This window comes from Salvia miltiorrhiza, chromosome 5 (assembly GCF_028751815.1).
Source record: "Salvia miltiorrhiza cultivar Shanhuang (shh) chromosome 5, IMPLAD_Smil_shh, whole genome shotgun sequence".
Lineage (NCBI taxonomy): Eukaryota > Viridiplantae > Streptophyta > Magnoliopsida > Lamiales > Lamiaceae > Salvia > Salvia miltiorrhiza.
In genome coordinates, this window is record NC_080391.1 from 31,671,032 (window position 1) to 31,743,120 (window position 72,089).

General features: G+C 37.5%; 2 protein-coding genes and 2 long non-coding RNA genes across 4 annotated transcripts; 2 read left to right on the forward strand and 2 right to left on the reverse strand.

The window, feature by feature from the left end:
- The first annotated feature begins 13,172 nt into the window (after positions 1-13,172).
- On the forward strand, positions 13,173-15,262 carry LOC131024149 (uncharacterized). The gene is made up of 3 exons (XR_009101660.1): positions 13,173-13,541; positions 14,708-14,850; positions 15,142-15,262. It is a non-coding gene; the product is annotated as an uncharacterized LOC131024149 (long non-coding RNA).
- A 7,316-nt stretch (positions 15,263-22,578) lies between these two features.
- On the forward strand, positions 22,579-24,564 carry LOC131024827 (cytochrome P450 72A225-like). The gene is made up of 3 exons (XM_057954366.1): positions 22,579-23,489; positions 23,608-23,956; positions 24,020-24,564. The coding sequence occupies exons 1-3, from the start codon at positions 22,744-22,746 to the stop codon at positions 24,425-24,427; spliced, it is 1,503 nt and encodes a 500-aa protein (XP_057810349.1). The 5' UTR covers positions 22,579-22,743; the 3' UTR covers positions 24,428-24,564.
- A 13,618-nt stretch (positions 24,565-38,182) lies between these two features.
- Positions 38,183-41,587, reverse strand: LOC131026479 (uncharacterized). Its single transcript, XR_009102316.1, has 5 exons — positions 39,956-41,587; positions 39,750-39,825; positions 38,877-39,318; positions 38,434-38,538; positions 38,183-38,336 (listed from the first exon to the last, which is right to left on the reverse strand). It is a non-coding gene; the product is annotated as an uncharacterized LOC131026479 (long non-coding RNA).
- Positions 41,588-51,924: 10,337 nt separating this feature from the next.
- Positions 51,925-53,128, reverse strand: LOC131025807 (proline-rich receptor-like protein kinase PERK1). Its single transcript, XM_057955596.1, has 3 exons — positions 52,769-53,128; positions 52,365-52,434; positions 51,925-52,295 (listed from the first exon to the last, which is right to left on the reverse strand). The coding sequence occupies exons 1-3, from the start codon at positions 53,126-53,128 to the stop codon at positions 51,925-51,927; spliced, it is 801 nt and encodes a 266-aa protein (XP_057811579.1).
- Positions 53,129-72,089: the final 18,961 nt, after the last annotated feature.

Consider the following 72,089-nt stretch of genomic DNA (forward strand, 5'->3'; position numbering starts at 1 on the left):
GCTTCAAACGAAGGCTTGAATCTGACTGGTCTGTTCAGCTGCGATTTGACGAATTCTTCTGAATTCTTCAGGTATTTCTGAACTCCAACGTGCAACACTTAAATTCATAGGAGCATGTTAGGGATTAATCGTTGTATGATAAATTAATAATAATCCAAGAAACGATCTTCGGGTAAATCGAATATTAATTCAGTTTAATATTCCTTCACTATCCACCATGGAAGCCGAGTATGTAGCTGCTTGTGAAGCTGCTAAAGAGGCTGTATAGCTCAGGAACTTCCTAACTGAGATTGATGTGATTCCTAGTTTGCCGAAGTGCATCACAATTTATTGTGATAACGAGGCGGCTATTGCGAATAGCAAGGATTCAAGATGTCATCAATCCATGAAATACATTGATGGCAAGTATCATTACATTCGGTCTGTGGTCAAGCATGGTCATGTAGCATTGATGCATATTGCGGGAGTTGATAATCTGGCTGATCCTTTCACGAAGAGTCTTCCTGGTACGGTGTTCAACAAGCATGTTGAAGGCCTTGGACTTCGTGGCATCCCTATACTAAATTAAACTTTAGTATAAGTGGGAGATTTTGTAATAGCTAGAGGATATTATCAGTTTTCAGTCACATTGTATACTAAAAGTTTGCTTTAGTATAAGTGGGAGAATTGAAGGGTTGTACACTGAAAGCAAGACTTTATGCTTGTATACATTGGTTCCTTTGTTCACTGTGATTCTTCTATCTGAAATATTGTTATTGCATAATCCTATTATAGTCCAATTTATCTCATACTATAGATTATATGGTATGTTGTAGATCACAGAAGATCATATAATTGGAAAAAGTTGAGATATAAATTGAGTTCACAAACGAAGCAACTATGGACGAGTTGCTGGTTTAGATTGTAGCATAAATGGATAAATAGTTTGTCTTGGCTATTTATTTATGCTAGTACCTTCGTGTATTGAACAAGATCACAGTGAGATGAATTCTTATATTCTGACTAATTAAGAATTAAGATCTCGGCGACTAAAATAGTCTTAGCCTTAGTTGGATTAATCGGTGTAAATAATATATTGACTATTGCTTTGATTTATCATGGGTGAGAGTTCTCTTGTAACTCAATATACTCGATACTTTGGGTGATAGCAATTATTATTTGACATGCGATTATATCGCAATAAGGATCTGTGTCCTGCTAATAACAGGATGATAATATCCTCTTGAGGAACTTAATAAGTTTATCGTATTAAACCCTGCAGGTGGAATTAGTTCCAATACGATAATAAGTTTAAGTGGTAGCACTCAAGATGTCGGCAAAGGAATTAATTAATTAATGGATATTGAATATCTTAAACACGTGGATTAATTAAGTCTAATGCTAGCCCCGACTCACCTAAAGAGTAAAGAGGTAAATCAATATTAATTTTCTAGTGAAATAAATTAATACTTGTGTCTCGATTTTACTCTAGGCAGAATAAGAAAATCGAGCACTAGGAGGCCAAACTTTATTCAAGCTAGTAGATCCCCGCTTGGCCCAATAAAGGTTTAACTCCTAAGTAGGCGTCCCATCTCCTTTCTTAAGCTTTTGGGCTTGGTCTGATTTAATTATGTTTTGGGCTTATTATTTAGGTATGTCTAATACCTAGTATAAGTAATAAGACAACCCTAAACCTCATTAATTAATCATTCACACACATGAGAGCAGATTTGAGAGAGAGAGAACAGACGCCAACTTTGCTGGAGGAGACTTCAAGGTCGTTGCCACCCAACGTGAAGTCTCACTGTGGGAACAAGTTGGAAGGTCAACACTGGAGTCTCTCATCGTCGGATTTGCAAGTAAGTTTTGATCTCTTGCAATAGGCACTTGTGGTTTTTGTATGTACTCGTTTGGTATCCGAAGTTGGTCACGGGCATATGGATCATATGTCAAAATATGGTTCCTTCAGCATGCATATAGTACAATCATGAGTTATTTTAATGGGGTAGCATACAATTTAATCCCCTCATCTTAGAATAAGACAAAAGTCCATCTCTCTCTCTCTCCCACATGACCGCCCCCCTCTCTCTTCTTCTCTCTCGTGCCTCACTCACCCACCAATCATGTAAGGATCCTCAAAGATTTAGAGGATATGGCTAGATCCTCAAAGATTGAGGGAATATTTGTTGGATTTGTATACTGAAAGCAAGAACTTTATGCTTGTATACAATGATTCCTGTTATTCACTATTCTTATCTCCTATCTGATTGTGTTCATGATTGCATATGTATGTTCTTTATCTCTGTATAAGTAGATTATATGGTGTGTTGTAGATCACAGAAGACCATATAATTGGAATAACCTTAAGAGATATAATATGATCACAGCCGAAATAACTCTAGGACAAGTTATTGGTTTAGGCTGCAGTATAGATGGAAGTAGTTTGTCTTGGCTACTTGTCTATACTGGTACGTCATTACGTATTGATAGGACCAACAGTTGAGATGTATTCTTCTATCTGACCTAAGTGAAGAATCAAGATCTCGGTGACTCATAAATCTTAATACTAATAAGTATTCAGATATATATGTTAATTCGTATATCACTTTGACTTATTATGGGCGAGAGTTAAATACTAACTCGAGTACTCTGTATCTTGGGTGATAGCGGTTAATATATGATATTTGATTATCTGTATTAGTACCCGTATCCGGTATAGGATAATGACATCCTCTTAAGGAGCTCAATAAGGTTTATTACGCTAAACCCTGCAGGTTGATTAAGTTCAGGCGTAATAATAAAGTTTGAGTGGTACTGCTTAAGGAATTATTAAGAGATTAATTAATTTAAGCTGTCAGAGCTCTAATTAATTAATGGATGTCGGATATTTTAAATACGGAGATTTAATAAGTCTAAATACAAGCCCCGACTCATCACCGGCAATAAAGGGGTAAGTCAGTATCGGTTCTCTAGTGGAATGAACTGATATTTATAAATTAATTATGGTCTGGGCTGACCATGGATGAATTAATTTATTTGAGGCCCATCTTTATTCCTTGTATCTGGTCCCTGGGCTGGCCCAATGTCTCCTAGCCCAAGAAGACAGATTTTCGGCCCTAGCACTGTAATTGGCGCCTCCTCCCTCTTTTCTGTATTATTAAATACAGCTGTCAGCTCTCAGGAAACATACTGATCAAAATTAGGGTTTTGAGAGCAGAGAGGGGGCGCAGAAAAACGTGATTGGCTTTTCTGTCTTGGGAGTTCTCATAGCTCGTTGTCCATCCAACGTTGGGAATTGAGCGGGATACAGTCGAGAAGATCAGAGCTGGAGTCTGAATCATTCGACGCGATCATCAACCATCTGTGCATCCGATTCTCAAGTAAGTTTTTCCTAACACCTGTGTGCAGCTGTTAAATTCATAGGAGCATGTTAGGAATTAATCGTTGTATGATGAATTAATAATAATCCAAGAAACGATCATCGGGCAATCGAGTATTAATTCAATTTAATATTCCTTCAATATTGAGGCATGTGAGCTCACCACAAAAACCAAGAAATCATAAGCATCATCCACTCCATTTTCCTTGGTTTCTTTGGAGTAAGTTTCTAATCTTCCTTTTGTGGGTATATAAGCATGATATGAGTCATGCATGTGTGTTTTGAAGCATGAAAAACATGGTCCTTGAGGGAACCAAAAATTTGCAAGTTATTTTTCAACCCATGAGTTATATATCTCTATATGATTAGATGCATGTAAGTTGAATATGAGCTCTTGAACACCTATATATTGGCTACATGTTATAATATGTGTGAAGCATGATGAAATTTTAGTATGAGGAAGTGTGTGGTTTGGAGTGAAATAATAGATCTATGATGAGATATGTGAAGTAGACTTTGAAAGTGAAAGTTTTGGTTTTTAACCATTTGAGAGGTTTAAAATAAGCTACTGATCTACTGATTCAACGAGACTTTTGTTACCCAAAAATATTGAACGTTTTATGGTGGGTAGATAGGAGTGTCGTGAACATGAATGTAAAATTTCAAGTTATTTGGACTTTATTTACTACCTTTTTAAAATACAAAACTCCAACTGCCAGTTTCTGCCAAAAATTTTAAAAGGACGACCCTTGAGTCATCTTTTTCTGTACCTTTCTGCCATTCTATGCTTCTCAAATTTTTATGGTGGGAAGATACATGTGTCGGGTATCCACATACCAAAATTCAGGCCATTTTTGGCAATGTTTACTATTTTTCAAAAATTAAAACTTCCAGTTGCTCGAATCTGGTAGAGGGTGGGAAAATGGCCATATCTTTTTATCCACTTGGATTTTTTTTCAGCCTACTTGTTTTTAAATGAAATTAGACTGGGAGAGATTTTCATTGATATATATTTCGAACCCAGATGAGCTCTAAGTGAAAACAGTTTATTCTCCAAAGTTAAGTCAGTGCAGAGGCAGTGAGTGCGATTATTCCAGATTTTGTACTTGTGCACTCATATGAGTTTTATTAATGTGTGAATGACTTATGTGGACTATTGAGTGCTATTTACCTATAGGAATGAGATTCTTGTAGTTGGGTAAGATGTCCTCTTCGTAAGAGGTTCACTTAGGTAAATAGTAAGAGAGTTATAAGATAAGGTTGAAGCTTGAAATAAGGGTATAGTGTGGAGATTGAGTTGGATTGGTTTCTAACTAGAATTCATTTGGTCGCATGACAACCTCAACGACGTCAATCACTAAAGGTACGGAGTGACACTCGGCGTTAGAACGACGCCGAGCTCTACTTCACCGACCCCGAAGACAAGTGAGTTTACTTTCATATATATATATCAAATGAGTTAAATGTTACATTTGAGAAAGTTATTTCATTACCAAATCTTTGAATTGAAAATTATTTCAACTATTGTCTTACCATAAATGTTTCAGTTTTAGTATGATATCTATCTCACTACAAGAAAACAGACCTATTGCGACATACAGACATGTGACATTACATGTATGTGTCATCAAATTACAACACTTATGCTTATAGTGTCGTATATTTATGCCAATTATACATCAGTTATATATTGTGTCATAATTAAGTGACACATATGCGTCACTCATTTTTATGTCTCAAAATTGCGACATTTATTTGCGACTCTTTAATAAAGTGTCATAATTATACAACACATTTAGAATAGTGTTGCATTCAATGTTGTATATTTACATCAATTATGTGTCAGCTAAATATTGTGTCATAGTTTAATGACACGAATGTGACACTTAGTTTTATGTCTCAAAACTACGATAATTTATTTGCGACACCTTCCTAAAATGTCAAAATTATATGACATATTTAGAATAGTGTCGCATTCAATGTCGTATATTTACATCAATTGAGCATTATCTAAATATTATGTCGTAGTTTAGTGACATTTATTTTTATGTATCAAAATTGTGGTAATTTATTTGCAACACTTCAAGAAATGTCATAATTATACATCACATTTAAAATTGTGTTGTGCAATAGTGACACTATTTGTTGGGGGTGATCTTAATTTTGTCTCATCAATTTAGATATAATGGAAAGAATAAAACGAAATGCACCATAAACTCTACCGAAATCGTAAAAAAATAAATGAAAGATGTGATATGAGCACCGTAATTAGCATAATCTGGAAGGCTGCTAAAGTTTGTCTACTACATTTAAAATTCTCGCAAGCACAAAGCTGGTTATCTAATTAACTTTCTGTCATAAGTAATTAACCATGTCAAAATTTGAACTTTCACAATAAAGTATAATATTAAATTAATAATCTCTTATAGCATTTAAACATACATAAATAGATATTTGCGTATGTGTTTATTATTAATCTATATATATATATATGTGTGTGCAAATTAAAGTAGAAAGGGATACACAAATTAAAGTATGATCATGAACAAACCATTTTGTTCACAACATATACACGAATAGTATGTGCAACATATTGTTGCCATGAACTAATCATATTTTGAATCATCAATAAATTGTGAACTACCATCAGTATATTACTTGTCAAGTCTTTTAAAATATAAATCACTAATCTGACATGCATGACACAATCTAATTCTTGTAAATTGCTTGTCAATTCTTTTAAAAGAAAACCAAACAAGATCTCCTTACACTATTATTGCTTGTCGAAGTTCCTCCCCCAAATACAAAAAAAAAAAAAAAAAAAAAAAAAGGATTTGGGATTTGTAATGAAATAGACCTGTGTCGACGAGAAGCTTGTCGTGCCTGAGTGTGGTTCTCTTGCGAGCTTGGTAGATTGCTTGTTGTTCGGCGGTGGATTCACGACTAAGAAACTATTTTGGGTGAGCTATTAGAGCAGCTGTTAATTTATCGCGACAGAAGGTTGGTAATTAGCAAAGGAGGAGGAAAAAAAAAGGCGCCACATTATTAGATTATGGCACAAGTTTGGAATTAAATTGGCGATGACAAAAGGTTGAAAATTAGCAAATGAAGAAAAAGGCGCCATAGGCGCAAGATTAAAATTAAATTGGCTAGGAGAAAAGAGGCGCCAGATTATTAGGTTAATAGAATATGCCTCTAAAAAATATTAGATTCTTAGATTATCCAACTATATATCCGATTTTAAATTTTTTAAAATTTTAACTAGTTGTTTTCTTTAATTTCAATTAAGTGTGTATCAGTATAATTCAAAGATAATATCAGTATAATTCTAAGATAACAAGCTTGGATTCGCTAATTAAATTGAGTTGGACTTGGGTGAGGGCACCCGCATGGGATGCGGCCGGGTCGACCCGCGCCCCAACCCTAACCTGGATCCGCGCCCCTGACCCGCGCCCATTTGATCCGTCACCCCAAATTATTACATTTGCTTATAGTAAATGCTACTTTTAATAAGCATAACATATACATTTATTCGCACAAATATATACTTTTGTAAATATAAGTATTTATCTTCATTTAATATAAAGTATTATATTTTTAAACCCTAAATCCAATAAACTAAACCATAAACCCTGTAAACTAAACCCTAAAACCTGAATACTAAACCCTAATAGGAGTATTTATTTTTAATAAGCATAAGATATACATTTTGTCACACAAATGTATACTTATGGAAATATAAATATTTACCTTCATTCAATATAAAGCATTATACATATCAATAATTACTTTGATCAAATTCTCATAAATAAAAGTAACAATTATCGTGAACAAATGTAATTATTTAGAAACATTACATTTAGTTATTTTATCAAATAATGATTATTATAATAAAAAAAAATTATTGACATGAAGAAATGTAACTTTTTTGAAGAAATGTAATATTTTAAAATATTACATTTTTCACAAAAATATATAAAATATACAAAAGAAAAACAAAAAATAAAAAACAAACGAAAAATAAAGAAAATACCGAAAAGATAAAAAAACCAGAATATATAAAAAAATGCAAAGGAAAAACAGTAAAATTAAAAGATAATGCAAAAGAAAAAAAAATATTGTAAAGAAAAAGAATATATATATATATAAAGATAAAAAAATAAAGAAAACAGAAAAAGGAAAAAAATGTAAAAAAAACAAGAAAGAAATAAAACTAGAAAAAAGAAAAATAAAAACGCAAATGGGGGCTTGAGGATTCGAAATCCTAACCTTGGGATAGAGAAAGGAGTGACTTGCCAATACACCAAATCATACCTTTTGAATATAAATACTAAAATTTAAAATATATAGATATGTGTTCGGGTGGTCCGCATACCATGCGGCCACCCGCACACAAGTTTTAGCGAATTAAATTAGGATTATGATGATTTTTATATTTATTTTTCAATTTTGAATAAATAATTACTGATTAAGTAATCCTAAATTTAGTATATACTTTGTTAAACTTAAATTTTCAATGATTAATCGAATTCATTATATAATAATATTTCTTATATATATATATATATATGTAAATATTAAAATTAATAGTGGGTCGGGATCATGGTTGAGCCAAATAATGATTCAACCAATGTTGAGGCTCTAAGAATTTTAAAATAACAAATTGCAAAATAAATTAGGAGTATATAACACTTATAAAACATCTCAAGTACATATATATTTCATGAAGCATTAAGGGTTCATCGACTCAAAATTTATTTTGAAAGTAAAACTCAACTTTGTATGACAATTAGTACGCTCTCTCGTGCAATGCATGAGTCACAATATATTTTTTATTTTTAAAATTTTAAATTATGTAAAAATGTGATAATATAATTATTTATGAGTTCGATTAATTGGTAACACAAAAATTATGCTAATTAAAAAATTAGTGTTTGATTTAAAATAATAAATAATAATATTATCATCTTAATCAATATAAGTATAAAATTTAACGAGTATTGTATAATAATAATAATTAAGTTTCTAAATTATCAAGCAAATAATTGAAGTCAATCTCATTTTGAGAAAATAACATTACACAATCAATATAACAAAATTAATAGCAGTCATTTAATATAACAATTTTGGGCTCTTAAAATTTCAAACTATATTATTATTAAAACTAGTACACTCTCCCGTGCGATTTAATATATTACTAGTATCTTATTTACAAATTCATATTAAAATTAATACAAATTTCCTCTTCCTTAATTGCATTAAAAATTATTGTAGTTTAAATCATTATATTTAAAAATCATGTAAACTTTTTTAAAAGGAAAAAAATGACATATGCTTATGTTTTTCACCAATAAATGAAAATAGAGTACGATGAGAGCGAACAAAAATTAATTTTAATATTTTAATCGATCATAACTTAATAATCTCAAATTTATTTTTTATAATTTTTATATCAAATTAAAGATCTTTTCACAATCTTTAATTTAACTTTGCATTATTTTTATAATAGAAATTAATGATTTTTTAAAAAGAATTAAAAAAAAGATATAAAATTTGGAGGGAAAGTTTATGAGAAGAGAGAAAAATTGGAGGTAAACAAACTCCTCTTTTATACTCCTTCCGTCCCAATGAAAGCGGTACGTATTCCTTTTTAAGTCGTCTCAACAAAAGTGGTGCATTTTCTTTTTTGGTAATAATTTTACACTACAAACAATGTGGCCCCACACAACTTTACACATTTTTACACTACAATCTTATTCTCTTTAAATCCAGTGGCGAAAAGAAGAGCGCCACTTTCGTTGGGACGGAGGGAGTATTATATATAGATAATTTCAATAATGGTGTTATTGATGAGTTGTAAGTTTATATGTGCCAAGTAATTTGAATAAATATGACAATATTTATCTTTATATGCATTTAAATTTTAATTTGTGTTGCTTTACAGACAAATATATATATTTTTATCAATCGATTAGTGGAAAAACAGGGGTGGGTTGAACATGATATAATTGTCATTCATTTTTAAATAAATATACATGATCTTTTTAAATTTAAATAGACGTGATACTATAAAATTAAGTAGTTCAATTTATTTTTTTATTTTTAAATAGTATCAATACCGATTCTCCAATTAATAATTTTTCAATGAGCCATTTTGATGCTTAATATATAGTAAATGTAAATCTAATATAATATTTAATTAAAAATAGTAATAGTAGATATGTTAATACAAATAAATATAAAAAACAATACAAACATAATTAAAGATTTAATAAAGTTAAACCATATCTGAAATATAATTTTTAAGATGATATAATTTATTATTCAGCTATAAATTTATATTGAATTAATTTAAATTCTACTTTAAAAACAATACTTTTAAATTGAAGAGCTTTGAAATGAGTTAATATGATTAAAAAAAAAACTATAACGTGACTTGAATATTAAAAAAAAAAAAAAAAGAGTGGAGAGTGGAGAGAGGAAAGAGGAGAGAAGAGAGAGGAATAAATTAATTTTATGATTTCAAACTATTGTAACTTTTTCGTGTCAATTTTTTTAAATATAATTTTTACATCAAATTAAAGATATTGTGATTATCTTTAATTAAACATCCATATTGAATATTTTTCACGAATCAAATTTGATGATTTCTAGAAAATAATCAAAAGAAAAAAGAGAAGTGAGATAAAATTTGGTAAAAATCATATATTATTAAATTGCGAATTTATTAAAAAAAAAGAAAGCAAAAAACCTAAGAACCCTTGAAAGCACAAGAGAGCAGACTAAGGGCCGAGCCTCATTAAAACCTCTCTAAAGAAAACCCAATGGGAAAAACCTTAGAGAGGAAAAAGAGTACTCGTCTATGACGAAAATCATATAATGAGGATGGTGAGAGAACGTGTGAGATTAGAGAATTAGGAGAGAAAAAGTGTAATAAAATGAGTGATAAGTTACCGTTAAAAACTGGTGTTTCATATATATATATAGATTTCATATTTAAACAACTCATATCTAATTAAAAAATTTAGAAAAAGTACGAATAATATAAAACCGAAATTATAACAACTACTGAAATAGAAATTTAATAAAAAGGATAAAAATAGAAAAAGAAAACCAAACAGACTCTTGAAGACACAAATATGCTAATTAAGGATCGAGCCTCATTAAAAATTCTATGGCGAAATTGCAGTGGACAAACTCCAGTAAAAGAACAGTATTCGAATTAATAATTTTTTGAAAAAGAATTCAATAGAAAAAAGAAGAAGAAAAAGAGAAAATTTTGATGAGAAAAATTATGAGGAGAGAGATAATTTGACGTAAAAAACTATTCTTATATATATATATATATATATATATATATATATATACTAGTAAATACCCCGACGAAATTCGACGGAATTTATTATTATATAAATTTGTGAAATTATTTAACATAATTTTTATAAATTTTATTTCATTAAAATTGAGTATTAAATGAAATAATTTGAAAATGAAAAATTATAACATTTATTCTAATTTGACCTAAATTGAATATCTTATGAAATGTATACACGAGGAGTGCGTGACCTGGGTTATAATGTCCTTTATACCCTTCATAAAATAAATTTAAATTCATGATAAGATGAAATAATTAAATAACAATTAAAAATTTTAATTACGAAATCTTAGTTGTTATTAATTGTGATAGCAAATATAAATTATATTTATCATATCAATATATTTATACTATATTAAAAAGGCAACTTGCAATTTGAAATCATTTGCATGTCATTTTAAAATTGAATGACAATTTTGTAGTTATAATAAAATAAAAAAACTTATGTTTAAACTATACTAGTATGCCTCCGGTGCGATGCACGGGTCAAAAAATATTGTATATGTTCTAAATTTAATATTTTATTAATAAATACAATTTTTTAAAATTTTTCTAAATTTGCTACTCCCTCCGTCCCGCGAAGTTTGAGCAATTTCTTTTCGGCACAAATTTTAAGGAGTTGGTATTTTGTGTGTTAAGTGTGGTAGGTGAAAAAATGAAAAAGGTGAATAAATAGAAAAACTTTTGCCATACGAGGAAAGTGTTCAAACTTCGCGGGACAACCCGAAAACGAAAGCATGTGTACATGTTTATGAAAATACTCCCTCCGTCCACACAGAATGTGTGGAGGAGTGGTGGGCACGGATTTTAGTAAAAAAATTGAAAGATGTGATTTTAGTGTTAAAGGGTAGTATTGGGCCCACCAAATTGTAAAAATAAAGTGTGGGTATTTTGTAAATATTGAGTGCGAATGTGGTTTAAAGTATAAAGAGAGTTTCTAAAAAAGGAAAGCACACAATCTTTGTGGACGGACGAAAATAGTAATAAACACACAATTTTTGTGGACGGATGGAGTAATAATTTTTATAAATTAACTTTTAAAAATTTATGAGAATTTTAAATAAATTTCATAACGCATGCTTGCATGTGCACATATACATATATTTTTATGTATTTATAATGGTAATAATGCATTTTTTTCCTTACTAAAATAGTGAATCTAAAAAAATAAGAATAATAAATTTAAAGATGGACAGTCAAATAATTTTTTTAAAAGGCCGGAAAATTATATTCTTTATTTAGTTACAACTTTCCTTTTTAAAATAATAATACTAATTAAAAATCATATAATATTAATTAGAACCATAAAAAATTATATACTTATACCGAAATTAGAAAACTGAAATTAAAATTTAAAAATTTGACAATGATTATTTTTTTATAGATTTTTAATATAAGTAGCTTATATATAACTTTCTCCATTTTTCAATTTTACTCTAACTTTTGAAAAGCTAATTGTTGAACAATTAATCACCATCTTCTCTACTTTGTAAAGGTAAATGTTTGTAATTATTAAATTTATAATTATTTTAATATTAGTTTATTTAAATAAATTATTAACCAATGCAATAAAAATGGATCAAATATTATCATCTTGATAATAATACAAACATATTTTTAAAATTAATTATAATTAAATTATATAAAAAAAATTATGGAGGTTGTAATCGTGAATTCACATGCAACTTCAACATTAACATGTCATTGTTGCATCAAAAGTTAAAGTTACAGATCCTATTATATACAAATCATTATTATATTTTTATACTTTGTATATTTATACATTGAAATGTATCTAATAATTTACTCTTTATAGCTAAATCTAGAATTACATAGTAAGATTAACACATTTACAAAGAAAGAATGAAGGATAAATAGATTACACATATTCATAAAAAGAATGTGAGAAAATATTATATAAATACAATCGAATGTTAAAAAAGAGCAAAGAATGAAAACGGAAATAGTAAAAAAAATTGAATAACGTCAATCTTAAAGTGAAAGAAAAGAATTGGAATGATAGCATAGAAATGTTTTTTTTTAATGCTCATAATATATTTGTTTTAAAAATATTTTCTATACATTTTATTTCAAATAAAAGGTATATTTTGTTAATTTTTGTACGTAAGATGTATATTGTATTTTTTTAGAATAAAATATTAAGGAAAGAGGAAACATGTGTTTTGGATTTAGAAAAAGAAATAGAATTAAAAAAACTCACTCCTAAAATAAAAGCTTTCAATATGTGTACTCCTTTGAAAAGCACTAATTAGAAAAGAAATTGAATGAAAAAAAAAGTCCCAAATACTTTTACAATTAAAGGTCCACGTTATATATCTAAGAAGCTCAATAGATAGTCAAATTTGTTAAAAGCTCAAAATTTTGAACCTGTTGGCCTAATAAAAATCTCCCGCTCTCTGATATGCTCAACGACAAAAACCCTTTCCCCTAATTCCTCTTCGGCTCTTTCTTAAAGCCTCTAGTTATCTTTTTTGATCCCTCGACCGGACGGGCAACAAGGAAATCCCGTCGCCACCGTCAGACACCACCACTTCCAACTTCTCCATCTCTCCCCTCTCACTTGTATTCTATCTCCACTAAAACTCCAGCGAACAGCCGCGGCTCCTCCGGCCAACTGCCGCTGATTCCACACCGATAATCTAGGCCTCTTTCAGCCCTGGAGATTAATGGAGTATTTCATGGATTCAGAGAATGAGCCTACGTGAAGTCCGGGTTTATTCAAGGCGCTCAGAAATTGTCTCGGATTTATTCAAATGGCGTGGTCAGAAATTGTCTCCGCAGCAATAGGTATTACATGAAACTAAATCGAGCATTTTTTTTTGTTAATTTTTGATCGATTGTGATTTCTTGGATTTAATTTTTTGTTTAATTTTGTTTCGTTTTTTGCTTAAATTTTCCTCTTTTTTACATATAGCAGTGGATGTTCTGTTGAATTGGTGTTGGCAAAATATTTAATCTTTTTGGCATTGGTAATTTGTTTTAGTAATTTATTTCAAACTTTTGTTACTACAATTTACACTCTATCCTAATCATTAAGCCTTTCATTTACATTCAACCCAAAAAAGATATACTCTACAAGTAAATAATTACGACTTCACTATATTATTTTCCCTTAACCTGTTGTCTCTCTTGGTCTTTAGCTCGGTCATATATATGTCTAGATTTGCAATTGTTGATTTGCTGTAAATAATTTCGTCCAAATGTGCTTGTTGTTATGTTTCCTTCATTGTTTCTTGATCTATGGAATTCCCAAATAATGCTCTATTTATTTCATGATGAAGTCCCAAATTTAAGAAGAGTATGATAAGATAAGAAAATCATGATCATTTGTATTGTAGTTCATATTTTCCCTATTTCAAGATATCCAGGTGTGTATAATCAAATATCAGTTCCTCATATAGTCATATAAATCAAATGTGTTAACTAAGATGATGATGAAAAATCAACTTATATACTTGGAACATTGGCTTATTGTCATACTCCCTCCGTCCCTGAAATGGCTTCCTCTTTGGGGACGGCACGGGTTTTAATAAAAAGTTGTAAAGTGTATTGATAATGGAGAAAAAGTGATATAATTATTATTGGAAGTTGTGAAAAGTGTTATAATTAGTATTGAGAGTGGTGAAAAGTGAAAAGTGAGAATAAATAAAGTATTATTAGTGGTGGGGTAGGTTTCCAAAAATGGAAAAAAAGAAAGAGGAAGTTATTTGGGGGACGTCCCAAAATGGAAAAAGAGGAAGTTATTTTAGGGACGGAGGGAGTATGATCTAACTATTGTCTCAAGGCATTTATGTGTTGTTCATTTCATACATATATACTTTTCTTAAAAATGCAAAACATCAAAGAAAGCTTTCATGATCATCTTACTGAATTTGAGTGGTATATATATAGGTATATATTGAACTTGTGATAGGAAGCATCTTTTAACCTTGTGATAACTGTAATGAATGCAGGCGGTTACAAAAAAAAGAGAAGTATAGTTGACGAAGTAGGGGTCATGTACAGACAAAGTTGAAAGAAATAAGAAATCTTATTGACGGATTCCTCCAAGAGCTCGCGCAAGATACGCTCCACAAGTCGACACATTTGCAAAAAGGTATCTTCATCTTTCAATTCTCTTCCTTAACTATGTGTCATCATCTGATTTATGAACATGAACTTGGAAAACTTGAGTGAAGCAACTGAAACTTTTGAGGTAAATAACCAAAATTTCAATTGTACTATTTTTTATTAATTTACTTGATAAGATAAAATATGAATAACTCATGACAACAATATGAACATTTGTTTAGATGGTGCACATCGCCCTTGTTGCTATTTATTATATTTTTCAATTAATTTATTTAGTACAAGAATGAATATAATTTATTTTATTGATTTTTTGTAGGAACAGAGGAAAAGTGCAACAAGAAAAAGCGAAAGAAAGACAAAATGACATCGAATGTCAAGTCAATCATAGGATTTGCAATCTTGCACAATTAGATAAAATTATACTATAATATTTGAAGTTTGACTTTTGAATATCAATTTGAGTAATGTTTTATTCTGTTTGACATTCAGAAAATATTTATTTCAATATTTTGATAATTGATATATTTCTTTCATACAAGTGATATATATTGTGTTGATTATTTATGAATATGCAATAAAGTTATTAAGTAAATATTTTATAAATGATGTAGACGGTGTTGTATATTTAGCGACATTAGATTAATTTTTTGCAACAAATATTTTATGTTGCAATACAAGGCGACATTTCCACTTTGATGTCACATGTGTTGCAAATAACTACGTCACATTAATTAGTGTCATAAATTAAAACACGTCATTTCAATAAGTGTTGTTTAAGTGATGCAAGATTTATGACATAATAATAAAGTGATGCAAAAAGTGTTGTATATTTTGTGACACTTAAATAAATTTTTGCAACAAATGTTATGTGTTGCAGTAATATGCGACACTTTAAATATGATGCTATAAGTGTCGTGGAATTTCACATCACATTAACTGGAATGTCACAAATTACAGTCGCAAATTATGATGCAACATTTCAGTTAGTGATGCACAAAGTGTCGTATATATTACGACACAAATTAAAAAAAATGTCGTAAAAATGATACGTCACATTTATTTTAATGTCACAAACTAGTGTCGCAAATTAGAATGTGTCATTTCAAGTAATGTTGTGTAATGTGACGCAAACTAACATGCGTCACTACGACTAATGACACGTAATGTGTCACAAATTTTATACGACAATTATTTAAGTGAAGCACAAAGTGTCGTATATGTTTGCGTCATTATTGAAAAATAATGTCATAAATTTACCACATCACTTTTTGCGACACAATTCGACGTGACGCAGAATATGTCGCAAATTAGCTTTTGCGACATAAAAACTAAACTTTACGACACATTTTTTATGTCGCAAAAAGTCATCTTTTTTGTAGTGTCTGCAATTATAATCGAATTCGGGTCCTGAGTAGTTGATAGCTATCCTGCCAGGACTAGTGTACACCAGTGACCATGAGTCATCGAGCGGGTTGGCCGGTCAAGTGTCCATGAGAGGTGACCACCTCTCCGGCACACAGTTCCAAATATGATAGATTACAAGAGAACTTAGACTGCAATCGAACTTTAAGAATCACAAATGACTTCAGTAGGCTTGGGTTCCTTTAACGAAAACTCCCTTGATGTACTGTTTATGATGGCATGACAATTTGCAGTTTTACGAAGCATGTATCTATATACTTTGGCATACGTGCCCATTGAGTACTTTTATACTCAACCCTGCATATATTTCTAAATGTGCAGGTTGAGCAGCTGACGGTGGTGATGAAGTGACGAGCATGATTTCTTTTGTCTTAGTTTTATGTATTGGTGAACTCTTGGGATACATGTCTTCATACATGTAATCAGAACCCCAAATCCGCTGCGTACTCAAAAGTTTTTATGTTATTTTAGCTAAGTCGGAGTTATCCGAACTTACTAGTTATTTGAATCATGTGACTGAACATTCGTTATATATATTCTAAGTTCTTCCTATGTTAACAACGTTTAAATACAATCCTTCATTATTTAGTCACCCCTTTCTATCCCCGCTTCTAATCTCCTTCCCTTAGCCACGGTTTCCCCGATTTAATTATCCTTAATTAAGTCCGATCGTGACAAAACATGGAGAATCCTAGTAAGAGTAGGACTTTATTTATGATTGAGCAGAACTAGAACCCCTGGAGCCAATTTTTATCTTTAAGTTGATCTCTAACTTTATCGGATGCTTAAATCATACAAGATAATTCCAAATCCCGCAAACTCAGGTATGTTAGGTCAACAGCGCTGCTAATTAGGGCTAGATTCTGTTGGATTTGCTTCAATTTGTCAGTTTTTAGAGGATGCATATTTTTGTCCTCATCAACACCACTACCTAAAGATAATAGTCCATCTGTCTCCTATATTTATGCATACCTTTCCTTTTTGGTACGTCCCCCAAATTTTTGCATACTCTAATTTTCGTCACTACTCCACACATAATTTTTACCATTTTACCATTGTAACTTAAAATATTGACTCACAACCTAGCTAACAATACCCTCATGCAATGTGGGACCATTTCTCCATTATCAATACTCTAAACAACTTTTTATTAAAACGTGTCCTGGTCACTTGTGCATATTTATGAGGGACAGAGGGAGTATTATTCAACATTGAAGAGAAAATAAGTGAAAATGAGCTGTCTGAGAAAATATTTCACCTTATTCGGAGAAAAATGTTGAAAATATATCCTTTCTCTCATTTTCCATCATAGTAAATTGACCTTTAACAATGTGTTCTCTTTCGTTGTAAGTTTATTATTAGAAAAAAAGTGAGAAAAAAAAATGAGAAAATTTATCACATTTTAGTGGCCCCCACTCTTTGTATATCATATTTTTTTTGGTGGAAAATATATGAAAATTATTATGAGAGAGAGAGAGAGAGAGAATGAGAAATATAGAGAGATGAGTTAAATTTTACTCCCTTCGTCCACGGTAAGTGTGAAGGAATATTAAACTGAATTAACGTTCCGCTTTGCCCGATGATCGTTTCTTGGTTATTATTAATTTATCATACAACGATTAATCCTAACATGCTCCTATGAATTTAACAGCTGCACGTTGGAGTTCAGAAATACCTGAAGAATTCAGAAGAATTCGCAGATTCGTATCTGAACAGACCAGTCAGCTTCAAGCCTTCGTTTGAAGCCTCAAACGTCCTCAAATCGTATTTCGCCCAGAAATACGACTTCTTCGCCTTCGAGAGAGCTTTCAGTGGCCGCTTCATTCGTCTGAATCGGAGTTCTGTGGAGGAAGTTATGGCCGTTTTACGGAGACTGCCAGAACTTGGTTTCCTGCGAAAATCTGACTCCAGCTCAGATCTTCTGAACTGTATCCCGCTCAGCTTTCACCGTTGGATGGACAACGATCTATGAAAGTCCCAAGAGAGAATGCTCCACACGTTTTCCTGCGCCTCCCACAGCTCTCAAAACCCTAAATTTATCAGTGTCTTTTCCTGAGAGCTGACAGCTGTATTTAATAGAATTAAATACGTGTGGGACGCTTGGAATCTGTAATAGGCGTTCCTTCTCTCCTTCTAGGGCTAGGAGACTTTGGGCCAGTCCAGGGACCAGATACAAGGAATAAAGATGGGCCTCAAATAAATTAATTTATCTATGGTCAGCCCAGACCATAATTAATTTATAAATATCAGTTCATTCCACTAGAGAATCGATACTGACTTACCCCTTTATTGCCGGTGATGAGTCGGGGGCTTGTATTTAGACTTATTAAATCTCCGTATTTAAAATATCCGACATCCATTAATTAATTAGAGCTCTGACAGCTTAAATTAATTAATCTCTTTATAAATCCTTAAGCAGTACCACTCAAACTTTATTATTGCGCCTGAACTTAATCAACCTGCAGGGTTTAGCGCAATAAACCTTATTGAGCTCCTTAAGGGGATGTCATTATCCTATACCGGATACGGGTACTAATACAGATAATCAAATATCATATATTAACCGCTATCACCCAAGATACAGAGTACTCGAGTTAGTATATAACTTTCACCCATAGTAAGTCAAAGTGATATACGAATTAACATATATATCTGAATACTTATTAATATTAAGATATTATAAGTCACCGAGATCTTGATTCTTCACTTAAGTCAGATAGAAGAATACATCTCAACTGTGGTCCTATCAATACGTAATGACGTACTAGTATAGACAAGTAGCCGAGACAAACTACTTCCATCTATACTGCAGCCTAAACCAATAACTTGTCCTAGAGTTATTTCGGCTGTGATCATATTATATCTCTTAAGGTTATTCCAATTATATGGTCTTCTGTGATCTACAACACACCATATAATCTACTTATATAGAGATAAAGAACATACATATGCAATCATGAACACAATCAGATAGGAGATTAGATAGTGAACTTAGGAAACATTGTATACAAGCATAAAACGTTCTTGCTTTCAGTATACAAATCCAACAAAGTGTGGTGTGGATAAAAAAGACACGAGTTTTAAGAAAAAAATATTGAGAAATATGTAAAAAATGGAGAAATGGTCTCATTGAGTAGATTTGTTAGATAATTAATAAATGGTTTGTGAGAATTGATTTTTTGTAAAATATTGTGTGTGAATGGGATAAAGTAAAAGGATATATATGTTAAAATGGAAATACAACACTTATCGTAACCAAGGTGTTGGGAACTTAATGGAATATCCTAATCCTTATTTTGATGATACCAAAATCCATAGGTTTCATTTGTAATAGACTAGAACAGTTCGAACTCAAGTGTTAGAGTTCTTTTCTAGTTTAGTTGTTGTTCTGAATACTGAAGACTAAAGAACGAAGAACCAAAGAACTGAAGACTGAAGTTGCCGACTGAAGTATCAGTCTTGAACTGATTACTTAATGCGTGCCATATGGAATCAGCGGACTGATACTAAAGTCAAGTATCAGTTAAACATTCTTCCTCGGACTGAACCTCCAACGTTCAAAGGAAGCCACATACTCCAGAAGTACAGCCGTATTAAATGCAGAGATCTCAGGATTGTCCTTTCTCTGTAGAGGTCATTCCTATTTGGTGACTACTTTATCAGAGACGTCGCATCTCCTGCTCTTCAACATAGCCGTTCTCACCAAACAAGGAACCTCGAAGATTGAAGCCTCAACCCAAGTTCAAATTACTCTTTAACGGAAGAAATCTTGAAGACCTTTTCCGCCAACGGATCTATTCAAGACTTCTCCTATAAGTAGCGCTCGAGGATCACTTCAATCTTCACGAATTCAACAACATAAGCTGAAGCTCTGCCAAAATTGCGTCTCAGCCAAAGCTCAAATTCCCCAAAGCTTGAATCAAAGAAGAGAATCCCAAAGCCAAAAATCAGTCACTGCTGATTACATATATTCTCTTAGACCTTAGGCAAACCTTGTATATCCAAAGCCTAGGTCAAACTAACTCCAAATAACTTGTTCTTTGAAGTTTAGTTGGTAAGATTTCAAACCTCCCTTCGACCGATAGAATCGAGTGTTTGAGTTGCAAAGGAGTTCAGGAAGGTACTCTGACTCCGTGAGATCCTAGTGCCAGTTCGTGCTAGGAGTGAGAAATCCAACAAGGTGTGTTGGTACTGAAGATTAGATCTTCAGTTGATTCAGTTGTGTGCACCCGCAAGCACACAGTTCGGTTTGCTGTGCACCCGTAAGCACAAGCATCGGTTTGCAGTGCACCCGTAAGCACTTGCAGAGTGAAGTTGTTGGTCTGATCAACCGACCGTGGATGTAGGAAGTGTTTTCCGAACCACGTAAAAATCTCTGTGTTATTTACAGCTTTCAATTTTACTTTTCTACTTGTGCTCTTACTTTTCATAAACTGAAAACTGATTAATAGCGAAGAGGAACTTAAGATTAACAACGTGCTCAACCCAAAAGGCTATTGCGAACAAAAGATTTCCGCTGCGTGTGTTAGCAGTCTGAGTTATTTATCTTCTGATAGTCAGCAAGACTTATAACATCTCTGTTTATCAAACTCGACTGAAGCCTTACGTGCATTAGTTAAGTACTTGTGACTTAACTGATAACTCCTTACTGAAGAGTCTTTCAGTATCAGTCGTCAATCCTGTTTTGGTCAAAACTCTTTTCTGTAAACAGGTGTCTGAGTTTGTGTTTAAAGTTTCGTCTTGATCTCTATACTGAGATCTTGTTCGATTGTTATTTTTTTTAAATATAGCCTATAGGTGTATTCCCCCCCCCATACACCTATTCGAGACCCTCCGGACCTAACACGAGGAAGTATATATTTTGAGAATATTATTAAAATGCGATTATATAAAAAGAAAGAAGAAAGAAAACCTAAAAAAAAATCCTTGAAAGCACAGAAAAGCAGACTAAGGGCCGAGCCTCATTAAAACCTTTTTACAGAAAACCCAGTGGGAAAAACCGTAAAAAGGAAAAAGAGTACTCGTCTAAAAAATGAAAAAACAAGCAAAAGTGGAAAGAGCGGAAAGGAATGCTTCCAGAACTCCAGCCTAACCATCGTCCTTAAGCAATCTTGGCTCGTAACCACCGTAACCAACGAAAACAAAAAACTCAGAAAAAATTTAATCTGACTACAAGAGAAAAAGACTAAAGTAAAGCCAAAAACCCAAAATAAGGCAAGAGGAACCAAACCAATCCTATAAGCAACCATCCAACGGACTCTCGACCAAACAAGCCCAACAGCACAAAAACGATGCTCCAAGACCCAAACGCCCGCCAAATGACTGTGAAAAGAACACCAAACCAAGTTCCACCAAACCGGACCAACACGCAACTGAAAATTGGTGAACCGAGCAAAATTTCGACGCCGATAGCCGGAGCTGCCGTGGAGCTTCCAACAGGGCCCGACTCTCCTCACCCCAATCTCGAGCTCACCCGAAGATTGCAAAAAGGTAAAGAGAACGCCCCTATACACTCCCAAAACAAAGAAGCCGAAGAGGACGTTCCAACAAAACATCAACAACCAACCCTCAATGCTGGCAATCATTAAACACGCAGCTCGCGACAGAGAGCACAGGAAGAAACAAAACGACTAGCATACCTTTAGCAGAAAAAGGCACCCCCGACAAGTGTTCGACCAAAAACCCAAACGAGAATAGACCAAAAAAAAAACAGCCACCAACGCATTAAAATTTAACCTTGCTATGCGTAGCCATGTCCATCGCCACCTCATGCTTAATTTCGTCTAAAGCATAAGGCCACCAGCCTTCTATGCGATCATGATTAGTCATTAAATCGGCCACTCTGTTTTCCTCCCGATAAATATGAGAAACTTGCAAATGGAGATCCGAAAGCAAATGAAGAGTTTTCTTCCAAGAAGCCTAGAACGAGAATTTAAAAGCTACACAACATAAACTGAATCTGCTTCGATCCAAAGATAATTCCAGCCTCTATGATGTACAATCGCCACCGCATAAATCACCGCCAAAAGTTAAGCTTCAAAAGCAAAGCCGACTCCACCCTTAAAATGGAAACACCCACGAACCCATCCCCAATTATCACACATGTAACGTGTGATAATATTTTTTTAAGTTTTTTTTTTTTTTTCTATGAAAAGAAAATTCTCTAACAAAAAAAATATGTGAAAAAAATAAAAAATAAAGAAATATATGTGTAATCCACCATTTTCCGTGGAAGAGGAACGCTCATTAATAGAAAATTTAAAACGGGAATACCAAGAAGAAGCTAAGAAAGATTATTAATCCCTCACACGAAACAACGCTCCGTTTTCTTGGCATATGTCTAAATACTGTCGTGCTGTCCGTGACCCTTGTGTCATCTCCCATCCAGAAGTTGCACATGCACTGATCGATGCACATATTCTAACATTAATATATCTCACCCACCAAAAAACCATTTAAAATATTCTAGTTTCCAATGAAGAAGCGATAGAAGAATATGAAGTTGAGCTCAGTGTTGTGTTCAATCCTAGTTGGTGGAGTGATAGCATTAGCATCGGCATGGGCAGTAAAATTAGTGAATTGGGTGTGGTTGAGGCCGAGGAAGCTGGAGAAGCTGCTGAGGCAGCAGGGGCTCCAAGGTAATTCCTACAGGCTTCTTCTCGGAGACATCAAAGACCTAATCTCAGTGGCCAAACAACACCAGTTGAAAGCCATCCAACTTTCCGACAGCATTCCGCCCCACATTTTCCCTTATTTTCACCAAAGCATTACCAAATACGGTGAGAATTGTTTCATATGGTTTGGAGCGACGCCGAGGTTGATGATCAGCGATCCTGAGCTTATGAAAGAGATTCTTGCGAGACCGGATGTTTTCCGCAAGCCGCAGCCTGATCCCATTGGGCAGACGGTTGCCGGAGGGCTGCTGTTTCTGGAGGGTCACAAATGGGCCAAACACAGAAGAATCATTAACCCCGCTTTTCACACCCACAAGTTGCAGAATATGGTGCCGGCCATCACTTTGAGTTGTTCCAACATGATTGCCAAATGGGAAGCTTTGGTGTCTGGTAACGGCGGTGAGGAGATCGATGTGTGGCCCTTCATTCAAGATTTCTCCGGCGACGTCATTTCAAAGGCGGCATTCGGGAGCAGCCATGAGCAAGGAAGAAGGATATTTGAGCTGCAGAAAGAGCTGCTCAACCTCGTCTTGGACCTCATGCACTTCATGTTCATCCCAGGCTGGAGGTACATATATAAGCGTACTGATGAGAGACAGAACAAGGAAAAATCAAATCAAAAAACTATATAGTTGGTTATTTTTATAAATTAATTATTGCTTGTTTTGAAATTTTCTGGATTGCAGGTATGTTCCGACGAGAGCCAACAGAAGAAGCAAAGAAATGTCGGAGGAAATGAGGTCAGTGCTAAAGGGCATGATCAAGCAGAGAGAAGAAGCAGGCTCCGATGGAGATCTCTTAGGCACACTGATGGATTCGAATCGTGGGGAGGCCGACGGCATGAGCATGGAAGACGTGATCGAAGAATGCAAGCTGTTCTACTTGGCAGGGTCGGAAACAACCTCGCTGCTGCTGGTTTGGACGATGGTGATGCTCAGCAAGCATCAGGAATGGCAGGATCGAGCTAGAGAAGAGGTTCTGCAAGTGTTTGGAGAGAGAGACCCATCCTACGACGCCCTAAATCGCCTTAAAATCGTAAGATCCTCAACTCAGTTCCTGCTGGCTTAGGGTCCAAGAGTAATTAAGGATGTATTGCAGGTGACGATGATTCTAAAGGAGGTGCTGAGGATGTACCCGCCGGCGCCGTTGATAGCTCGGGCAGCGACGGAGACGGTGCAGCTGGGAGGCATGAGTGTGCCGGTTGGGGTGGATTTGTTGCTGCTGATAGGGGCGATGCATCATGATCCCAAGATATGGGGTGATGATGTGAGTGAGTTCAAACCGGAGAGATTTGAGAGTGGGCAATCGTCCTTGCTAGCTTTCGGAGGTGGGCCCCGTGTGTGCATAGGCCAGAACTTGGGTATGATTGAGGCCAAGATAGCGCTGGCCATGATGCTGCAGAGATTCTCCTTCCACCTCTCGCCCTCCTATCTTCATGCGCCATTCTTCATCATCACTCTCCAGCCGCAGCACGGCGCTCCTCTGCTTCTTCGCCACCTTCCTTAATACTATTATTTCTATGGACACTCTTTGTATTGTGACATACAAGTTCAAATTCGAGTATAGTTACTACAGCCACAAATTTTCTGTATTTTTTACTTGAATTATTACAGACTAGATGATGATGCTGCTCTTTTTTCTTATTCTCCTTTTCCTTTTTTGAGGGAAGTAAATGGTTTGATTTTGGCCTCATGTGACTATGCAAGAGAATCTGAAATTAATTAAGATTGAAAAATATTGCTGGTTTGTCAGAATCAGGCATGTGTGGTATGGAATCCGATCACATATTATTTAAATTAAATTTATGGGGTTATGGTAGAAAAATATACTCCCCTCGGTCTCATTATTTATGGCACGCATAGCTTTTTGACACGAAAATTAAGAAAAATAAAATTTGAAAATTAATAGTACGTTTAAGAATTTGTTATCACCAGCATATTCTCAAATAGATAACCAATTTGTTCAAAGAGATCCACCCAGTAGCATATTCTCAAATGGATCAACCAAGTAGCAGCTCGAACTGATTCCAAAGAAATAATTATATAATTATATATTCTTAAACTCAATAAAATCTTCGAGAATTCGGCTCGAATTCACCGAAATCATTATGCATAACCCAGAAACAAAATCGAAACAAAAGAGATCTGCCCAGTTATTGAAATAAAATCGAAACAAAAAGTGTGATTTTGAAGATCATGAATATCATTGAACATCTTCTAAATGAGGCAGGAGTTGGAGGAGTCACGGACTGCACAAAGTTCAACTTCGAGTTGAGCAATCCGTATGTTGACTGGATTGAGCTCTTCTACAATCAGCATCTTTGTATCCACTTCAGTCATGTAATCTCGCATGAACTCAGTGTGAAGCTTGTCCAGATTGTATTGAGCATCCATACGTTGTTGCTTGGCTTGGAGTTCCGCCATCTTCAATTGATCCTTAAAGACTTCAATTTCTTTTTGGATGTGAGGGACAATGATTGTAAGAGGTAAAGCACTAGAACCATGGTCAATAACTGCGTTTTGGAGAATGCGGAGTTTGGCTTGAAGGGTAGCCAACTGTACGGAGTGGTCGATCATATCACCAGTGAGAGTTTCTTCGACTTCCTTGAGATTCAGCAAATACTTGGCCGCGTAGATATCTCTACAATTAATCCATCTCGTGCTTGAGCTTCTCTATTTCATTTTGTTGATTAGAAACCAACGTCAACAACACTTTGTTTTGTTCTTCCAAATCTTTAGGAAATTCGAAGGAAACTCCTTGGGGAGTTTTGTATTTCCATACGGTTAGGCGTGCGTCCATCTCTTCATCGGAATCACAGATAAGGTATGGACGCCTCGTGATCTCGATTTCTTCAACAGGCAACACCGGGGGGATGTAAACTTTCTTGCCCTTTGAAGAAGATGTTTCTTCCTTGGTTTTCCCATATTTTTAAGATGAGAAAAATTTTTCTGTAAGGAGAAATTTACTCACAGAGATGACTGTGGAAGAAGATTTGTAGTGGTGAAGAAATATTACAAGGGAAGACTAATGCACTTAAATACTTGAAAATGATGAAGATAAAATCGAAAAGAATGTGGGTTTATGATGCGATGGAAATTGTTCGGTTCTTGTGCCTTAAGAGAATTTAATACATATTCACGTCCGTCGTCACTGCAGGAGTGACGTGTGTCTTTAAAGCAGTAAAAGATAATTATTACTCCATGTCAAATGAGTTGATATTCAAAAGAAATTGGCAAAATTTACTACTGAAACACGTAATCTTTTCTGAAAAGGAATCTATTGTGACTAAGGAATTTCTTCGAATTTTCAACAATTCCAAAATAGGTGACTTTTGAGAATAAGGCAGAATTTAAACCAAACATCAGTCACAAGTAAGGGATATTAAAACTGATAAGATGACTTACAATGCGATTGTTCAGTTAACTGAAAATACGAGAGACTCAGTTGAACATTGTAACGAGCACATAGATACTTACTGGTTTTAGTGAACATCGTAGTCAGTGGATACCTCGTAGCAATTTAACTGATATCCTTGGTTCCTTCTTGACCTTGACTCACTTCTTTGGTGAATACGTCTTCAGTTATTGAAGAGACAATAGAAATTATATTTTAAGAAAACTGATGAGATATCAGTCTTTGAGATCCAGAGGGACAAAATTTTCATTTCAAGAAAACTGATGAGATATCAGTTTTAGGTACAGAGCAGAAATCTGCCACAGCAAAAGAAGAAAAGATTACAATTCAAAGCAAACAACTTAGGTTTTTGCAGGTAGATTCCAAAGACTGCCCTTTTGATACTATCGTAGTCGCCAGGATGGCTTCTCTCATTGACTTCCCAGATTCTGCAAAGAGCTCCAACCTTATTTTTTATGGTTTCTCTGTTGATGTGACTCTTGTACTTAGAGGACTCACAAAAGCACTTAGGGGATATGGGATAATTGACATCTTTGCTTTGTCTCTTGCATCTAGTAAGCTGTTCACCATATCATTTTCAATCCAGTTGTGCAGAAAATATACCCAAGCACGTCTTTGGGATTCCGGATCTTGTTTAAGCTCTCCAAAGACTATCCATTTGGTATAGATTTCTTTTATTCTATCCCACCAGTCGTTCAAATCTTCATGTACCCATTTATCAGTTCGATCATAATTTTCCGAATTGGATACAAAAAGACCTTCATTTACGTAGTGCTTTATAAGTTGTCTTTCATTAGGTGTGAAGCTGGGAGGAGGTGGTGCAAGCTCAGCGAGCTTCAGTTCCTTTTTTGCTCGCGGTTGACGCTTTTGTTCATGTTCTTCTGCTCTTGGTCTCTTTCGGTATTCTCTGGAATGGGATGGAGCAGCAGGTAATTCTCGGGCAGCGCCAACTGATCTGACTGACTGCTCAGGACCCCAATACTCTTCCTCCTTTCTGTCAACATCATCCATGTGATTTTGAAGAACTTGAATATCATTGAACATCTTCTGAATGAGAGAGGAGTTGGAGGAGTCACGGACTGCACGAAGTTCAACTTCTAGTTGAGCAATCCGTATGTTGACTGGTTTGAGCTATTATACAATCAGCATCTTTGTATCCACTTCAGTCATGTACTATCGCATGAACTCAGTGCGAAGTTTGTCCAAATTGTATTGATCATCCATAATTGTTAGGTCCTGAGGGTCTCGAATAGGTGTATGGGGGGGGAGAATACACCTATGGGCTATTTTTCAATCAATCCTCAATCAGAGGGATCTCAGTCAGAGATCAAAACGAAACTTTGCATGCAAACAAAGACGTCTGTTTTACTGAAATCAGTTTTGACCAAACATGGTTGACGACTGATACTGAAAGCTCTTCAGTAAAGAGTTATCAGTTAAGTTGCTGGAACTTAACTGATGCAAGTAAGGGCTTCAGTCGAGTTTGCTAGAACAGAGATGATAACACTCTTCCTGATTATCAGAAGATAGATCAGTCAGACTGATATCATACGCAGCGGAAATTAAACTTAGTTTCGAAATAGCCTCGGTGGAGCAAGTTGTTGGTTATGGTTTCTCTTTGCAGTTAGTCAGTGTTCAGTTTTATCAATTGAAATAACACAAGTAAGAATGTAAAATTGAAAGCTGTAAACAACAAAGAGACTTTTACGTTGTTCGGAAAAACCCTTTCCTACATCCACGGTTGGTTGATCAGACCAACAATCCACTCCGCAAGTGCTTAACAGGTGCACTGCAAACCGAACCGTGTGCTTGCTGGGTGCACACAACCGTACACTGAAGAAAACCCTTCTCTAGTACCCACGCTTCACTCGCGTCGGATTTCCCTTGCTTAACACAACCCGTGCTAAGACTCTCAGAGTCAGAAAACCCTTCTGACCTCCGAATCACTCAAAACACTCTTATGGGGGGGAGGTTTGAAAGAGTGCCAACTATACTTACAAAGAACAAGTTCTTTGAAGCAAGTTTGACCTTTGGCTTCTGGGTAAACAGATATATGCCTAGGGTCTAAGAGAATGTGTGTAATCAGCAGTGACTGATTTTGGCTTTGAAATTCTCTTCTTCGATTCAAGCTTTGGGGAGTTTAAGCTTAAGGCTGAGTAGCAATTTCGGCAGAGCTTCAGCTTATGTTGTTGAATCGGTGAAGGTTGAAGTGATCCTCGAGCGCTATTTGTAGGAGAACTCTTGAATAGATCCGTTGGCGTAAATCGTCCTCAAGATTTCTTCCGTTGGAGAGCAATTCGAATTTGGGCTGAGGCTTCAATCTTCGAGGTTCCTTGTCTGGGTGGAAACGGCTCTCTTTGATGGACAGGAGATGTGACGTCTCTGAAAAGTAACCACCAGATAGGAATGACCTCTGCAGAGATAAGATCGTGAGATCTCTGCATTTAATGCGGCTGTACTTTGTGAGTACGTGGCTTCCTCTGAACGTTGGAAGATCAGTCCTAGGAGGAATGTTCAACTGATACTTGACTTTAGTATCAGACCTTTGCGCGCATTAAGTAATCAGTCTTCAACTGACACTTCAGTTGGTATCTGCAGTCTTCAGTCTTCAGTCCTTCGTTCTTCAGTCTTCAGTCTTCGACACCGCAAACTAAACTAGAAACAAACTCTAACACTTGAGTTCAAAAACGATTCTAGTCTATTACAGTTAAGTCCTATGAATTTTGGTATCATCAAAACAAGGGTTATGATATTCCACAAGGTTCCCAACAATTTCCCCCTTTTTGATGATGCCAAAACCACACAGCAGTTCTAGACAGCAAAAAGACTGAACTCACAGTACAAGTTCTAAACATGGGGTGAAAATAGTTCCCCCTTAACAATAGAACCTAAAAACTTGTACTAAGAGTTCAGAACGAAAACAGTTCTAAAACAGAACAAGGAGAAGACAGAAAGACATAATCAGAGCCTGGACAAAGAGTCATTGTCTTCAGGTTGAGATCAAAAAGAAGTTATTTTCATTAATAAAAGACTGATAAGTCATCAGTCTAGGTACAGAGCAAGACTTACATTGGAGTAAAAAGAAAAACAAAAAACATCATGGGAAACCCATGGACTCCAGCAGTCTGCTTGGCTGCGCCTTGAACTTCTTGATCTTCATCTTCTGTCTTCGTGTCTTCATGTTCCTAAGCTTGTTCCACTCTCACTTGTGTTCCGTTGATTTGAGGTCTTATCCTCTTGGCTAATCTTCCTCATGATCATCGGATGAAAAAGGATGATCATGGTGCTTAACCGACTTAAGTTCATAAGATTGTGCTTCTTTTCCCCCTTTTTGGCAACATCAAAAAGAAGGACGAACCTAAGAAGGAAGCGAAGACCATGCGAAGGTAAGTTCACATGAGGAAGATATTGGGGTTATTGGGGATGCAGAAGGCGAATGCTTAGAAGGAGGTTAGGAAGAAGAGGGAAATGATGAGGGAGACAAGAAGAGAAGCAGAGGTTTGGAGAGGTGAGGGGATGTCAATTCAGTGGAGATTGTGAGGGTCTCACTGTTGACGTAGCGCCGGTTGACAACGAGTTCCTGCTCATTGTTGTTGCTCCGCATCGAAGCTTCACAAAAGGCGAGAGGCCTTTTGGTGAAGACGATGAAGTCTGTCCTATTTCAGACAGGTACTTCAAACCAATGCACCGGGCATGAGGATGGAAGACACTCGCTTCGCTGGATACAAGTGAGGGTAGAGCAAACTTTAACGTCAGAGAGACGTTGAGATCCAGTGGAAGGGTCCGGTGAAGACCAGGTATGTGAGCGTCATTCTTCCACTCCATGACTTTGCAGTCATAGATTTCTCCTTTCGTCGGAACAGTTTTTCTCTGCAACTTTGGAAATATTGAAAAAATTTCTCACAGTGAAGGCTGTGGAGAGTTGTTAGTTGATGCAGAAAAATTGAGAAGACAACATGGTATAAATAGACAAGATGTGAACCATGTGAGAAGATGAAAAGTTTTGAAAACTGTGCCTAAAATGCATTTGAAGAAAAAATTCACGTCCGCCGTCATTGCGAGGGACTGCGTCTTTAAAAAGTTGAAAGGCATCATTGCATTCTGTCATGTCAATGAGTTTCTCAAGAAATTTTATTGCAGAGGCAAAAAGGTTGGAAAGATTTTTGGTAAAAGATCAGGACAAGTTCCATCAAAACAGATTTTCCCTTTTTAAAAGACTTTTGTCTTTCTCGGATATTCCATTTTCCAACAATCAGTTAAAGTTTTTGAAAGAAACTGATCAGTTAGAGAAAAGTTTTTGAACTAAAAACACGAAACTCTAAACTGAAATAACTGATTTTAAAAGTAAGTTTTATTTTAAAATACTTACTGATCAACTGAACATTGTAGTCAGTTGATACCACTTGATCCTGGTTGATTCATCAGGATGTCTTCTTCTTCAGATGAGCGTTCAGACTTCATTGCTTTCCACGTCGTAGAATCAGCAGTTGGTGACCACCAGTCAGCATGACTGTTTGAGAAAGTCTTCAAACACAGCATCACTCTTCAGGGTTGATGAGGCCGATCTTTCCACATAGATCAATGAACCTCTCTTCTGGAAGAGCCTTGGTCAGCAGGTCCGCTCTCTGAACAGCAGTGGGAATCCATTCCACAGAGATATTCTTCTTTTCGACATGATCACGGATAAAGTGATGTCGAATAGCAATATGTTTAACTCTGGTGTGATGAACTGGATTCTGGGAGATTGCAATAGCACTGAAGCTGTCGCAATAGATAGGAACTTCCTTTTCGTCGATCCCATAGTCCTTTAATTGATGGACTAACCACATGATTTGTGAGCAGCAGCTTCCGGCAGCAGCATATTCAGCTTCAGTTGTAGAGGTGGCGACTGAAGTCTGCTTCTTTGAAAACCATGAAATGAGCTTGTTGCCTAGGAATTGACATGTTCTGGAGGTTGATTTGCGATCAAGCTTGCATCCACCGAAGTCAGAGTCTGAATATCCGGTGAGCTTGATGTCCTCGTCTGCTGGATACCACAATCCTAAATTGGGTGTGCCTTTAAGATATCTTAGAATCCGCTTTGCTGCATCCAAATGAGCTTTCTTTGGATCTGATTGATATCTCGCACATACCCCGACTGCAAATGCGATGTCTGGTCTGCCCGCAGTCAAATACAGCAAAGATCCAATGATTTCTCTGTACTTCGTCGAAGAGACAGATTTTCCTTCTGAACCTGGATCAACTTTCCAGTTTGTGTTCATTGGGATCTTGACTGACTTCATGTGCTGAATACCGAACTTGGCTATCAGTTCCTTGGCATACTTGGACTGACTGATCAGTATTCCTTCGTTGGTCTGCTTGACTTGCAATCCGAGAAAGAAATTCATTTCTCCCATCATGGACATTTGAAACTTGTTGGTCATGATGTCAGCAAACTTCTTGCACATGTGTTCGGATTTGGATCCGAAAATTATGTCATCGACATAAATCTGAACAAGCAAGAGATCTTCTCCTTCTTTGAGAGTGAACAGAGTTCTGTCCACAGATCCTTTCTTGAAACCTTGTTTAACAAGATACTCTGAGAGAGTATCATACCATGCTCTTGGTGCTTGCTTTAATCCATAGAGCGCTTTCTTCAGCTTGTACACCTTTTCTGGTCCAGCAACCTCAAACCCTGGAGGTTGTTCTACATAGACTTCATCTGTGAGCACTCCATTGATAAATGCACACTTGACATCCATTTGGTGTACCTTGAAACCTTTGTGAGCTGCGAAGGCTAAGAAGAGTCTGACTGCTTCCAATCTGGCAACTGGAGCGAACGTCTCGTCGTAGTCGATTCCTTCTTCTTGACTGTATCCTTTAGCTACAAGCCTTGCTTTGTTTCACACAACGTTTTCTTCTTCGTCTTCCTTGTTCTTGAAAATCCATTTCAAGCCAATCACCTTTGCATCGTCTGGTCGATCCACAAGCTCCCAAACTGAATTCCGGTTGAATTCATTTAGTTCTTCTAGCATTGCGATGACCCAATGAGTAGACTTCAGAGCTTCTTCAATATGCTTGGGCTCTGTAGATGATAAGAAACAGCTGAAAATCTTATCTTCGTTTATGCAGTTCTGGTTGATGTCGAAGACGAGGTTGCACATTGATCTCCGAGTCTTGACTCCACCTGATGGTTCTCCAATGATGTTCTCCTTTGAGTGGAGTTCAAACCATCTTCGATACTTCTTGATCTCTTCTGGAGATGGTGGGGCTTCTTCGGTCAGAATAGTTCTGAGGTGTTGAGCACCTTCTGGAGCAGGGGAGAGTTGAGCTGGATCTGCTTCACCACGTTCAACTCGATTTTCAGCAACTGAAGTTCCCCCTTGACTGATGCCATCTGCATTGGCTCCAGTCTAAACTTCAGACCTTTGGTTGACCTTCTGATACCGAAGTATCTCAGTATCTTCATCTTTGCCTGGTCCCCACACCAAGATAGTAGAGGGCTCGGTGTTGTGGATTTCAGCTTTGAAACCTTCAGTGTTCTGGACACACTTTTCAGCTTCTTGTTCCCTGAAATCATCTGTAGACTCATCAAAGATCACATGAGGTGTTTCTTCAACACAAAGAGTTGGAGAGTTAAACACTCGATAGGCTTTGCTTGAACGTTCTGTTCCAGAGTATCCAAGGAAGACTCCTGGATCAGCCTTGCTATCGAAAGTGTTTAACCTCTTCTTTTCATTGATGTGGATGAAACACTTAGAACCAAAAGCATGAAAGTAGGCAATCGAAGGCTTTCTGTTTTTCCATAGCTCGTATGGAGTTTTTCCATATTTCTGAGTGAGGAAGGAGCGATTCTGCGTGTAGCATGCGTTGTTGACTGCTTCGGCCCAAAACTTCAAGGGTAGTTTTGATTCGGCTAGCATAGTCCTTGCTGCTTCCTTCAAAGACCGGTTTCTTCTTTCTGCAACTCCGTTCTGCTGTGGAGTTCTTGCTGCAGAAGTTTGATGACTGATTCCTTGTTCATCACAATACTCACGAATGACAGTATTGAGGAACTCAGTCCCACGATCTGATCTGATGCTGATGATGTTGACTTCCTTTTCAACGCTCAGTCTTCTCAGCAGCTTTGGCAGTTCCTCCAGCGTCTCTTTCTTCTTGAATAGAAAGATAACCCAAGTATATCGTGAATAATCATCCATAACTACTAAGGTGTACTTCCTACCATTGTAGCTTCTTGGAGTGATCGGGCCAAACAGATCCATGTGAAGTAGATGCAGAACCCTTTCAGAGGAGTGTCCTGACTTTGACTTGAATGACATCCGTGTCTGCTTTCCTCTTTGGCATGCTTCACATTCTTGCTTCTTCTGAAACATAATAGAAGGAAGACCTTCTACCAGTTGATGTATAGCAAGTTTGTTGACCGTCTTGAAGTTGAGATGGTTGAGTCTCTTGTGCCACAACCAGTTGAGCTCCGAGCTGTTCTTGCTGATGAGGCAGGTTTCTGGAGGGCTATCTTCCCAAGAAACGACGTAGAGACTCCCTTGTCTGAATCATTTCAGAACCACCTTCTTTTGATTGTTTCTAACAGTGAATTCATCTTTCTTGATTTTCACTGTGAAACCGCTGTCACAAAATTGACTCACAGACAACAAGTTATATTTAAGACCAGAAACAAAGCTAACATTACTGATATTGGCGTTACCCATTATGAGCACACCGTAGCCTTTTGTTTCTCCGATTGAGTTGTCTCCGAATGTAACTTTGGATCCAGTTTTCTCAACGTACTGAGACAGATATTCTTTGTAGCCCGTCATGTGCTTCGAGCTGCCACTATCCAGATACCACGTTCTGATTGAAGCTTTAACCTCTTCCTTCTTTTTATGTTTCCTGACATTGACCTGCAAGGAAGAGTAGCTTCAGGCACCCAATCAAGCTTTAGGTCCTTCGATGTTAGTTCGAGTTCCCTTTGGAACCCATATCTGCTTCAGAATTGGTCTGGCTGATTTCTTGCGCTTTGTTGATTGTCTGATTGACGTTGTTGGCGCTTCAGTTGGCACATGAGCATTCGTCTGTTGAGAAATTTCTTTGAAGGCCTCACTCTTGTAGCAATTATGTCTGATGAGTGGTTGAGGTCTTCTTTGCTCGGCGAAGTATCTTCCTTGAGATACTCGAGTCTTTGTAGACTTATGGAGATTTGTCTGATGTCCAGTTGCTTGTCGTTGTGGATGTCGCTTAGCTCGTCTGGACTCAGCCGTGTTTGGTCTCCATGGATGTTGTTCCTTCTGAAACTGAACTGATGTCAGTCTCTGACTGTTGTGGCCTTTCTTCCCCCTGGATTGGTGAGGAAGATTCTTCTTGATTCCTGATGTTCCTTCCCCGATCTTTGACTGAAATCTGCTTTCCAGTCTTCTCAGTAAGATGATCTGGTTGGGGGCCTCCTTTGCTCGTCTATAGCTCCGTGGAGGTGAAACATTTGATCTAGCCATCAGTCTGCGCTTGCGAACTTCATCCATATCATGATCTCTTGATTCTTCTGATGTTGTGATTTCAGAAGGATCGTCCTTTGAAATGATCATGATCTTCTTTCCTTTGTCAGCTGCAACCTTTCCTCCAATGCTTTTAACAAGGCCTTTCGATGGAAAGTTGCTCATCATGGGTGACTGCATCATGCAGTTCTTGACTGTTTCTTCCAGCTTGTGATTGAGCCTCTTGATCTCATGAGATGCTTTCTCACATTCTGAGTTGGAGTTTCTGAGCTTTTCCTCCAGTCGGCTGTTCTCCATGATTAGCTGATCAAGACAAGTTTCATCCGGAAAGTAGATGATTGTCTGATTCTTAGCTCGTTCATCATTGATCTCCTTGTCCAATTTCTGATTCTGCTTGAGGACTTCTTCGAACATTTTCCTCAACTGACAGTGGTCAGTCATGAGCTGATCAAAGTCGTCAGTTTCATCGGATGAGCTATCTCCAGATTCTGAGTGGTCTCCTGAAAGCATCAGGAAGTTATCAGTATAAGGAGTTTTTGAGTGAGAGATTACCTCTGAGCCATTCATTCCATTGTCGTAGCTATTGTCAGCCACGCTTTCTGATTCATTGGCCATCAGGGCTTGGCTCTCATCGTCTGAGCTGGAACTGTTGAAGTCGGATGATTCTGATGTGTCTTTGGAAGAATCAGCATCGTCAGCAACCATCGCTTTCTTCTTCGAAAAGCTGCGATCTTCCTTAGCTCTCAGTTCTCTGCGTTCAGCTTGAGTCAGATCAGGGCATTCATGTCGAAAGTGCCCTTTCTTTCTACATCCAAAGCATTCCATGTCTTTGATGTCGTAAGTGGCTGACTTCCTTTCTCCGCTTCGATCTGTGGAATGTCTGGGGTTGCTTTCTCTTTCCTTTCCTTTGTAGTGCTGCTTGTGGAACCTTCTGTACTTCCAGAACTTGGACTCCATCTTGTTGAATCTTTCAGTCAACAATGCATATTGACTGAAGAAGTCCTCTGGGTTGAGTTCCGTTGGTTCCTTGATCTGCTTCTTGCCTTCTCTTGTTGAGGCCTTCAGTGCAACTCCTCCTGAGGTTGATGGACCATCTTCGTCTGATCCTCCAGCCTTCTTGTTTCCAAGATTTCTCAGAAGGTCGAACTCATTTGCCATGAGATCGGAGAAAAGCTTGTTTGTCGGGAGCTGACTGAATCCTGGCTTATGCTGATGAGCGACTGAGTAGATCTACCATTCTTCACGTGGCAGTGCTCGAAGAATCTTCAGGTTGATTTCTCGTTGAGTGTATTTGTCTTTAGAAATGGATTGAACTTCATTCAAAATTTGGTTGAATCTAAGTTCCATTTCCTCGACAGATTCATTCTTGAGCATGAGGAAGGAGTCCAACTTCTGACAAGCTATAGATAGCTTATTCTCCTTGATTTCCTCGAAACCTACGCACATTCTTTCCAGGATATCCCTCATCTCCTTCGCAGTTCCGCACTTGATGATCTTCATGACATGCTTGTCGGGAACGGTGCCGGAGATGATGCTTTTGGCGAGGTTGTCTAGCTCATCTTGCTTCCTTTCTTCGGTGGTGAAGTCTGCTTTTTGCTTGGGCTGGACCTCATCGTAAGGATCTTGTTGTGGATCAACACAAACCATTTTGACAGTTTCGGTGATGGTGATTGGTCCGCTGGTGATGACTTCCCACATTCGGCAATGTTGGGCGGTGAGGAAGCTTTCAAGCCGAAACTTCCATATGTCGTATTTTTCAATACTAAACATAGGTAGAGAAGATAATCTGCTGTGGTTAGTCTCCATCAAAAAAGAGAGAACAAATAACAGCAGATAGAACAGATAGCAAGCACAAAAAGAAAGAGAGAACTCTTTCGAGACCTTTAAGAAAAAGAATCTAGTTCAATTAGAACTTAGTCAGGTATGGACGCCTCGTGATCTCGATTTCTTCAACAGGCAACACCGGGGGGATGTAAACTTTCTTGCCCTTTGAAGAAGATGTTTCTTCCTTGGTTTTCCCATATTTTTAAGATGAGAAAAATTTTTCTGTAAGGAGAAATTTACTCACAGAGATGACTGTGGAAAAAGATTTGTAGTGGTGAAGAAATATTACAAGGGAAGACTAATGCACTTAAATACTTGAAAATGATGAAGATAAAATCGAAAAGAATGTGGGTTTATGATGCGATGGAAATTGTTCGGTTCTTGTGCCTTAAGAGAATTTAATACATATTCACGTCCGTCGTCACTGCAGGAGTGACGTGTGTCTTTAAAGCAGTAAAAGATAATTATTACTCCATGTCAAATAAGTTGATATTCAAAAGAAATTGGCAAACTTTACTATTGAAACAGGTAATCTTTTCCGAAAATGAATCTATTGTGACTTTTGAGAACAAGGCAGAATTTAAAATAGGTGACTTTTCGAATTTTCAACAATTCCAAAATAGGTGACTTTTGAGAACAAGGCAGAATTTAAACCAAACATCAGTCACAAGTAAGGGATATTAAAACTGATAAGATGACTTACAATGCGATTGTTCAGTTAACTGAAAATACGAGAGACTCAGTTTAACATTGTAACGAGCACATAGATTCTTACTGGTTTTAGTGAACATCGTAGTCAGTGGATACCTTGTAGCAATTTAACTGATATCCTTGGTTCCTTCTTGACCTTGACTCACTTCTTTGGTGAATACGTCTTCAGTTATTCACTACTAGAAAAACGCTCATAGATAAAAATCCGTTATCTATGAGCAAAAAAACCGTTGTGTATAGTGGCGTTATCTATGATACGTATCATAGACAACGGTTTAAAAACCGTTATGTATGTGAGAATAGATAACGGTACGAGACGCTCATACATAACGGTATGAAACCGTTATCTATAATGATTATACATAACGGTTTATACCGTTATGTATGAGGATTTTTCCGTTATGTTTTGTGTTTTTTTTGTTTTTTTTCCTATCATAGTTAACAGTTTTTTTTCTATACATAACGGTATGAAACCGTTATCTATAATGATTATACATAACGGTTAACAGTTTTTTTTCTATACATAACGGTATGAAACCGTTATCTATAATGCTTATACATAACGGTTTATTACCGTTATATATGAGAATTTTTCCGTTATTTTGTATTTTTTTTTTGTTTTTTTCCATCATAGTTAACAGTTTTTTTACTTCTTATAACGGTTTTTGCACCTTTTATAACAGTTTTTTTGCACTTTATATAATTGTAATATATTTTTAAATTTTGCAATTTTTATAAAACGACAAAATGATAAAATCAACAATAACAATATTATATATCATCCAAAATATTCATACATTATCATCCAAATATAATGAAAACTTCACATATATTCTATTTAGCTAGATGTTTAATTAAAAAATTTTACAAATGCGCGCAACTTGCTAGACATTTGAAACGACGTTCTCTGCTTCAGCCTTCTCGTTTGTAGTAGTCCTCATAGCTCATCGACTCCCATCTACTTGATCCGCCAAGATGATAAACTCAATCACAATAATGAACTGGAGAATTAAAAAAGTCCGGCAACATGTGAGTTACATAAGTAATCTTCAAGATCTCAATGTTCTATCTATATTGTTAAAATGAGAAGAAGATTACCCTGCACCAACACGAGCGAGTTCACCTGCAAAACATAGCTTCTTAAATAAAAGCAGGGAGTTCTTTGTATGCCTCATTTAACTTTGACAAAAGAGGGAACTCGTTCTGCCCACATTCAAAAGCCAAAGTTATGATGAGAAGATTTTAGATTCATAAACATGACAAATATGCAGGTATAAAATGATGTGGAAAATTGGAACCTGCAGTCTACTGGAAATGAAAGTCATGTACAGAAGTCACAGATATTAATCATCTGAATTCTGAAATTAAATTTTGAAAGAAAAAAAAATGCCAAAACACTAGATAATGCCTCCCATAAAACTTTGGAGCTCAATAAGCTGTTTTTATGATATGCAAGAATAATGATGATAGAATTGAATCAATAAATTGATTCAAGAAGAAACAATGAACTAATACTTGATCCGACTTCAATGAAGACCTACCATATCAACACTGAACCTTCTAACTGCACCATCAATCTGTGGTGCCAAATACAAATCAGCCTGCAGATTTTTGTACCAAAAATTAATGCTTCTCAACGTACCGAAATAATGTAGACAAACTCTATAAAAGTGAGCCAAACTGGATTTAACAGTTCTTATATGAATGTTCTCCTCAAGGAAACTAATCATATTTTACAATATCATGCAGACAGTCTTTGCTTTGACGGTCCTAAATTAGTATTGTCTTATATTTGCTTCTCTTTAGCTAGGATCTGAGGATAGAAACATCAAGTTAAAACTCAAATAACTATACTTCGTTTTCCAAGAATGGCAGGAATAAATTTGACCAGCAAAAAATGTCAATAAGAGAAGCAACGAACCAAGAAAGCTTCACCTTCTGTAGCATATTTCCCAGCATGTTTCTCCAAAAGCTTCTCCAGAGCTGCACTCAATTAGGAAAAAATTAAAAATTGGGTTGTGCTCTGGTAACCAGAAAATGCTGGTAAAGCAGTGTGAATAGTATACTGATGAGATTTTCAGATACTGGAAGCAAACTCTAGTCATTTATATATACTATTCAAGATACTATTATTCTTTAAAAAAAATCCAACTTTAGCATTTATTGTTATTGGCATAGGACATTCAAGATCATCAAAACACCTAGAATGATATAACAGGATATTCGCCAGAGCTTTCTTCTGAGCCATTACCAATGCTGTCTTCAGAGCCAAAAAACTATACCGAGTCTCTTCAACGTATAACAAGCTTGTGTGGCTTTATTAGTATTGGAGATTGTTTCAAGAACACAATGTTTTGTAAAATAGTGATTTAAAGCCGCAACTTCCAAAATTACACATTAATGTCAAAGCTCACCAGCGAACCCATTTTTAATATGATGCTGAACCCAAGAAAGCATCTCATCAGCTCCAAGTTTTTCTTTAATATACCCCTGCGATTTAAAAATAATCAGGTGAATGTCTTCTTTGTTCATATAATACAACAATCGCATATACATGTTAATAATGAATTTTCCACTCAAATAAATAGACTTTAATTGAAAGAGGTGATTATATGCTTACAATGATGGGTATATTCTGATAAGGTTGTATGCTTACAGTAACTACTCAAAGGCTTTTTTATTTCTACAAAAGAGTAAAATACAAGGACCACTTCCTCTCCTCCGAGGTCCACCGAACCTGCAATGCTAAATGAAACGTAAAGCTAATTACTATAACAATTAGATACTTTTTGGTAATGAACTTTTAGGTCTTAATAATCTCAACCATTTAGTTCACAAGCACAAAAGTTTCTCTATTCACACTTCCTCGAAGTTCATCCATGCACAATAACAGTTATAATTGTTTCAACTGCTACATGCACTACATTTTATCCCCTTCACAATAGAAACTTCACACTGTAAAAGCAATCACTACAATCTCCTATAAGGAAGATGATTATAGTTCTAAACTATTAACCAGCAACAATCCACATTGATAAACATACAGAATCTGTCACTATTACTTTTCCAGTGTTTGTAGCAAGAAAATTTCATTTATCCCATATAGAATCGAATTAGTTCATCTCTTAGTCTTTAATAGTGTAATATATCTAAAAATCTGGACTTAATAGCGTCAATATGTTCAAATCCTTTTATAGATCAATTTGGGGAAGCCTTTTTCTAGATTTGAGCCCTAATTTAGCAAAAAATCAAGTCCTGATTGGAACAACACAAAAATGAAGAAATAAACTTCCCTGAACAGTGGAGGAGGGCAGGGCTCGCTCCGGCAGACAGCGGGGTTGAGATTGGAGCTGGGGCCGCGCGGCAGTGTCTGGAAACTGACGGTGGTGACAGGAAAAGGGCGAAGGTGACTGGGCGGCGGGAGACGGTGGCAGGAGGTGTTTGGCGCTGCTGGTATGGTGTAAATCGCGCCGACTGGTGGCTCTTCCTCGGCGTTCATGATAGGAACGATGGGTGGCGCACGAAGCCGCCTTGTGTAGATGCCGGGAGATGGTGGGGGGCAGCGGTTCTGGAGTGGGTCGCGGTGGTGTTGCACTGCGACGAAGGCGGCTGGACTGGTGCTGTGGTGGTCGGACAGGTGGTGCGGCCGGAAGAGGGAGTTCAGCGGCGGATTGAAGCTAGGGCACGGCGGCGGCAAGGAGCCGCTGTTGTCGCCGGAGTATGGAGAGAAGAGGGGGCTTTGGGCTGCGCTCGGAGGCGGCGGCCTTTCCGCCGTGCGGTCGACGGGAATCGGCAGGGAGGTGGCTGTAGATTATAGATCTAGGATTTCAGGCGCGGTGTGGTGTGCGTGCATTTGAGTCAGAGAGAGAGGAGATTAAGAGGGAGACGAGGGTGGGCGGCAGCGGCGTGACGCAGCGACAAGGGTGGGCGGCGACGGGCCGGCGCGGGGCAGCGGCGCCGGCGGCGGAGTCGAGAGGGGAGAGAGAGAGTCGAGAGAGACAGGGAGGACGCAGGAGGAGGCAGGGAGATTAGATGTGAGAGACGAAGAAAACTAGGGCTTCTAGTTTCTAAATTTCCTAAATAAAATCTATTTTTTTTTCTTTTTTTCAGTTTTAATATTCAATTTTTGGTATTTAGATTTCTAATTTAGATTTTATATAAGTGTTACTTAATGATAAAACAAAAAAATGTTATGATTTTTTTATTTTTCAAAGTCTATATCTAGAAATAAATTCAGATTTTAGGATAAAGAATTTATATGTTATTTTTTTAATATAATATAATATAATATAATTTTAAAAAAATTAACAAAAAAAATTATACACAACAGTTTTTAGATACGCTCAAACATAACGGTTCCAAAACCGTTGTAAATGACTCTTATACATAACGGTTCTTTACCGTTATGAATAAACTGTTATAAAAGATGGTCATAGATAACGGTGGCTTAACGGTTTTGTAATACCGTTATGTATGCAACTAATAGATAACGCAAAAACATAACGGTTTTTCAAAAACCGTTATCTATGGATATAGACAACAGTACATAGATAATGGATTTTTTGAAAACCGTTATCTATTCCTAAAAGTGCGCTCATACATAACGGTTTTTGAAAAAAACCGTTATCTATGCACTGTTATGTATGTAAACTTTTGTAGTAGTGATTGAAGAGACAATAGAAATTATAGTTTAAGAAAACTGATGAGATATCAGTCTTTGAAATCCAGAGGGATAAAATTTTCATTTCAAGAAAACTGATGAGATATCAGTATTAGGTACAGAGCAGAAATCTGCCACAGCAAAAGAAGAAAAGATTACAATTCAAAGCAAACAACTTAGGTTTTTGCAGGTAGATTCCAAAGACTGCCCTCTTGATGCTATCGTAGTCGCCAGGATGGCTTTTCTCATTGACTTCCCAGATTCTGCAAAGAGCTCCAACCTTATTTTTTATGGTTTCTCTGTTGATGTGACTCTTGTACTTAGGAGGACTCACAAAAGCTCTTAGGGGATATGGGATAATTGACATCTTTGCTTTGTCTCTTGCATGTAGCAAGCTGTTCACCATCTCCTTTTCAATCCAGTTGTGCAGAAAATATACCCAAGCACGTCTTTGGGATTCCGGATCTTGTTTAAGCTCTCCGAAGACTATCCATTTGGTATAGATTTCTTTTATTCTATCCCACCAGTCGTTCAAATCTTCATGTACCCATTTATCAGTTCGATAACAATTTTCCGAATTGGATACAAGAAGAACTTCATTTACGTAGTGCTTTATAAGTTGTCTTTCATTAGGTGTGAAGCTGGGAGGAGGTGGTGCAAGCTCAGCGAGCTTCAGTTCCTTTTTTGCTCGCGGTTGACGCTCTTGTTCATGTTCTTCTGCTCTTGGTCTCTTTCGGTATTCTCTGGAATGGGATGGAGCAACAGGTAATTCTCGGGCAGCGCCAACTGATCTGACTGACTGCTCAGGACCCCAATACTCTTCCTCCTTTCTGTCAACATCATCCATGTGATTTTGAAGAACTTGAATATCATTGAACATCTTCTGAATGAGGGAGGAGTTGGAGAAGTCACGGACTGCACGAAGTTCAACTTCTAGTTGAGCAATCCGTATGTTGACTGGTTTGAGCTATTATACAATCAACATCTTTGTATCCACTTCAGTCATGTACTATCGCATGAACTCAGTGCGAAGCTTGTCCAAATTGTATTGATCATCCATAATTGTTAGGTCCTGAGGGTCTCAAATAGGTGTACGGGGGGGGGGGGGGAATACACCTATGGGCTATTTTTCAATCAATCCTTAATCAGAGGGATCTCAGTCAGAGATCAAAACGAAACTTTGCATGCAAACAAAGATGCCTGTTTTACTGAAATCAGTTTTGACCAAACAGGGTTGTCGACTGATACTGAAAGCTCTTCAGTAAAGAGTTATCAGTTAAGTTGCTGGAACTTAACTAATGCAAGTAAGGGCTTCAGTCGAGTTTGCTAGAACAGAGATGATAACACTCTTCCTGACTATCAAAAGATAGACCAGTCAGACTGATATTATACGCAGCGCAAATTAAACTTAGTTTTGAAATAGCCTCGGTGGAGGAAGTTGTTGGTTATGGTTTCTCTTTGCAGTTAGTCAGTGTTCAGTTTTATCAATTGAAATAACACAAGTAAGAATGTAAAACTGAAAGCTGTAAACAACACAGAGACTTTTACGTGGTTCGGAAAAACCCTTTCCTACATCTACGGTTGGTTGATCAGACCAACAATCCACTCCGCTGCTTAACAGGTGCACTGCAAACCGAACCGTGTGCTTGCCGGGTGCACACAACCGTACACTGAAGAAAACCCTTCTCCAGTACCCACGCTTCACTCGCATCGGATTTCCCTTGCTTAACACAACCCGTGCTAAGACTCTCAGAGTCAGAAAACCCTTCTGACCTCCGAATCACTCCAAACACTCTTATGGGGGGGGGAGGTTTGAACGAGTGCCAACTATACTTACAAAGAACAAGTTCTTTGAAGCAAGTTTGACCTTTGGCTTCTAGGTAAACAGATATATGCCTAGGGTCTAAGAGAATGTGTGTAATCAGTAGTGACTGATTTTGGCTTTGGAATTCTCTTCTTCGATTCAAACTTTGGGGAGTTTAAGCTTAAGGCTGAGTAGCAATTTCGGCAGAGCTCAGCTTATGTTGTTGAATCGGTGAAGGTTGAAGTGATCCTCGAGCGCTATTTGTAGGAGAACTATTGAATAGATCTGTTGGCGTAAATCGTCCTCAAGATTTCTTCCGTTGGAGAGCAATTCGAATTTGGGCTGTGGCTTCATCTTCGAGGTTCCTTGTCTGGGCGGAAATGATTCTCTTTGATGGACAGGAGATGTGACGTCTCTGAAAAGTAACCACCAGATAGGAATGACCTCTGCAAAGATAAGATCCTGAGATCTTTGCATTTAATGCGGCTGTACTTTGTGAGTACGTGGCTTCCTCTGAACGTTGGAAGATCAGTCCTAGGAGGAATGTTCAACTGATACTTGACTTTAGTATCAGTCCTTTTCGCGCATTAAGTAATCAGTCTTCAACTGATTCTTCAACTGATACTTCAGTTGGTATCTGCAGTCTTCAGTCTTCAGTCCTTCGTTCTTCAATCTTCAGTCTTCAGTCTTCAGTCTTCGACACCGCAAACTAAACTAGAAACAAACTGTAACACTTGAGTTCAAAAACGATTCTAGTCTATTACAGTTAAATCCTATGAATTTTGGTATCATCAAAACAAGGATTAGGATATTCCACAAGGTTCCCAACAATCCATACGTTGTTGCTTGGCTTGGAGTTCCGCCATCTTCAATTGATCCTTAAAGACTTCAATTTCTTTTTGGATGTGAGGGACAATGATTTTAAGAGGTAAAGCTCTAAAATCATGGTCAATAACTGTGTTTTGAAGAACGCAGAGTTGGGCTTGAAGGGTAGCCAACTGTACGGAGTGGTCGATCATATCACCAGTGAGAGTTTCGTCGACTTCCTTGAGCTTTAGCACATGCTTGGCCGCATAGATATCTCTGTAATTCATCCCGTGCTTGAGCTTCTCTATTTTATTTTTTTGGTTAGAAACCAACGTCAACAGCACTTTGTTCTGTTCTTCCAAATATTCAGGAAGTTCAAAGGAAACTCCTTGGGGAGTTTTGTATTTCCATACAGTTAGGCGTGCATCCGTCTCTTCATCGAAATCATAGATCCGGTATGGATGCCTTGTGATCTCGATTTATTCAACAGGCAACACCGGGGAGATGTGAACTTTCTTACCCTTTGAAGAAGATGCTCCTTCCTTGGTTTTCCCATGTTTGTAAGATGAGAAAAATATTTCTGCAATGAGAGATTTACTCACAAAGATGACTGTGGAAGAAGATTAGTAGTGGTGAAGAAATATTACAAGGGAAGACTAATGCACTTAAATACTTGAAAATGATGAAGATAAAATTGAAAAAAACGTGGGTTTGTGATGCGATGGAAATTGTTCAGTTCTTGTGCCTTAAGAGAATTTAATACATAATTCACGTTTGCCATCACTGCAGGAGTTATGTGTGTCTTAAAAGCAGTAAAAGATAATTATTACTCTATGTCAAATCAGTTGATATTCAAAAGAAATTGGCAAGATTTACTACGCAATCTTTTCCAAAAAGGAATCTATTGTGACTAAGATTTCTTCTAATTTTCAACAATTCCAAAATAGGTGACTTTTGAGAATAAGGCAGTATTTAAACCAAACATCAGTCACAAGCAAGGGATATAAAAATTGATAAGATGACTTACAATGCGATTGTTTAATTAACTAAAAATACGAGAGACTCAGTTGAACTTTGTAACGAGCACATAGATACTTACTGTTCGAGTGAACATCGTAGTCAGTGGATACCTCATAGCAATTTAACTAATATCCTTGGTTCCTTCTTGACCTTGACTCACTTCTTTGGTGAATACATCTTCAGTTATTGAAGAGACAACAAAAATTATATTTTAAGAAAACTGATGAGATCTCAGTTTTAGGTACAGAGCAGAAATCTGCCAAAGCAAAAGAAGAAAAGATTACTATTCAAAACAAATAACTTAGGTTTCTGCAGGTACATTCCAAAGACATCCCTCTTGATGCTATCGTAGTCACCAGGATGGCTTCTCTCGGTGACTTCCCAGATTCTGCATAGAGCTCCAACCTCCTTTTTGATGGTTTCTCTGTTGATGTGACGCTTGTACTTAGGAGGACTCTCAAAAGCTCTTAGGGGATATGGAATAATTGACATCTATGCTTTGTCTCTTGCATCTAGCAATCCGTTCACCATTTTCTTTTCAGTCCAGTTGTGTAGAAAATATATCCAAGCACATCTTTAGGATTCCGGATCTTGTTTAAGATCTCCAAAGACTATCCATTTGGTATAGATTTCTTTTATTCTTTCCCACCAGTCATTCAAATCTTCAGGTACCCATTTAACAGTTCGATCACACTTTGCCAAATAGGATACAAGAAGACCTTCCTTTACGTAGTGCTTTATCAGTTGTCTTTCATTAGGTGTGAAGGTGGGAGGAGGCGATGCAGGGTCAGCGAGCTTCAGTTCCTTTTTCGCTCGCGGCTGACGCTCTTGTTCATGTTCTTCTGCTCTTGGTCTCTTTATGTATTCTCTGGACTAGGATGGAGCAACAAGTAATTCTCGGGCAGTGCCAACTGATCCGACTGACTGCTCAGGACCCCAATACTCTTCATTCTTTCTGTCAATATCATCCATGCGATTTTGAAGATCTTGAATATCATTGAACATCTTCTGAATGAGGCAGGAGTTGGAGGAGTCACGGACTGCACGAAGTTCAACTTCCAATTGAGCAATCCGTATGTTGACTGGTTTGATCTCTTCTACAATCAGCATCTTTGTATCCACTTCAGTCATATACTCTCGCATGAACTCAGTGCGAAGCTTGTCCAAATTGTATTGAGCATCCATACGCTGTTGCTTGGCTTGGAGTTCCGCCATCTTCAATTTCTTTTTGGATGTGAGGGACAATGATTTTAAGAGGTAAAGCTCTAGAACCATGGTCAATAACTGTGTTTTGGAGAACGCGGAGTTTGGCTTTATGGGTAGCCAACTGTTCGGAGTGGTCGATCATATCACCAGTGAGAGTTTCTTCGACTTCCTTGAGCTTTAGCACATACTTGGCCGAATAGTGATTTACATGTATTTTCCATTCCTATGTCGCATTTTTCTTTAGTGTTTTGGGCGTTTTTATTGAGTTGTCTATTGTTTAAATTGTATATTTCTATGGAATAGACTACTCATCCACGTTCCTGCTGTTTTTACAGGTTTTGGACTCGAATTGAGATAATTTTGATGATATTGGAGAGAAATATATGAAGAGACGAGTCCGTAGGCGCTAACGAAGCTTAAATTGGGCACCGAACGATGGAGAGTGAGCATCGGGAAGTTCACGCGTCGGAGGACATGGAGCACCATGCGAAACACGAGCGACGGGCCGGGTGACGAATCAGAGGCCGTTGGACCTTCGTGCGGTATGGGTAGGGATGTCAATGCAGCCCGAAACCCGTGGGCCGACCCGAATAACCCGACAAAATTAGAGGATTAGGGGTGAAAAATCGCAACCCGAAAAAACCTCTAGCCCGCTTAGCCCGCACCTAACTAACTCGGAACCCGATAGGGCTAGCCCGAAAACCCGGTGGGTTGAAGGAATTGTGACTGATGCATCCAGTTAGAACTTCTGCTATGTTTAGATCTATGGTATTTGCTTAAATATATATAAATATATATGTAGCTTCATTAAAAAAAGTGAAATTAATTAGTTAGAATATATATATATATATATATATATATATATATGTGTGTGTGTGTGTGTGTGTGTGTGTGTGTGTGTGTGTGTGTGTGTGTGTGCAATCTCATTAAAAAAAGTGAAATTAATTACGGATTTTTTGTAGAAATTGATTATTAGTATCTCATTAATTAGAAATTAATTATTAGTATCTCATTTTAAAGTGATACCAAATTTTTTTTTTCTTGTCAATGAGACGTGCATGGCAAATCCACTAATTATTCAGTAATAATCCAGATTGATTCTAGTGCATTGATACATATTAAATTTTACTATCTCATTTTAATATAATTTTGTTTATGTAATCTTGAATATCTTATATTTTTGCATTTCATGCTTTGCTATATAATTTATATCTTTAATATCTATGTATATTTTATACATTATACATTAGATCATTAGGAATAATAAAATACAAATGATAATTTTATTTTTACGCCTTTAACCTGATTAGCCCAATGGGCTAGCCCGAAACCCGAAAGTTTAGGGTTAGGGTTGAAGATTTACAACCCGAAAAAATCTCCAACCCGATTAGCCCGCACCCGACTAACTTAGAACCCGATAGGGCTAGTCTGAAAACCTGATGGGCTGGCCCGATTGACATCCCTAGGTATGGGCATGCGGCCACACGACACAGCTGCGTGAGACGTCGAGTTTTCGCCCAATTTCCGGACTTTTATCGGTTTTCGCAATTTTTTGGTATTTTGAGCCGTACAAAACCTAGGGCATATAAATACTCCCCAAGAACTTATTCTCTGGACCTTTTATCATATTCTACTTTTTTTTGATAGCTGTGAGAGGCGAAGAATGGAGCCAGAGCAAGAATTGAAGAATCTCAACTCTACTACGGTTTTATTGTTGAATGTTTTCCTGTTTTCTTGAGATATTGATTCTAGTTCATATGTCTATGTGTGGCTACAATCTTTTTTTCCCAGGGTTAAGAGAGTAAACATGATTTGAATTTCTAACAATTTGATTCAATTAATCAAGATTATTATTCCTTTTTATGTTCTTGTTTATATTGTTTGCTATATTGATTGGCCACCAATTTAGCATAATCATAGGTTTTAATTTGATATCGGGAGATGATAATTATTACTTGAACTAAGAACATAGAACACATATATTTAATTCTAAAATGAATTGATATTTGTGAGGGCGTTAATCCTAGGAGCTTTTAGGAGTTGCATGTTAGAAGTGCGATCCAGAGACGATAGTCTTGCATGTAATCAACGGTTTGTATGCCACGGGAGTGGGTATAGACTAGCTTTGAGATTTCCTTAGGAAATTATCTTGATGATTGAATTGAACCTGTTAGTTATGAGAATCTGTTGAAACCTTTGCCTTGGAAAAATTATTCTCATATCAGTTTCTCTATTTTTCTCGGCTCAGTTTATTTATTTCCTATTATTTATTTATTTAGTTTTAAAAACAAAAATCTTCATTCTGATTTTCCAAATAGAGGATTAAAGTCTAGGATAGGAATTGATATTAATTAGTCTCTGTGAAATACGACCTTGCTTGCTACTGTTCACAATTGCACCCGTGCACTTGCGGTGTGCCAAGAAATTAGCGAACACGTAGATATCTCTGCAATCCATCTCGTGCTTGAGCTTCTCTATTTCATTTTGTTGTTTAGAAACCAAAGTCAAAAGCACTTTGTTCTGTTATTCCGAATCTTCAGGAAGTCCGAAGAAAACTATTTGGGGAGTTTTGTATTTCCATACAGTTAGGCGTTCGTCTGTCTCTTCATCAGAATCATAGATCAGGTATGGACGCCTCGTGATCTCGATTTCTTCAATAGGCAACACCGGGGGGGTGTGAACTTTCTTGCCCTTTGAAGAAGATGCTCCTTCCTTGGTTTTTCCATGTTTGTAAGATAAGAAAAATATTTCTGCAATGAGAGATTTACTCACAGAGATGACTTGGAAGAAGATTAGTTGTGGTGAAGAAATATTACAAGCGAAGACTAATGCACTTAAATACTTGAAAATGCTGAAGATAAAATCGAAAAGAACGTGGGTTTGTGATGCGATGGAAATTCTTCGGTTCTTGTGCCTTAAGTGAATTTAATACATATTTCACGTCCGCTGTCACTGCAAGAGTGACGTGTCTTAAAAGCAGTAAAAGATAATTATTACTCCACGTCAAATCAGTTGATATTCAAAAGAAATTGGCAAGATATACTACTGAAACACATAATCTTTTTCGAAAAAGAATCTATTGTGACTAAGGAATTTCTTCTAATTTTCAACAATTCCAAAATAGGTGACTTTTGAGAATAAGGCAGTATTTAAACCAAACATTAGTCACAAGAAAGAGATATAAAAACTGATAAGATGACTTACAATGCGATTGTTCAGTTAACTAAAAATACGAGAGACTCAGTTGAACATTATAACGAGCACATAAATACTTAGTGGTCGAGTGAACATCGTAGTCAGTTGATACCTCGTAGCAATTTAACTGATATCCTTGGTTCCTTCTTGACCTTGACTCACTTCTTTGGTGAATACTTCTTCAGTTATTAAAGAGACAACATAAATTATATTTTAAGAAAACGGATGAGATATCAGTCTTTGAGATCAAGTGGGACAGAATTATCATTTTAAGAAAACTGATGAGATATCAATTTTAGGTACAGAGCATAAATCTGCCAAAGCAAAGGAAGAAAAGATTATAATTCAAAACAAATAACTTAGGTTTCTGCAGGTAGATTCCAAAGACTGCTCTCTTGATGTTGTCGTAGTCGCTAGGATGGGTTCTCTCATTGACTTCCCAAATTCTGCATAGAGCTCCAACCTCATTTTTGATGGTTTCTCTGTTGATGTGACTCTAGTACTTAGGAGGACTCACAAAAGCTGTTATGGGATATGGGATAATTGACATCTTTGCTTCGTCTCTTGGATCTAGCAATTTGTTCACCATCTTCTTTTCATTCCAGTTGTGCAGAAAATATACCCAAGCACATATTTTAGATTCCGGATCTTGTTTAAGATCTCCAAAGACTATCCATTTGGTATAGATTTCTTTTATTCTTTTCCACCAGTCGTTCAAATCTTCAGGTACCCATTTATCAGTTCGATCACACTTTGCCAAATAGTATACAAGAAGACCTTCCTTTACATAGTGCTTTATCAGTTGTCTTTCATTAGGTGTGAAGGTGGGAGGAGGAGGTGCAGGGTCAGCGAGCTTCAGTTCCTTTTTCACTCGCGGCCGACGCTCTTGTTCATGTTCTTCTGCTCTTGGTCTCTTTCTGTATTTTATGGACTGGGAAGGAGCAGCAGGTAATTCTCGGGCAGCGCCGACTGATCCAACTGACTGCTCAGGACTCCAATACTCTTCCTCCATTCTGTCAACATCATCCATGCGATTTTGAAGATCTTGAATATCATTGAACATCTTCTGAATGAGGAAGGAGTTGGAGGAGTCACGGACTGCACGAAGTTCAACTTCAAGTTGAGCAATCCGTATGTTGACTGGTTTGATCTCTTCTATAATCAACATCTTTGTATCCACTTCAGTCATGTACTCTCGCTTGAACTCAGTGCGAAGCTTGTACAAATTGTATTGATCATCCATACGTTGTTGCTTGGCTTGGAGTTCCGCCATCATCCATACCTCTTATACAATGATTGTATAAGAGGTAATGCTCTAGAACCATGGTCAATAACTATGTTTTGGAGAACGCAGAGTTTGGCCTGAAGGGTAGCCAACTGTATGGAGTGGTCAATCATATCACCAATGAGAGTTTCTTCGACTTCCTTGAGCTTCAGTACATACTTGGCCGCATAGATATCTTTGCAATCCATCTCTTGCTTGAGCTTCTCTATTTCATTTTGTTGGTTAGAAATCAACGTCAACAGCACTTTGTTCTGTTCTTCCAAATCTTCAGGAAGTTCAAAGGAAACTTCTTGGGGAGTTTTGTATTTCCATACAGTTAGGCGTGCGTCTGTCTCTTCATCGAAATCATAGATCAGGTATGGACGCCTCGTGATCTCGATTTCTTCAACAGGCAACACCGGGAGGTTGTGAACTTTCTTGCCCTTTGAAGAAGATGCTCCTTGGTTGGAGGAGGAAGCAGTAGATTCAGTTGAATCATTTGTTTGGATTGGAGGGGCAATGTAAGCTCCTATTGGCTTCTCGGTGGATGGATCAGAAGCCATTTCAACGGCGGCATCTTTGGTAGGCTCAGTTCATGCCTGACCAGTTGTGTTTTCAGTTGATTGAGGGGGTCTATTGGAGGATGAGTAGCTTTCGGAAGAGCAGTAACAGTTCTTTTTGTGGAAGAACTTCTTGAGTTGAAGCACCAACAAACGTGGCTTCAGAAGTTTTGGTTTTCGTGGCTTGTCCGGCTGAGGTGATCTGCACATCTTCAGCGGGAAAATCTCGAATATTGGGAATGAACCCCTTAGCAGCAATTTGTCCAGTGTTGACATCCACTTTAATTGCATCAGCAACTAAATCTTCAGGTGGTGGCGATGGAGCTTGTTCATCAGTTAGGTCGACAATTTGACCTTCTGGAGGATTTGGTTCAGCAGATGTCATCTTTTCTGATACAGGAGTCTTTTCTCTGGATTCAGTACGTGGAACTTCTTCAAGAGGTTCTGAAGTTCCAGTTGCAGCTCATATACAATCACCATCCATCAGTTGTGGCTCTTCTTATTCTACTTGACTTATAGCTTCAGTCGGAAGTGGTTTCTGAGGAGCAGGGGCTGCAGAAGCACCAGTTTCTAAGGGTGCAGCCTGATGGGATAACATCCCACATCCTTGAGATGTTGAAAACACTGTACAACTGTGCTTCTTCTAAGGCAAATGTGTCATCAGACTCAACATGATTGAGATCGTCGATTTGAGAGCATGGAGCTATTTTAATGAAGGTATAGGCTAGAAGACAATAGAGGTTGTGGGATACCTCAAGAGAAGAATTGAGACTAGGGAAGTGCTAAGTAAGATAAAGAATGGCTTCCCTAGCTGATTCAAACTTCAAAGCTTGAACAACCTGTTGTTGCTCTTTTGTTCCGGAAAGAGCTGGCACTGACGAGGAGGAGGGTTGAATCTATTTGCCTTTGGCACGTACCCGGATTGATATCCTGCCAGATTTGGTTTTTGTCTTTGATTTGGGCTTGGTGGTGGTCTTTTTGGGAGTGGAGTGGGGGCGAAGAGGAATATCGGAAGGCATTTCAGAATAGATGGCAGAAGGCTTAGGCCTGGAAGAAGGCTTAGAAACTTCAGTTGGAGACACTGGAGTTTCAGTCTCTAATGAAGAAGGTTCAGAGACTCCCTTCAATTTTGTCGACATGGAGGTTTTGGAGCCTCCCTTCACCTGCTTGAAGAGACGGAAATGACCAGTCACCTTCAGCTGCTCTGGCCAGTAGACCTGAATGTGACTGGTTCTCTTGAGGATGATCTGGGTCACCCAGTTGCCTTGCCAAAGCATTTTTGTCGCCTTTGAGTTGGTAGGCTTGTTGAAGAGCAAGTCAAGATAGGCTTATTCCCAGTTGTAGGGGCCTTCATTTAGCAGCGCAACCATGACATTCTTCTATGGCTGCGAAGCCTGATCAGGGGAACCTGTAGCACCAAACCAGTATTTTTGGATAATCTTATCCAGAAGATTGTGGCTTGGTTGGTAGAGTGCAAGCTTGAGAGTCCTCTCGGTGGGAGTGCTCTTCTCAACCATTGCTATCTTTAGTAGCTTATTTGCCTCCACATCCGTGATGATGGAGGGCTTTGGACCTGTGTTTGGAAGGTTGAATAACTTCCGAACATCCTCAATGACGTTGATGTGGACTTCCTCTTGCTCCTTGAAGTCTGGTGTTGTGAAGACATTTACCTTAGTGATAAAATCACCAGAGTCGTTGAACTTCAATTCTCCGTAGAACTGTCTGATTGGTGTCTTCAACAAGTATGGCGCTTCAGTAGTGACAAAGGTGTGCCATTGATACCTTGTAAGAATCTCATCTACTTCCTTGTGTCCAACCTTTTTTTGAAACGAGGGTAAATGCACTTATTGCTCATAACGAACTTGTTTCCCATTGCAGTCGACTTTCGCCATTATTTCTGTGATTTTGAAGAAAATAGAATAGAGAGATTTTTTCACAGGGACTTGCTGTGGAACAAGGGTTAGATAGCATGAGAAGTTGGAGAAAATGGCAAAGTATGGAAAAAAAATGTTTATAGGCTGATTGATCGGTCGTGGGAAGTGAACAGTTACTTTTAGGGCTTTGACAAGACACCGGTTGTTGAGATCTGCGCGCCAAGGTGTATTTAATAAAATTTGAAATCTGCATTAAATGCTCGCCAGTCGAAATCCTTAAAATAAGGGATTTTATAAAATGGAGTGTACTTTAATTAGTGGCTAGAAAAAGAAAGACTGAAACTGATTCTGAAAGAGGCGGGACAAATTAAAGACCAATTTAAATGCAACTTGAATGACTTGTCCAGCAAAGATATTTCAGTTTCACTTCCCCCTCGAACTAAGACTGATCTTTTTTAGTTGCCACGACCTCACTTAAGAGGCTTTATATGACTGAGCACAGTTGTCAGGACTTCAGTTGAAATCCTTTTCTTCAGTTAAAAATCTTCAGTTGACGATAGGTCAGCTGATCATTGTATTCAGTCGAAATTACTGATAATGTCGATGTTAATCTAAAAGATTTTCTTTTTTGTGCTTGTTTGACGGTACTAAACAAACCGCTAAGTTCGGTCTTAGTCTCGAACTCTATTACAATCACTCTTCTCTCTGAAAGAAAAAGGTTATGTAATAACCAACTAGGATTACTGAGAACATGCTCTCAAGTAATCATCAACTAGGCTAAAGATATATCTATTGATTGCCTGATTCTAAGAGAGTTCTTGTAATCAACCATTCTGATTATATGATTTATGTTTGTTCCCTTCTTCGATTCAATGCTTGTGAAGGTTGCAGAACTGCTCTTATGTTGAGATTTTTGATGCTGTGGATGAGGATCGCATTGTGCAGGAATTTCTTGATAATTTATAGGATGAAGACGATATTGAGCAAGAATTCCTTGCTAAATTGCAAGATGAGATGGCCATTGAAGAAGAATATCTGGATAAGCTGCAACACGAAGATGACATAGTTCAGGAATTCCTAGCTAACTTGCAGGAGGAGACAGCCATTGAGGAAGAATTTCTAGATATGCTGCAATACGAGGATGATATAGTGTAGGATTCACAATGTGCACTACTGATGGATGAGAAAGAACAGGGAGTTTTGAACTTGGCTCACATAAAGGTGTTAAAGGGAGATTATTTGATGCTATGAGCGTTAGATGCGCATCAAAAGGACCTACAGCTGCAACTCGAGAAGATGTGTTTACACAAGCTCTGAGGCAGCTGAAGCTTCAATCAGATTTTGATTAAGGGGTCCTTTTAGTTGGGTTGCATGGGAAGAAACCCATGATTTTTTTCTTAGTTTCCTTTGTTTCAGTTTTTCTTTTGCTTTGCTTGATGTTTATTATGGTTGTGTTCTTGGTGTATGGTGCATGTTCTATACTTTTGGGAGTGACATCTTGTGTGGATGAGAAGTATGCATGGCAATGTGAAATCCATGGGCTCATCTCCTTGATCGATATTTCAGGGAAGTGTTTGTCTTACACTCTTATTTCAGGCAGTGTTTTGCTATAAGTGTGGGGGATGAGAGCTTGGTTTTATTGATTTTGGTAAATGCGGGAGACTTTATTTATGAGCTTTATTGGTGGGGGATATGGTCCCCTTGCATTTAGCGAATGCTTGGAATTGAGCTTGTCTGTATTGATCTTTTTGAAGATGTGGTTCTCAATGTGATATTCGGGTTTGTGATTGGTGGTTATTCTGGTTTTTCTTTTTATGCATGTCTCTTGTTGGTGTAATGAATTATGAGTTTTGTTGCAACACATTTGTAAGCAATTGAGATGTGATTTGTCCGGTAGATGCTAGAGGGAGTGTTGTCGGTGTGATTGCCTACGATCTTATCTTTATATATGAAGTTGTATGAATTTTGAAATATTTGATAGCTCTGAGTCTCTGCTTCTCTAGTATTTCTATGAGCATGGGAAACCACGTGAGAAGACTTTGGATTACCTCCGAAAGGCTTATCTCATGAATTGTGGCTTAACTGTTGAAAATAAAAAAAATAACTTCTAAAGAGAACAGAAGATTGTGAAAAGAAAACAGTGAAATCATAAGATAATGATTATAAAGGCGATCACATTAGGGAATTCACTTCTAGCGGAGAATTGAGTCTGATCGAATCATTTGTATCATAATGGTGTTGCTTCTTAAAATTTTAAGTTACTTACACCATTTGAGAGATATGTGTTGAGTGAAAAACTTGAATTGGTTTGTGAATGTTTGGTTGGAATTGAGCATTGTTGAACTATCTCTTCATTTGATTCTTATGGATTTTGCTTGAGGACAAGCAAAAGACTAAGTGTGAGGGGGTTGTTTAGTCCTATTATGTGATGATTCTATGGTTGTTTATGTACGTTATGGGTTTATATTTTTAGTTTAGTTCACTCAGTAGTTGACTGATTTGAGGTTATGTGTTTATTTTGTTGTCTCAGGATTTGATGCTCTAATTGATTAATTAGTAGATAAATATGGAGTTCGAATTTAGTTGATTGGTCATAAGAAGAATTGTAGCTCGTCTCAATATGAGTTCGTAGGCAAAAACGGATCCAAAATCCGACATGTAACGAGGGTGAACGGGCCAAAATAAAAACATCGCACTGTGCAGTCCGCGCGTGAGCAATCCAGCGGGCGCTGGCTTTTCCCCGCGAGCGCACAAGTCACCCATAAGCTTCCAGCGGGTGCTGACTTTTCACCGTGAGCGCGCAACTCACCCATGACCTTCCAGCGGTCACGCAATCACCCAGCGGCAGCGCTATTCACTCACGAGCACCCCGCGAGCGCTCAAAGTCCCCAGCAGCCGAGCCTTTCCCTCACTCCATTACTCCAGCACCTACGCATTTTTCTCCTCCACGCCCGCTGGGAGTTTCCAGTGCCTGCGTGCTCCTCGCCATACCCGCGCCCACTGGAAATGCCCAGTGCCCGCGCACATCGTCCATCTGAGCTCACGGGTATCCCTCAGCGCTCACGTGCCCCTTCAGCGCCCAACCCACGATTCGTCGTTAGTGCAAGATTTGATGAAGAAGGCAATTGAAGATGGTGGAGTTAGCGTGTTGGATAGCCCACGTTTGATTATGTACATTTGGGTCGAAGTTGGAAGACTTTATTTATTTTATTTTCAGTCTTGTTATTTTAGAGCCTAATAGTTTAGCTTATTGGGTTATTTTAATTTTGAAAATTAGGGAATAAGGGCCTCGTTTGGCTGATTTGGGTTTTATTTAAGTTGTTTCCTTATTAGGCTAGGTTTAGTTTTTGCCTATATATATGGCTTAAAGGTGTTGGCCGAAAAATTGAACATTATTATTTATCAAAACTGTGAGTTTTATTCTCTCTTAAGAGTTTTTGAATTCCTCTTGAAATTCCAAGATGAATTCATCTATCAGTGTAACGGTGAGTCAACCAACTCTCGTCGGGTGTCATTCATCGTCCATGAGTTGCTGCATCAATATCACATTGGGGTATAGGGAATTCATTCGCCTATATTATTTCGTGGGTTAGATTTAGAGGTTTTGGGATTTCCATTATCTGTTCCATCTATCGTTCGTTCTTCAGTCTTTCGCTTGCGTGTTCGATTGATTGATCGACAAGGATCATATCATTTGCTCAGCAAAGATCATATCATTTGGCACCAGAGCCGCATTTCGTATCTAGGTTTTGTTTTTCTGCCTTTGTATCAAGGGTAGAAATTTTAGGGTTTTTGCGTTTGTTTTTCTATGTTTTCGCGTTTCTATATTTCTGCATTTTAGGGTTATGTCTATTCTGTGTCGTTTCGGTTCCGTGATTTCCATATCCAGGGTTTCGTGTTCCATATATCTTTCATACCTTTGTGAAATTTTCGTATTTGCTGTTACGAGATTTCCATCTGTCTGTTAAGTGCCATTACATACCACCATAAGAGATCATAATATCTTTCATACATATCTAGTGAGACACAGACTCATCAACTCTACGACGAAAGCATTTAGTAAGATAGAGATCGACCTGAAGTATAAGAACACCTGTAACTTTAACTTTCTCCAAGTATATTTCTTCAAGCAGTCGACAAACAGATTACAGATGGGAAAGTGTAGAATAAGAAGTAAAGAGCGGATCCCTATTGCAATGATTAAGTGTAGTATTTATAGACAACATGGAAAGAGGGCACATCAGTCTTTTCAATTACACACGCACTCCTTATGCACGGCCTCCGCGTAGGTGTCGTTATCATCGGTGATTGTCCTTCATATAACGGACTAGCAGCTTTTTGCCTGTTGTCAGAGAATGGTCACGGGCTGCACAGCCAATCTTCGCGACATGTCTGCGCTGACCCCAGTCGGAGTGATCCCTCGTGAATGCACTCTTAATAATTCATGCGGTTAAGGACCCTTCTCGACTGCGCAGGCGTCATCCCTAGCTCTATGTAATTCAATACTACTCCTCAATATATTTTTCTTTGGTCCTTCGAGGCCTGCACTGTTAATTTATTCACATATATATACGTAATAATGTTAAATATATAAGACCTGTGTTGACAGGGGATCCTACCCCTCGTCAATATCCATTCACATCCAAAATCCATCATCGATTCAAACTGATCACCAAAGTTCCATACATCATATTTTTGTTCTGTTCTTGAGTTTTTTTTTTTTTGAATCCACGTTCTGTAAGGGTTGAAAAAAATGTTCTTTTAATTCCTTAGGTCATATAGAGTCTATTGGGGCAGTTTCTACGTGCACTTTTTCTGATTTTTCAGTTACATATCATAGTGTTTTCTGGGTTCCTTGGGTAATTTAGAGCATGTTGAGACCGTTTCTGTGCAGCATGTTTTTTAGTTTTCAATCTTCGTTTCTTCGTGTCTTTCGTCGTCGTTGGGTAGTATATAGCCTTTAGAGTCCATTTTGTTGTTGTGGTGTTCTTGCAGGACAATTTTTGTGGTGGTCTCGTTTGTTGGTTGGTATTGAATTCAGCTGGTAGATTGAGGGAATTCGATTCCTTGAGGAAGAATTTTGAGTGGAAAAAGGCAAGAGAGAGTGAGATTATTAGAGTGAAAAGAGCCATTAATTTGAGTGAATTCATTGTTGAGTGATACACGAGTGTTTGTGAGGTGGAGAGGTTCTTTTGTTTTTTTACTAACCTTTTCTTGTTTATGTGTCAATATGTCAAAGAAAGATGAACAGGGTTCGAATTTGGAGGATCAACCTGTCGCTGATTCAAAGATGAAATTCATGATGGAGGCATTGAGATCAGAATTGGAAAAGATTCTGAGATCCGAATCGGAAGGGGTGTATGATATGATCGATCAGATTGAGCAGTCTCAGTCCAATATAAATCGAGGAGGCCGAGGCGGCAGAGGAGGCCGTGGTGGTAGAGGAGGTCGATTCCAGTTTCGTCAGAATGAGGAAGAGGACACAGATTTTGGTAAGGAATAGGACTGGCAGAGAGATGGTGGTAGGACTTTGGCAAGATAACAATTTTGGCAACATAAAGATGAACATTCCCTCATTCCAAGGGAAAAACGATCTCTGCTCGACTGTCACAACTATTCAGAGCTCAAGAATGTGAAGTTTGTTGCGATAGAGTTCTCAGATTATGCACTTGTTTGGTGGGATCAGATGGTGACTAGTAGGAGGAGAAACGGTGAAACACCAATTCAGAATTGGCATGAGATGAAGGTTGTGATGAGGAAGCGATTTATGCCTCATTACTATCGAGAGCTTTTCAACAAGTTGCAGAATTTGAAGCAGGGTAGTAGGAGCGTGGATGAGTAGTTTAAGGAGATGGCGATATCCATGATTCGAGCTAATGTTGTGGAGGAACGGGAGGCGACGATGGTGAGATTTCTAGCTAGTTTGGATTGGGATATTCGTGATAAGGTGGAGTTGCAGCACTATGTTGAGTTGGAGGATATGGTCCACATGGCCATCAAGATAGATAATCAACTCAAGAGGAGGGGCAACAACAACAGCAACTAGAGGCAGAATCAGAACAATTGGAGGCAATCCCAACCAGTTTCTAGTGGTTTCTCATCAGAAGGGAACCAACGGAAGAAGGAGACGCCGCCGAGAGATGAAAAGAAGGCGTTCTTTAGGTCCTGACCCGAGGGTTCTAATTCAGCAAATCCGATAGTTTTCGATGGTCGAAATCAAGATAAGAAGGGTTAAGTGTCAAGGATTTGGTTATATTATGAGTGAGTTTCCGAACAGGAGACTTATGATCATGAGAGATGATGGCGAAGTAGTGACTGATGGTGACGAGACCGATCCGGAGATGCTAGTCTTGGAGGATGCCGACGATGAAGAGGAGATTGAGGAGATTTTTACACCTGCTGGACAGCTGTTTGTAGCTAGAAGAGCTTTGAGTGTCCAATCTCAACCCGATGAAAGAGAGCAGCGGGAGAACCTCTTTCGCATGAGATGTCTTGTTCAAGACAAGGTGTGCAGCGTTATTATTGATGGAGGGAGTTGCACGAATGTGTCTAGTAAAGCCATGGTTGAGAGATTGGGTGGTGAAGCATCCCATGCCGTACCGTTTGCAGTGGCTGAATAAGACCGGCGTCATCAAAGTTACGAGGCAAGTGAAGGTTCCTTTTCGCATTGGGAAGTATGAGGATGAGGTGTTGTGTGATGTGATGTAATTCCAATGCAAGCAAGCCACATCTTGTTGGGACGTTCGTGGCAATTTGATTGACGTGTGACTTATGATGGCTTCACCAACAAATATTGTTTTGAATATAAGCAGAAGAGGGTGTCGCTTGTTCCTCTTACTCTTAAACAAGTTAATGAGGATCAAGTGCAATTGCAAAATGAGGCGGAGAAGGTAAAGTCGAAGAAGCAACCCATAGTTAAAAAGGAGAATGGGCTGATGCACAAATCCTTTCTTGCAAGACCTGGTGATTGAAAGTGGGCCGTGAAGGAGGAGAGGTCATTCGACGAGTTGCTGGCCAAAGAGCACGTGAGGAAGAGTTTGAGTCCTAGTTACTTCGTCAAAGTGGTGTTTGAACCTGCTGATTGGGTATAGTTGCATATGCGCAAGGAAACGTTTTCTTTTGATGTAGGTGACGACTTGGATTTGAGGACAAATCCTCTTCAAGAAGAGGGGAATGATGCAGCCCAAGGTTCGTCGTTAGTGCAAGATTTGATGAAGAAGCCAATTGGAGATGGTGGAGTTGGCGTGTTGGATAGCCCACGCTTGATTATGTGCATTTGGACCGAAGTTGGAAGACTTTATTTATTTTATTTTTAGCTTTGTTATTTTAGATCCCAATAGTTTAGCTTATTGGGTTATTTTCGAAAATTAGGGAATAATGGTCTTGTTTGTCTGATTAGGGTTTTATTTAAGTTGTTTCCTTATTAGGATTGGTTTAGTTTTTACCTATATATATGGCTTAAAGGTGTTGGCTGAAAAATTGAACATTATTATTTATCAAAACTGTGAGTTTTATTCTCTCTTGAGAGTTTTTGAATTCCTCTTGAAATTCCAAGAAGAATTCATCTATCGGCGTAACGTGAGTCAACCAACCCTCGTCAGGTGTCATTCATCGTCCCCGAGTTGCTGCGTCAACATCACGTTGGGGTATGGGGAATTCATTCACCTATATCATTCTGTGGGTTAGATTCAGAGATTTTGGGATTTCCATTATATGTTTCATCTATCGTTCGTTCTTCAGTCTTCCCCTTGCGTGTTCGTTTGAACGATCTGGCAAGGATCGTATCAATCCTCTTACCCCGCGCTCGTGCATGAAACCCAGCGCTCGCTGGGTTTGTCATTTCACTGCACAGTTGCTCATTTCAAGTTCCAATCAGTGTGCGCCTTGTGTCCCAGTCCAACGTTAAAAGAAAAAGTGTATTTCACATCCAGGGATATAAAAAGGTTGACTCTCATTTCCTAGGTTACACTTTCACTTTTTCGGACGCAGTTCTAGCCATCGTTCCGGACGTAATTCACTAGTTAGAGATTTATTTTCTAGTTATCATCATTACTATAAGTTTTCATTTATTATCTAGATAAAACTATTAGATTTATGATTTTAATACAGTATCAGTTATTTTGTCATAACCTGTATTTTTAGTTTATAATTAACTTAGAATTTCGATATGATCTTTAAATAAGCAATGAGGTTAGATGAAGCTTCGTTGGCTAATAAGAAATTAGGGACATCCCTAATAGTGGAGGAATTAGAAAATAATCTCGAAAGGCCCTTTTATATATATTGACGATAGAAATATATTTTCATATGAGGGCATATGAATAAATAGGAGGACGCCTGTAAGAATATTGATATATATATATATATATATATATGTGAGTGATTTATTTTCGGAGGTATAATTCGAGGGCGCTCGAGATTATATAACTTGTGAGATATATATATATATATATATATATATATATATATGTGTGTGTGTGTGTGTGTGTGTATGTGTGTATATATATATATATATGTATATATTGATATATTAATTTCGGCGTTAAATCGAAGAATGCACGGATAAACCGAGAGCTTTTTATGCTAATGATTGGTGCTACATGGTTTGGGGACATTGATTAAATGTATATATTAATGTTGTCCCCTATTTATTATGCATCCATTAATAATAATATTCCTTCATTAAATGCACTTCATTGATTACGGCAATAAATAGCACATGTGTATTAAATTAGAAAATCTACCGAAATCTAATAAAATCTACCAAAATCTCGTCATGTCTCGTCGACTTAAATAGGCGACGAGACAAGAGCTCGTCCTATTAATGGCAAGTGGGCTAAGGAATTCTATAAATAGCAAGTTTGGAAATGAAGAAATCATCCCTCAAACACACTCCCTCACTCTAAGCTCTCTCTCCCTCTCAGTCCCTCACACTCTCTCTCTCGGTCATCTTCCTCACGCCGCCCAACCCTTCTCTAGTAGCAGCAGCAGCTGCTTTCCCCTCTCCCCTCGCCGCCGTCAGTCGCCGTTCACCGGAGGAGCGACAACCACCCTCTCCTTCTCCCTCTTCCCCTCAAACACGCCACCTCCATCTCCCTCTCTCTCTCTTTCCTCTGCTGCACAGCCACCACCACCACCGGCTGTCGCCACCACTTTCTTCCTCTCTCACAGTAGCCGACGATCGCCGCTCGCCGACGCCATCGACGGAGCGCTCCAGTTGCTCCCTCCAGCCGCCGAAGCTCACGCCATGGCTTCTCAATTCACAAGAAGTGAACTCTCTCTCTCTCAAGGATCTCAAGTAAGTGAGAACTTCCTCTTATATGTGTAAATCCAAGAGATTATAAAAGAAAGAACTTATATTCATAAACCTACTATACTAATATACTTCTTTGGCCTAATAATGGATAGATCTATGTAACTAATCTATAGATCTATGAAGAATGAGGAAGAGAAATGAGTTTTTCTTTTAAAAGACACAGAAGTTGGTTCTTGCTAGGTTTTGAGGCATAGAACCCTAAAACTACAAAGATATGATATTTTCATAATAAATAACCTATATATTTTCTTCTCATATATATAGTAATATAAAGTTTTGAATTGGTTAAATGAGTCTCGTTAAAGATGTTAAATGAATTCATGCATTTTCATGATAAGAAGATGTAGATCTATAACATATAGTAAGAGAATGTTTGGTTAAGCATGACTTCTTTAAAAGATGTAAAGATACCATTAAAATGTGTTGTTAAGTTTTGGATGTTAAGAATATAGCATGAGAGATACTAAGAATGCTTGGTTAAGTGTTGGTTTAAAGTATGGTTTTCAAACTGTTTTGATGAACTACAAATCAGAACTTTGACCGTCAGTTTCATCAGAATTCTTTTGTTCAAAAATCCTGAAATTTTGATGGTATGTAGTCTGGCATGTTTTTGACGTCCATAAAATTTTTCAAGTCAAGTGGATAACGTTGCTATAGTTTTAAAATCGAAACTTATCACTGCAGTTGCTGTCAAATTTCCTTTAGTGACAGAAACATTGTTCTGCCCTTTTCATAGCTCCTGTTGGAGAATACCTTTGAAATTTTTGTAGTGTCAAGTTGAAGATGATAAGGACCCACAAACCAAATTTCAGATTTATTTGACATCGTTTGCTATATTTTTAAAATCTAAACTTTTCGTTGACAGAAACTGCCAGATATGGTAGACGATAGGAAAATTGTTATATATCTCAAACCACTTCACTACAAAAAAACCGTTGATTACCGGCGGCGTTTGCCGTCGGTAATGGCGAGGCAGCCGCCGAAAATTGAACTACCGGCGGCGTCTCGGTAATTTTCTCGTCGGTAACACAATTACCGGCGGCAAAACTTTACCGCCGGTTCTTCAATATTGCGAGGCAAATTTCTCCACTTTGTAGTCACATGATCCTCAAAGTAATACGAAGATAAAGTTGACATTTCTTCTAGTATATATGCATTGCTGATGGATCCCTCAACCTTGGCTTTGTTTTTTATATAATTTTTCAATGTCCTCAAATATCGTTCAAAAGGATACATCCATCGATACTGCACTGGACCGGCAAGCCGTGCTTCATCTGCCAAATGAACAGGTAGGTGCTCCATTGAGTCAAAAAAACTCGGTGGAAAGATACGCTCAAGTTTGCATAGAGTAACAACTATCTTCTCACTCAGGGTTCCCATATCATCTATTGAGATGTTGCGAGATGTTAATTCTCTGAAGAAGAAACTTAACTCTGTAATTGCCTCCCAAACGTTCTTAAGAAGAAGTTCTTTAAAGGCAACAGGTAGCAGTATTTGCATGAACACGTGACAGTCGTGACTTTTCATGTTGTGCATCTTCAGGTTGTTCAAATCAACGCATCTGCTAATATTTGACACGTACCCATCGGGAAACTTAAGACTCTGTATCCATTTTAGTAAAATCTTCTTCTCGTCCCTTTCAAGTGTGTAACATGCTTTTGGATACTATCGGGCTCCATCCAGTTTCTTCAATTCAGGCCGTCGGCAGAAGACGTTCAATTCTTCTCTCGACTTTTCTGTATCTTTCGTCTTCCCCTTCACATTGAGGACAGTATTGAACACATTATCAAACACATTTTTTTCAATGTGCATGACATCCAAATTATGTCGAATGATCCTTCCAATAGGGAAGATCCCAAAATATGCTTTTTCTTCTTCCACCCTATATTTTGATGTTTTGCGAGTTGAGCGTTTCTCCCATCAAAGTCTTCCGTAACCTCCACGAAGCCCAACTGCTCTATTTGATTCAAGATTTCTGTCCCCGATCTCTGTTCTGGTGCATACACATTGCAAGTCTTATTCTTCAAGAATGATGTTCTATTTCTTCTAAACACATGGTTACGAGGTAAGAACTTCCGATGATTGTCAAACCACGATTGTTTTCCACTCTTCGTTAGAGTGAAAGCTTCTGTATTCTCCATACAATGTGGACATGCCAATCTCCCAGCTGTACCCTACCCAGACAACATAGCGTACGCTGTAAAATCACTGATAGTCCAAATAAGAGCTGCCCGCATGTGGAAATTTTGCTTCACAGATACGTCGTAAGTGTTCGCACCTACGTCCCACAAATATTTCAACTCTTGTATCAGTGGCTGCAAGAATACGTCCAACTTCATCTTTGGATTAGATGGCCCAGGTACGAGAACTATGAGGAACATGAATTGTTCTTTCATGCACAACCATGGAGGCAAGTTATATGGTGTGACAATGACCGGGCAAGAAGAATATTGACGTCCTGGTTGTGCAAAGGGGGCAAAACCATCTGTAGATAAACCTAATCTCACATTTCTGGTCTCTTGAGCAAATTCAGGATAAACTGAATTCAAGTGTTTCCAAGCCGGAGAGTCTGCCGGGTGGCGCATAACCCCATCGTCTGTTGAAGTCGCATGCCAACGCATATTCTCGGCTGTTGCTGCAGATGCAAACAACCTCTGCAGTCGGGGCGTCAAAGGAAATTAGTGCATCTGTTTGGCGGGCACCTGTTTCTTTCGACGACTTCCAGATGCACGCAAATTCTCCTTATATCGTGATTGGTCACAGAACATACAACTATGTAGCTCACTAGTTTCCCCCCCAATACAACATACAATTATTAACACAACAATCGATCTTTTCCACGGGCAAACCCAAACCGCGCAGATTTCTCTTCGTACTATAGAAGTCTTCTGGACTGTTGTTATCATTCGGTAAAGCATTTTGAAACATTGAAGACAACTGATTGTAAGTTCTCTCTGACATGTGACTTTCATCCTTTATGCTCATGAATTGAGTCATCCAGGATAACTGTGAGTAAGTGTCATAGTCTGGGTACAATGGATTATCGGTCGAGTTCAACATGTCGTAAATCTGTTGAGCATCAGGATTGGGCGGCTCCTCCAGATTTGACACATCTTGATAATTACTAGATCCAGCATGATCATGCACCATCCTTTCGTAGTTATTGTATGACCCGTCCAGCATGTTCTGTCGCCATACACATCGGTGCTTCCCCGTGATAAACCCAAGTTGTGTAATTGTGGAAAAATCCACGTTTAGTAACATGTTTTCTGACTGTAGGTACAGATAAAAAGGCTTCATTGTTACACTTCTTACACGGGCACCTAATGTTACCTAATCCATCTGTATACGGCGTTTGATTTATCGCATAATCAAGGAAACTCTCCAGTCCCGTTTCAAATGCAGAACGATCATTGTATCTTGCATACATCCACATGCGATTATCACTCATTCTTGCAAATTCTAATTGAAAATAATAAATAAAATATCATAAATTACTTGAATCAAACGAAATTTTGATAGCATAACCCCATTATCCTAACTATCAAGTGCTCGACTCTACCAGCAGCTATAATGACCATAGTGGTCCTAATTTACTAAGCCTATACTAGGTCTACCCGGCCCCCCAATGTCGAAGCAATAATACAATACATATAAAGCAATAAAAAATAAAGTAATAAAATTTAAAACAATCATTTGTTGGGAGAAGATCCTTAAGAAATAATCAATTTCTATCCCAAAGGGAGAAGATCCTTAAGAAATTGATTAAATCTATCCCACAATATATAATATCATATCATTTCATGATAAACACATACTATTAATCGTACTTCATTTAACAAAATTATTTAACATAAATAAATCTCTAACAAATTCATACTTAAAATTAATTTAATCATGCTTTATAATTAATCAAACTCCAACAAATTTAATTAGATTGTAAAAATTAATTAAACTAAATTAATCATACTTCATATATTATAAATTAATTAAAATTAATCAAATTAATATTAATTAGATTCTAACAAAATAATATTAAAAAACAAATTTTAAATTAATTAATCATACTTCAAATATTATAAATTAATTAAAATTAATCTAATTAATATTAATTTTAATCTAACAAAATAATTAATAAATAAATCAAATAACGAGAACGAAAGCGTACGGTAGTGGTCGGCGGCGGAGCGGTGGCGATGGCGGTGTCGGCAGCGGCGCGGCGCCGTTCAACTGAAATGTTAAAGAAATAAAATGAGATTTGAAAGTGAGAGATAATTAAAGAGAGAGAGAGAAATAATACCTGCAGGGTGGCTGGCCGGCGGCGGTGGCTCGGCGGCGGCGGCTGGGGGCGGGGCGAGGCGGCGACTGGGGCTGGAGGCGCGGCAGGGAGGGGGGGTTTGAGGGGAATTCGATCTGTGCGTGAAAGGGGATCTGTAAATATTTAATGACAGAATTACCGGCGGCATTTTGCCGCCTCTAATTACCGACGGCAATGCCACCGGTAATCTGCAAATTATATAAATTTAAAGCTAAATTTAATTATTTTATAAGCGGCGGCGAAAATGCCGCCGGTAATGCCGCCGGTAAACGAAAAAAATGACCCGCCTAGTTTTGGCGTCGTTGGGCCGCCGGTAATTACCGACGGGAAGTTCGCCGCCAGTAATTTCGCCAGTATTCAGGCATTTTTTTGTAGTACTTGGAGTTTCTCAACACACTTTTTTTTAAATTAAACTAGACTCACAGAGGTTTCCATACATATAAAATTCGAACCCTAAAGGTTTCTTTATTATAGCAGTTTATTGTCTAAAGGTTGAACAGTGCAGTAGTAATAAAGGTAGCTAGAAATGAGCCAAGATTTTTCTTTTGCATTCTTAGGTTTAACCTTGCTATAATTGGTTATAATAACTTACTACTACTCTTATTTGATAATAGAATCATGGAGTTAGGATGGTTATATATATATATATATATATATATATATATATATATATATGGTGTGGTTCTAGAGAGAACTACATTAATTGTGAGAACGGGAGAACCATCAAATCTAATGCATTCACGGTAAAAATTAATGCATTCGCTGTTAAAATTAATGCATTCAAAAAAATAAAAAAAAAATTGCTCCCTTCAGGATTCGAACCCAGGATCTGCATTCATCCAACAAGATGATACATCCACCGTAGATCTTGATGATCGAATGGCTAAAAATGGTTCTCCGTTCTTTTTTTATTTATGGTTCTTTCTTGAACCTCTCCCTATATATATATATATATATATATATATATATATATATATATATATATAAGCCTATTTCTTATGCATTTTTACTTCGTTATCTAAAGGAACGAGCGAAGAAAAGCGAACTCGTAAGAACGAGCTAGGAGCTAATAGCAAGGCAACAGGTAGGCATTTTCTAACCCTAATACGTGGGCCTAGCTAACCCTAATATGCGGGTTAAACTCTTACAATGATTTCAAACTCAAGATATATACATATATATATATATATATTTTGCAAATGTGTTTCATAAATCGTTGATTTGCCATGTTTTACTGGATGATGATGAGTTGTATATTGACCTGCTACCATGAGCTAACGATCAGCCTTGAACTAAGTGAGCTGACGGGCTACTAGTCAAGGTATGTGCATAGTGGTGACCGTGAGCCGTTGTTGCGCATCGGTCGGTCACGGAGTTGAGAAGGAGGCCTCCTTCTCTTCGCCCATGTTGGTGATTTGGTTGGAATGTTACGATTATGATGATAGTGATGATGATGGTGATGGGTAGATGTGGTCCATACACTTGATTGTTGCCTGCTTATGATATGATATGATATGATATTGTTATAATGATATTATTACTACAGAAACTGTTTTATGATATGGCATGCACAAGTGCTTTCTAAATCAAATATTACCTTGTGTCTGCTTAAAATGGGCAAGTTCAACCTATAACTCTAAGTAGCAAGATTTCAACTGTTTTTCGGCATATGTTCACTGAGTAAATTTGTACTCAGTCCTGCACATATTTCTAAATATACAGGTTAAGCAATGAAGAGGAGGGAACTGGTGATCAAGGGCTATTGTTACATCTAACGTGTCCTCTTACCTTTCCTCATGGTCATACGTTTCTAGTTCGTGAAATATGGCAGAATAAATGTTTTGGTTGTTGAATTGTTCGTTTCCTTATTTGCTTAGACTTCACAGACTACATGTCTCCATACATGTAGTTTGACTGTGTTTTCGTTTGCAATCTTCGAGAAACTCTGATACTATTGCTCTTTTTCTTTCGTTATGCTAAACTGTGAACTTATCCCAAGCCCACCTAATTTGAACCTTTCTATTATTTGAACTTAGTACGTAGTGCCTGTAATGCTCTTTATGCACGTTCGAGAAATTGCTTAATTGAATTCTCATAATTTGCTTGCTATAAATACCACTTAATTATCATTGGCGTTGCTATTATGAGTGATGGTGCCCATAAAAGGGTCGCCTTTGGTTCTTGGATATAAATGTGACCGCCACATATTTCTTCCTGTATGCTCTTTACATTAATTCTTATTTATGATTTAGATTGTTGTCTAGATAATTGATTTCATCATTGTTTGTTTAGTTATTGAATTATTGCTTTTCTCACGAACTCTATCTTAGAATTACATGTTATTTCATTATTGCTTATTTACAGTTGATTTTCGCCTAGATAGTTTTATATGTTTTATTTCAATTACGTGCTAATTAATGAGAGAGAGAGTGTCAGACCCAAAATATTAATTAGAGTGTTTAGGTTTAATTTCTTGTTAATTGTGTGTAACATGAGCGAATGCCCTGCTTAGCCTTCCTTGAGAGTACGACTTGGGTTAGCTTATTCCACTGCAATTGGCCTCGTACGATTACGAGTCAATTCAATAGGTGTTTTGAGTTGAGTCAGTGCACCCAAGACCAACTCATATACGATGATGATTTGCAAATTGCATCACCAAAAAAAATGTAATAATCTTCTAATATTAAACATTTCATTTATTTATTTTTAGTTGAACAATATATTCATGTTAAGGGGACAAAATTATTGGATTTAAAAAATGACACTAAGCTTGTCTATAATGATCTCCCATTGCTAACTAATTCTTCTGTGATTTTAATTACATCTTTTATTTAATATTCCAGTTGATGATGTCTCATAATAAATTGATGGAATTCAAATTATATAATTTTATTTAGTATTTCAATTGGTAAAGTTCATACAAAGTGAGTGTGAAATCTAAATTTTATTTTTATTCCAAAAAAAAAACTGTAAAAAATATTTAATTTTTTGGCCAAATCAAATTGAAGAAATAATTTATTTTGTCAAAATTATAATTTTTTTATTTAACCAAATAAATTTGATAAAATTAAATTGACAAAGTATATTAATTTTAACCACTCCACCAATTACATGTGATTTTTGGTTTATTAAGTAAAAACATCTTTTTATATCAGTTTTCATTTGATGAAATCTCATATGTATTTATTTTTGCTGAAATAGAAATTTTATTAAAGAAAAAGAGGATCCAGAGAAAAAACGAAAACAAGCGAAAGCACCCGCGAGAAACCACGGGTAACCGAAAAAGAAACCAAGACTAAGAGAACATTTTTAGAGGGTCGTCCTTGACCTCGTCGAATAAATCTTCATCTTCATCGAATAAATATTCATCTTCATCGTCCAACATATCTCCCCATTTTTTTCTTTTTTGTAGAGGCCACAGCCGACATAGATCGGGCTGCGGCCGCCGCCGTCCTGCCGACATGGATTCCGGTCGCTTGCCTCATGGCGCCCTGGATCGATCGGCCCTTAATCTTCCTCATGTTTCGTCCAACTTCTCACCGAGTTCGTCGTCTGGAGCCCCACCCCTTCCACAAATCTCGGCAAACCCTAGTTCAGGAAATCCTAATGGCCTAGCATGCTCGACTGCTCAGGCCACGCCGCTTCCTGATGCCTCAAACCTGCAAGAACATCCCAGCGAAACTATTCCCACACAGAAAAGGAATTACGCGGAGGTCGCCGCCCCTAGACGAAGACGGCCGGACTTACCGGCTCACAATTTTCAGGCACTCCATGTTCGTACTGGAGATGAGGTTGATTCTCTTGTTATCCCGAAAGAATTCTATAGACAGCGAGTGGAGGATTTTAAATTTGCCCTAATTGGGAGGCTGCTGATTCGTAAAGGCGCTAAGCCACGTGTGACACATGAGATTAAAGCCGAACTGCAACAGATTTGGAACATCAATAATGATTGGAGCTTAATCACCATGGGGAAAGGCTTCTTCACCCTCAAATTTAGTTCGATGGAAGACAAAAAAACCGCGAAGGCTAAATTGAATTTAGACCTGGTTGATGGTCAGCTACGTCTCAGAGAATGGGTCCAGAAATTTAAGCCTTATAAAGAGGTCTCCTCTCTGGCGCAAGTCTAGGTTCGTATTTACTACCTACCCATTGAGTTATGGCACCCAGAGGTCATTGTTGCGGTCGGGCGTTACTTGGGCAATCCTATCAAGGTGGATGGAACATCGGGAGCCAGAGAAGTACGTCATTACGCACGTGTGTTGGTGGAGATTGACATGGCTTTACCCTACAAAGAATTCTTACGCTTTGATGAAGGTGACAGTGCGTTTCATGTGGAATTTTATTATGAAAACTTACCTCTTTATTGTTCCCGATGCAAGATCACAGGACATGCTCTGGACAAATGCCGGAAAGGTAAGAAAAAGTCTGATGATGACTCTTCATTGAGCAAGCAGAAGAGTAAGGAAGCTCCTATGAAACCGGTTGTTGAATGGCATCCGCGGACAGAGATTCAGGGAGTGACTGGGCAACAAAAAGTTCAGGCAGTTGACGGGGATGAGAGTAATGTTGGAAAACAGGACGCTGTCAACTTGGTGGAGGCTCGGAGATCTGATCGGAAGTCATCAGAGGAGAGAATCGAGAATCCGCATCCGGGAAGCTCGAGGAGCCTGGGAAGAAACACTGTTATAAATAACAGATTTGATGTTCTTAACAACATTGGCACAGAAGAA

Excerpts from the sequence above, each read along its gene's own strand:
- LOC131024827 (XM_057954366.1), top strand. The coding sequence starts at position 22,744 with ATGAAGTTGAGCTCAGTGTTGTGTTCAATCCTAGTTGGTGGAGTGATA. Across the intron at positions 23,490-23,607 it reads ATGTTCATCCCAGGCTGGAG|GTATGTTCCGACGAGAGCCA; the intron begins GTACATATATAA and ends TCTGGATTGCAG. Across the intron at positions 23,957-24,019 it reads CCCTAAATCGCCTTAAAATC|GTGACGATGATTCTAAAGGA; the intron begins GTAAGATCCTCA and ends GATGTATTGCAG.
- LOC131025807 (XM_057955596.1), bottom strand. The coding sequence starts at position 53,128 with ATGCTTTGGCAAGGCAACTGGGTGACCCAGATCATCCTCAAGAGAACC. Across the intron at positions 52,435-52,768 it reads CTGGCAGGATATCAATCCGG|GCTGCACCCTTAGAAACTGG; the intron begins GTACGTGCCAAA and ends TTATCCCATCAG. Across the intron at positions 52,296-52,364 it reads ACTTCCGACTGAAGCTATAA|AACCTCTTGAAGAAGTTCCA; the intron begins GTCAAGTAGAAT and ends CTGGAACTTCAG.